Raw genomic sequence first — 70,449 nt, 5'->3', positions numbered from 1 at the left:
AAACTAGATGGGAGGAATAATTTAGAAAAAATGTGAGAAAATACTGTGAGCTCTTCAGAAAGAATTTCTGATAGCTGACAGGTCACAGTGCAAATGGAGAGGAAACGCGTTTGGCTATAGGCCCATTCTGATTCCATGGCAAATTGGAAACCAAAGAGCTACACATCAGAACTGGAGGGGAGGGAAGACATTAAAAATCAGTCAATAAAATGGAAATTTATGATATTGATTGGGAAAGCTAAAGAACAAGGAAAAAAAAGCCATGTTGGGCAGGGGTGAGGACAACAGGAGAGACTTGCAGGTAGATGGAGAACAAAAGAAGTGACAGCACTGGTACAGTCTCCACCTAACACCATGGAGATGATAAAACTAAGAGTGATATATAAAAGTTGTTGTGCTTGGTATTTGGAGAGCAGCAGGGGGATATACTTGTATCAGATGAGATATCATACAGACCACTGGAATCTTGGAAAGATATTAGAGCACATACAAGAGCAAACTCACAAGCCCAGAAGAGTCCTTAGAGAGCTGGCGAAGGTGTTCTGTCTTACTAATCTTTATTTGCAAAAAGATCAGAGAAATGCTAATGTTTTGCCATAATTTCCAAAGAAGGCAAATGAGATCACTGGATAAATCAGACCTGATGCCAGACCTGGCATCATGCAAAAGAGTGGAAGAGAATCTGAGCTTTAACCAACACAGAACTAACAGGCAAGAACATAAATAATAAATTGCCCTGGTTTTGTGGCAACAAAATTTGGTTGGCACATAAAAGCGATCCTGGTTTTGGTAAGTGAAGGTCACTGAATGACCACATTATTTCTGTGAACATTTTGACTGAGAACTCTGCAATACAACATGATAAAATATTCCCTACAGGGTGGGCCTTAGAAATAATTGACTTCTGTTGACACAGAGGAGTTTTCCCTTGGAAGATGGATGTTCCTGAATCCTTCTTACCGCTGATAACGCTGCCACATGGCAGAAGGATGGTAATGAGATAAAGGCATCACGGTCCTGCTCCGTGGTTTGCTCCTTTGGTGAACGCAACCCATTCAAACCAAACATCTTAGCAAGTCAAATGCGAGAAGCATGGAACAGATTGTGGACTTCATGTACCAAATGGGAGGCTGGAAAGGTTCAGATAAGCAAACTCAACCAGAGCTCCCACGGTGATATGGGAGTAAAAGGAGTAGCAAAATTTTTGGATGTTCAAATAGCAGTTAACATGGCTGATGCAGAAGTCCTGCCTATGCTTTTCAGTTTTGGTTTGTCTTGCTTTGTTTTTCATGGGGCTGAAATGTGGGAGAAGATGTAGAAAAGAATCACTGCAAGAAAGCCAAGCATGGGAGAGAAAGAGAGCACACATGCCTAGTCTGGTTATCTAAATGAAACAGAGATTAAGAGGTATATGAGTGTTTCCTTAAAGCCAGGAAAGCTAATTTCAGTTGTTGTAGGTAACACCAAACATTTACAGAGGAGAAACCAACAAGACACAAACTCTACAGCCTGCTGCCGACACAAAGGACGCGTTCTGACAAAGTAAAACCACCATCCATTTCTCATCATGTTCCCAATATCTCTGGCTTGGCAGAAGGAAGATGCACCACAGGTGTCGGAGACCTCACCCTGGGAAACAAAACCCTCAGACACGCCCTTCAATCCCCTACAGCAATCCAAACGTACATATTTATCTCAACATACCCCAAGCAGGTATCCCACAGCACATACCTGGGATACCTACCACTGCTGGCTAACAACTACATTCTTACCAGTTCCGCCTTAGTTGAAACATTAGGGCCACTTAATGTATTATTATCAGTGCTTGATCTCACAAGTATCTTAAAGAAGGTGGTGTTCATACAGCTTGACTTTGTTAATGTCTTATGAGGATAGCCCATGCCCTTATGACTGTCTACACCCATTTTAATCTAGGACCTTTACATATAGAGAGATTCATTGTTTTATCGCTCCATTAACAAAATCATCCACCTTAGTCCTTGTCTGAGGTCCTACAACTCTTTTCTTTGTACTAACTGACAAAACACTTAACTAAGAGTTAAAGTTTTTTAAGTTAAAATGCTCTCAGGAGCCTAATTGCCTCCATTTCAATGCTAAATACTTTACTATAGGCAACAAACCAATGGCTAAATTCCAAAGCCAGGGTAAACCCACATTAGAAATGATCAGGCTTCTTCAGTGAGAAGCATGATTAATCATCGGAACCAAACAGCTAATGAGAGGCTGAGTTTAAAATCTATGGCTTTACCTCCAGGTCAAGACTTGGTTACCTTCTGGAAGTAGTGCTTGATTTGGCATCCATTGTAGTCAAAGTACAGTGGCCTGTGCTGTTAAAGAAGCCACATGGGAGGGGTAGCCATTCTTTCTGATCTGATCCTCCCAAACATACTGCACCTCCACCTGCTTCACCAAGACCTGGGGGTGAGCAAATGGGCTCCCTAAAATCACAGCTGGGGAGACAGCTCTCAATCCAGCCTGCCCTCCTCTCTGCCTTCAAGGGATCTCTTAATATGCAGGTAAAACAGTCAGGAGCAGAGAGCCAAAGCGTGGCTAACCCCAGCCCAGGGTCAGGAAAGGCCATGAGCCTCTCTCATATGTAAAACTTCAGTACGTGTCTAGAACTTCGACCAACCTGAAAGACTGAACAGGGCCTTCCTCTGAGGTCTCAGCTTGGGGAACTTGTTCCTTTTCAAAACCCTAGCTCCCACCCTGAGGTTGAGCCCACAGGTCATGGTGCTCGAGGGAAGTCCCGTTAGATCAGAGCTGCTTGCATACCTTACAGCATCTATGCCAGGATTGTCTTCTCACAAGTGACCCAAAATGTTGTCTTCTGATGGCTTATTAACTGAGATGTACCTCAGGACACAATGTTTGCTCTGTGGTGGAAGGCATAATGGGATGGGTGAAAGGTTAGAGGATGAACTGTGCATTGAAGGTGGCTTTCTGTCCTGCTTGATGGTAATGGGCATCCCAGTATTAGTTATATTAGGGGTAGTAAAATCTCACCTTCAGCTATCACCTTGAAGCATCCCTCAGTCAAGCTTTGCTTCAGACTTCCTGCTGGCAGACTCCATACTATCCCTCTGGACATGTCCACATCTTTGTCAGCTCCTCCCTTTCTCACCACCATTTCTGGCTGCCCCACAGCAGCACAGTACCCTGGATATGAAGAGTTTTCCCTGAGGAGGCAAGCAGTGAGCATGCAGCAGCATTGCCACATTTCCAAAAGGATGGACTTTTGACATCCTTAGTGAGTTCAAACTCTCCTTGTCTTTGGGTGCTCCATGGTGTGAGGTTGTGGTACAGCCTGAAAGCCAAGGTTAGAGCCATCATTTGTTCCTTTGACAGAAAACATTCGAAAGGAAACCATAATGCTCCTAGGACCTCCTCAGGTGACAAAACAGTGGAATCCACTTGTCCAAAAGGGACAGGCTGCTCCCAGTCTCCCTGCAAATCCGTTTCCTGGGCTGTTCATTTCTTGCTGCATGAATATAGAGCAAAGGCCCCGGCTTTGACACATGTGCAGGTGTTGACTATCACAACACGATGCTGCGGCATGGACTTACACTCCCAGGGAGCGCGTGAGATATCAAGCAAAGCCATGGCAATTTGGGGAGGGCCCCGCAGACCCCACTTGGCTGCTAGAAAGGGGAACCTGGATGGGAACAGATGTGGGGTGAGTGTGGGTGCCTCTGCAGGTGCTAGGGAGCAGAGCTGCCTCATGTGCTTGGAGCTGCAGTCCCACACACTTAATCAGCACCAAATGTGCACATGCATAAAGTGAACAGAGGGAAAGCCTTTGTGAGGCAATGGTGACTGCTGCTGTGGAAACAGTCAGAGAACCCTCTTCCCCTTAAAGTTTACTGCTTTTACTACTAGCCTGGCCTGGAAGCCCTTATTGCTCCCGACACAGCCAGGACTTTGCTCTAAAGCCAACCAATGGGAAGCATCATAAAACATGCACCAGTATCTATAAGCATGCGCGCACCTTTGTGTGTGTACGCATTCCTTCGTGTGTGGGTGCCCGTGTGTGTACGTGTGAACGTGCCAAGGGGTGTGAGCAGTGGTTTGGGTGGAGCGGGAGCGCACCTCACCTGCCCCGGGTGCCGGCGTGGGGAGCCAGGCAGGGGGCTGCCGCTGGCTGCAGGCTCCCTCCCACTGCCAGGAGGCTCTGGGGGGGGGGAAGTTCAGCACTTCTGCAAACAGAGGCCTCTCTTACAGACGTCGGCAGCCACTTCATGGGCGGGTTTGCAAAGGAGCTCCGTGCCCCACTGCAGAGCTGGAAGGAAGCAGGCAACTTCTGCAGACAGCGTGTCACCTCGAGCCCACCTCCAAGCTCTTTGGAGGGTCTGCCCTCCCGGTGTCCCACGCCATGCCACGCACTTGTGTGTCCCCACAACAGGGAAGTGTGAGAGGTGCTGAGGCTCTCTGGAAGCTGATGATGTTATCTTTGCTGATGCAGGTGGCAAAGCTCCCTGAGGTCCAGAGGAGCTGCCAGCAGCCCGTGGCAGCCCCAGCATCACATCTGTCCTCCTCCCTACCTAGGCTATCAACCCCTGCCAGGAGCAGGGCAGGCGCCTGGCAGCTCTTGGTTAAAGGGTCACACATGTAGCTTGAGACCTCAGCCCCACCATGCATCCAGTGCTGTTGTGGAAGACCCAAAGCTGGAGAATCCTGTGGGTCCATAAGGCCTGATGGGCACCTTCCCCTCGCCTGACTCCTGTCCTCAAGGTTCTTTTCCTGCGACTAACACCAACCTCCTTGTGCCCATAGCAGCCAGAGGCACTCAGACACATTTTGTCTGCTGGTCCAGGCTGGCAAGAGAAGCCTGAAACCTGGCCTCCTCTGCTGCTTGCAGCCCTCTCATGACCTGCAGTGTCTGGGAGCCGTGGCAGGCATGCCTGCTGCACCACACGGCATTTCTGCAGGCAAGGAGGCCTTTAAGAGGCCAGGATAATGGCTAATAGTGCTGTTTTCCTCTGCTCTGCTTTCCTTCAAGTGAATTACCAGGGTCTTGCTGGGAATTATCCTGCCATTACCCAGCACTCTGGGGAGCTGCCAGTGATTTACTTAACAGCAAACAACACAAAGAGCCGGACACGGCGGGAGCTACACAACCAAACAAGCTGGGGAACGTACAACTGGAAGAAAAATGTTGTAACAGCAGCTGGGGTGCAGGGATCTGGCCAGGGACAGCATTCAGAGATGGGCACGAGATGATCCCAAGATCTGTTCTCCATTTCCACATGGAGTAACGGAGCTGTTCTCCCCCAAGGACAGATTTGGTCTGTAGTGCAGCAGAGTGTGATGGAAATGTCCAAAGGTGGTGGCCCAGCGGTGCTGTGCCCAGCTGGCGAGGGAGGACCCCAGGGCTGCATTGGTACAAGAGGAACATCCAGTTCTCTCTGTTCCTGGAAAGCCATGGGTCTCAAGGATGGTGGGAGGCTGCAAGCAAGCAGGTCAGCAGTGGAGCTGGGGCTGTCCCCCTGCTCTCACACAGAGACCCAGCCAGTGCTTGCATAGGGGCCAGCAGGAATAAAGGGTCCTGACACACACCCCTTCCCATTGTCTCTTTGTACCTTCCAGGATTTGTCCTTGTCACCCTTTATTGTCCCATGGGTGAGTGCAGCCCTTGGACACCTCTGGCCTGCCTTGTCCCAGTCACTCTGCTGCCTGTGACAGTCTCTGCACTGAGGGACCACCACGGTGTGACTCTGCTCAGGGCTGCTCCCTCCTCCCTCCAAAACAGCCCTCTATATGCAAAAGGATGTGGACACCCCTGCAGACATGTGCCACCCATGTGTGTCCCCACCACCTCCCCATAAGCTCTCATGCTTGCCATGTCCCCCCTCTCCTTGCACAGGCTGCCCCTGCACAGCCTCCACACAACCCTCCTCAGTGCCATGCACCCCCAAGCCACCCCAGCACCCAGAGGGCCCTCCTTCCTCCTGCCCTGTGCTCTGAAAAGACACACTCTCCTCTTGATGCTTCACAGGCGCCTGGCAAAGGAGGGGTTCGGTCGAGCGCTAGAAAGTTGTTCCTACTCTGTGCTGGGAGCAACCACATTACTCACGAGTCCTTTTTTAGTGTGGGTATGTGTTTCCCCCCTTCCATCTCCAGTCCATTAGCTACTATGGAAACAACATGTCATTGCCCGGAGGTGGAGTTCAGCCACAGCCAAAACAGCCGCGGATAAATTCCAGCACCCAAATTCACATCCTGAGGCAAAGCCCATGCAGCATTTAGCCAGGAACAGGAGCGGAGTCCTGGCTATGCTAAGGGAGTAGACCTCAGCCCAGCTCTGCTCGCTGTGGGAAGTGTGGGGTGCAGGAAGCACTGGTGAGGACCTTGTTGTCCCAGCTCGGGTGGAAATGGCATGGCTGCGGAAGGCCAGGGTGATTTACCATTCCGGAGCCTGACTGAGGGTGTGTGAGTCGTGTGGAGATAAACAGATCTGCAGGGCCTTGGCTACCTCATTTCTGCTCTGTCCTGTGGCAACCACTGCCCAGCTCAGACTGACATTGCAAGGTGTCCAGCCTTGAGTCTTGCCCAGGCCCACATCACAGAGGCCTGGACACAGAAGAGCTGATCCTCACTGCACCAGGGCAGCCAAGGTGCCTGTTTGAGCTAAGCTGATGGGTCTTGCTGCAGGCAAGCAGTGGAGATGGGAGCACTGCGGGGTGTCCTCTTCAAACTGCATCCCCGTATCATTTATCACCTGGATCTGGGGAGGGACCATCAGTATCCCAATGCCTGCTGGCTCCCTGCATGGGGAGCTGTACCCATGGCAGGGCAAGAGCTGTGGGGTCCGAAGGGAACTGCAGTTTGAGTGTGGCTGCTCCTTACCATATCCAGGGACCCTGGAAGAAGGAGGATAAGCAGGGATGGTGGCACGTCCTGCTTAGAGGGCTTCATAGTAAGGGTGAGTCCTGGCTCTGGTCTCTGCTGGCAGATGGAAAATGCAGATAGGAAGCAAAGTCCTTGGAAAGAGGAACTTTCCTTGGTGGCAGCCAGCAGTCCATGACGGAGCTGTCCCACCTGGCACTGGAGCTGCCTAGCTCCCTGTGGGCATCCTTCAAGCCTAGACTGCCCAGGAGGTGCCATGTCCCACCCTGGTGGCTCTGCCACTCTGCAGCACCAGCACCTGGGCACAGCAGTGTCACACAGGCTATGGAAAAACTATCCCAGCACCTCCAACACCTCATCCAGGGCACCAGAGTGAGCTCTGGCCCTAGCTTGGAACCCCCCTCCCTTACACAGCTTCTCCAGGAGATAAAGCAGGAAAACCTGTTAGTCCCTGGGGCACTCTGGGAGCAATCCACCAACTTCCAAGTTGGAGCAGTGACCTGCATAAGTGCCTGCCTGGATCGGAGCCAGCAGGAGCAAACTTTGGCCATGAGGCTCCCTTGGAGGAGAAGGGAGAGAATGGAGGCGAGTGGGCATGCCTTTCCAAAGGAGGCAGAGAAATAGCCCATAAGCAAGGCTTCTCCACAAAGAGGCAAGCAGTGTCTCTGAAAAATACCAGAACAAACACTGGGAGGAGGAAAAAAATAATGCAGGTTTCTAGAGCAGGGGTTTCAACCTGATCTACTTTGCTGATCTCCAAAAATATCCCAACAGAGATGTGAGTTCCTTTGACCACACCACCTGGCAAGACACTTGCTGGCCTCAGTTACTCTTCCTTAAAAGCAGTCCATGGAGCCACGGGGGTCCCCCAGCCACGAAAGTTGCAGCTCTCAAGACCACTGGAAATATGTAACTAACCAGGGTGGTTTACCCATGTGGAAGCCCATGGAGTGCATTGCACCCAGAACCCCAGGCCTGGCAGTGAGCATCCCCCCTCTGCTTTGCCACTTGTTTCCAGCTCACTTGCAAGAAGAACTGGGATCTCCCCTTCAGTTAAATTAGTTTAAATTGGTCCCATAAGTGTGCAACAATTAGAAGGGAATGGGAAGCAAAACTGGGATGAAGGCTCCCTTTCTTTGGAGACCAATGTGGAAAGTAGCTAGAAAAAAATGCTGGGGAATGTGGGAGGCTGGAAAGACGTAGGAAGAGAGATGTCTTGCTCCTAAGAGAGGAGGCTTGAAATATCCCTCCTCTACAAAACCCTGCAGATCCACAGGGATGATTCACACCTACTTCACAAACCCTGAAGCAGATGTGGTGGCACCACATTACTTCAGGTGTCTCCACTGAAGTAGATATGCAAGCATCCTGCCCCAGAGAGAACAGTCCTAAGATAGATTTGTCCTGATGGCACATCCTTGTCCTGAATCTGAGAAACAGCACCCAAGAAAATCCCTCCCAGGCAGAGATCTTCCCTGTGTTCCCATCCTAGGGTTAGGGGTGTGAACACAGCTCACATCACCTCTGCAGCTGAGCTGTGTGCCACAGGAGACACACACCCATCTGTTGCCCCATGGGCACTTCCCCTCATATCCCTTCGCCTCTGCCTTCAGTCACTCTGATGTAAGGAGCATCCCCGTAACACACCTCTGAGATCAGACAAGCCTCCTCTCGAGTCTTCGCAGCCGTAAGACGAGCTGGGCAAATGATCTGCTTAAAAAACAACCTCCCTCTATACGGAAAAGGATTTGTTTTCAGCCTGATTCATTCCCTAAACCAACTCTCATTGCACAAGGAGAGAGCGAGGCCGCTCATCGGGCAGGGCTGGACGTCTCCTTTTGGCAGCGGCACAGATTTTGATCAGCTTGAAGCAATCGTGAAACTGCAGCCTGAACTTCCAGTGACTCACACAGAGAAGGGAAACTTGCTGGATTGTGTATTTCAGCATTTCTGGAATAAATGCTATATTTGGCATGGAAAATAGGAAGGATTCCTCCGTCCACTTGAAATGGGAGCAGCAAAAATGACTCAATGGGCAGTTTAAGAGAGATGAACAAGGGCGCTCTCTAAATTATTCATTGTGATTCTCCACGGCTTGTGTTTTGTCCACAACAGGCTCAACAGTGTCTGCACACAGGATGATTCAGGCTCCGCCAGGAAGATGCACAATTTATTGCTCTGACAACAATCCTGCCAATGCACATTGGCTATGCATTATTGACTATGGACATTATAGGCTGCTTCCATCTGTTTACCAACAAAACCCGCTCCTTAAAGGTATGGCATTGTGCTTATCACTACATGTTGACCCAGCGTGAAAAATCTGCCAATTTATATTTTCATGACATCAGTAGCTAGAAATGCATTTCTTGCCAGCTTCAAACACTTTCAACTGTTTCATGTAGTACGCTGGGGAAAAAAAACAGAAGAAACTGCTCTTCTGCAAATTACTGAGGTTGGTGGAGGGGGGGCTGTTTCTGAGGATCTGAAATGGATTCTGCTCTCTTTTTTAAAAAATACTTGTCCAAATGGTTATTGAAATAGCTCGTTCATTATACTCCTGAGCCAGGAAATGAAAATTGTCATTTTCAGATAATAACATTATCAGCTAAAAGAAAAAAAAAGAAAGTTATAAATACTAAATAAATAAATCAACAACTTTTCATGAAAAAATGTGTTAGAAAGGGAGAAAGGGCAGCAAACATTTCCCATTTGGTGAAATGCCAAACTAGTTCCTGCTTTAGCGTACATCAAATTGAATACTCAATTTGATCACGCACTGCTTTTATTGGCGGATTAAATATTGACAAATATGTTTAGGTAGGGAGATGCTTCATGCTGCAGCCTGACAAATCCCATGGCAGCGCTGGATCAGCACTTCGGGTGGGAAAACCTCTTCCTCCCACCACTGAGATCCTGTCAGGGCTGATTCCTGGGATCCATGCAGCCGCATCCATTACACAGGAGCTGTCCCTTTCACCTTGTGACCCACGAATGCCCGGTGTGCCTGTGCCAACAGTGAGTGACCAGCACCACTGCTGTGATGCTCAGAGCAGGGAGCAGAAAGAGGGCTGTTGGACTGCAATCCTCTCCTAGCTGCCGAGGCTTTGGAGCTGAGTGACCTCCGTAATGGGGAGTCATTGGATTTAACTCTTTCCAGTTTCTATGCTGAATTTATCCAGTTGATTTTTGCCTGTAATTTTTTTAAACCATTCTCCATCCTTCCACAGCAAGGTGGCCACAGCTTGGCTATGGCAGAAAAGCTATCCCTTTCGCTGGTGTGGTGCTTGCTGCTTTCTGGTGGCCCCACGCTCTTGTGCAGGGAAGAGCTGAGCACCCACCCTGATTCTGCAGGCTTTTTTTTTCCCTCACCGCTCAGCTTGCTCTTTCCGAGGCTGCTGCTCTGTGGGAACCATCCCATGCAGGAGGGTTTTAGCCTGGTAGCAGCAGTCTCCTTCCCCCTGGCCCCTCCCTGCCTGGCTGGAAGGCGGCCAGTCCCTTCAGTGCTCCAGCAGCACGGGGCCGAGGCGGAGCTGGGAGGCCAGATGAGCGGGTGAGCACTCCCACCCTCGGCACCCCGTCTTCTCCCCACCAGGAGCTCCAGGAAGGAGTGAGACACGTTGGCACCGTATCAGAGAGAAGGGGCTTGTCCGGGGCTCTGTTTTGCTCTTGAATGCAGCGCGCCTCTGGAGGTTTGGTAGCTGTTCGAGATTCCTGGCCCATCAATTATTTAATTCCCTCCAGCCATGTGGTGTCCAGCCCCGGGTGCTCATCTCCTTGGAACACACCAGCCTGGTGGGGGAAGAGTGGGGTTGAGCAGGGGGATGTGAAGCAAAGGCTGGGCAGAGGACCCCTGCTGGGAAAGCAGAGGCAGAGAGACAGGTCCCTCCAGCCGAAGCACTGAACTGAGTGCATCAGCCAGCATCTTAATCCAGCCACACATCAGCTGGACGGATGAGTTTTTCTTTTTCGACCTCCTGAGATAATGCAGGCAAATCGCCTCCCCACTCTGTGCCTCGCTTTCCCCAACTGTAAAATGGGGCTAAAGATTTCACAACCAATGTGAGCTGAGGAGGCTTCCACCACCTGCCGTGCCAGCACAGAAACGTGTGTGTGAGATGGTGTTTTGCAACAGAACGAGAAGGTGCCTCTCGCTCCTGCTCGCAGGGGCTACACCACTAGGGACATACCGAGTAGATCACTTAAGGCCGGTGGTCTGTTTGCTGCCGCTACCTCTGCTGTCTCAAGCTATAGCAGCGCAGCACAGCACGGCATGGCACTGCGCGGTGGGCGCCGCTGGGTAGGCAGGGCAAGCCGCGACAGGCGGGCGGGCGGCTGGAGCCGGGTGGGTGTGTCGCTGTTACCCAATAAATAACTCAAGCCCTAAAGCAGCCCATTGTAATTACAGGGGCCCCGCGCAGATTGAAAACGAAGACGGAGGAAAAAAGCAAATCAAGGTTCAGTCTTCCCCAGGAGGTAGCACTCCATGGGGGAAGCAATAGAGGGGAGCAGTGATTTATATCTCTCCAGAGGAATTCTCCTTTCCAGGGCTGCCCCAGGCACCAAACTGCCGCCAGGTTCAGCTGAGTTTCTCATCTGAATATGCATGAGCCAGTAATTAATTCCCTCTGATACTGATCCAGATTTGGAGTTGGTTTTGTGAGTATGTGTGTGCACGTTGTGTCCGTCTTCTCCCAGGTGTGCCAATGTGGCAAGGAAGGATGAGGATGAAGGAGTAGTAGTGTCTCACCTCACAGATGCCCCTGCAGGACGAAGGCCATCAGCGCCTCACAGTTGGCTTGGAGCAGGACGGTGGCCCTGGTTGGGTGGAGAGTCCCATGGAGTGGTCCTGGTAGGTGTTCTGGGGACAGCAAGAGGAAGGGAGATGGAGAGAAGGGCACGACTGGGGTCATGTGCCTTGCCTGGCTAAACCATGCAGCGATCCCTGCCCCAACATGCATCCAGCCTCAAGCACGTGCAGGGAGTGTTTTCTGTCCTCCTGAGGACACAGTAAAGACGCTGTGTTTGCAAAGCACTGGGAGAGGGAGGGAGAGAAGAGAACCTGGCCTCGCCTCCTCCCTCCCACCTTCTTGTTCTCTCTTCCACACATCACTTTTAGCAATGGGACAGGAGCCCCAAGGAGCAAAACCATGTCTCTTGCCCAAGGCCCAGACCTGGGGCAGGGTGTGGGTGTAATCTGTGTGTGATAGGCCCTTGCCCTGAGTTTGATCCGTGGCATTGTTCAGTTGGGCTCATAGTCACAACCAGCCTTCAAACCAGGGGGAAAAAACAACCCAAAACAGAAAACTCATTCAGACAGAAACAATTTTTTTCCAGCTTCCCCAAGCACACATCCTGGGGCCCAGGTCTCTTCCCCTTGCCTCTGGGGCAGGTTGCCCTGATGCCCTCCTCACCCTTCACTTTAGAGAAAGGCAATAATCAGCTTTGTTGCCTTCAAACCAGGCTGTAGGCCCCCGGCAGCCTGCTAGGGCTGAACTGCAGTCATCCTGGCATACAGGCAGAGAAGGAAAGGGTTAGATCCTGGGCCATGGCATCACTGGCGCTGGTCCCTGGCAGCGAGGGAGGTGATGCTGGGCCTTCTCCTGCTGTTGTGGGCACCCTGGAAAAGCCATCATTCCAAACTGGAGGCTTCCCTTGTCTCCACATTGCATCCCTGCCTGCCCATAGGCAGGAGCAGGATTAGTAGCAGCACTGGGGTGTACTGCTGCTCTCAACCTGGCCCTGGCTCCTACCAGCACCCAGCTGAGGGAGCCAGAAGAAGGTGCGCCCTTGTCACCACCTCCCTACCAGCTAGGGCAGTGCCTTCACAGAGCAGTGGAAAAGGCAACAAACATCTTAGACATCAAGGAACCATGGTGTTACTGCCTGCTGAGGGTCAGGGAAGATGGAGAGGTCACACTCACTTTCCCATGTCCCCCAGTCTCAGGGGATAACCCCCTAGAAAGCTGTCCTCACCCCGGGCTCCACAGAGGCCCAAGGGGACTGCTGGAGGGACACAGTGTCCCATCCTGGGTGCCGTCAGCAAGGTGCAGAGCAGCCAGACTCCTACATCCCTCTGAGGGATCCCTGCAAATGCCTCCAGGCTCCATGAGCTATGGGCTGGGAAAGGCCGGTGAGTCAGTCCCGTTTTGTAACACGGGGGGCAGAGCGCGTGTCGGAGCAGGGATGGCCGTGAGCTGAAGTGTGGTGCCCGCCTTGGCCTTTTGCAATCAGCCGGGGAAAGGCGAAGTCGAAGTTTCCATCCCTTAATGAGAGTGTGCCACAGGGACCAGCTCCCTCCTGTTTACGTGGCTCACAGGGATGGATTGAGCAGTGGCAGCCCGGGATGTGGGGAGGAGGGCAGCCTCATCATCCCTCCTCTGGGCTGTGGCGGCTGGTGCTATCCAAGCACAATCTGTCTTCTGTGGTGAAGTCTCAGCCTTGGCCCCGTGGTCTCACAAATATGTTTCCTGCACCCGTGAGCCAGCCCCACTGCTCTACACACCTCCACTCCCTCCTGTAAGCACCCATAAAGCCCCTTCCCGCCTCCCCATTGCCCTCCAGCCCTCCTGGCAATACTCCTTCAGGCCCCACAAGAGCAAACGTCCACAAAGCCATGGCCCCCGTGTGCAACCCTTGCCCGTCGAGGAACAGAAGGTGACACAGCGAGGATGTCATCTCTGCCAGCTTCACGTCCCGCATCACCAGCCTGACCTAGAAACACCACATCATCTCACGCGCCAGAGCCCGGGGATGCTGCAGGCTCATCCCTCTGTTTTTTCCAGAGCAGCTGAGTGACAGTCGCCCCTCCCCTGTCTCTCCGAAGAGTGTAATGAGAATTTCCTCCGAGGAGCAGCTTGCCGCGATGAAATAATCGCCCGAGCAGCAGGATCTTCGCCGGGGATTAGAGAGGCTGCTACTTGCTGAACCAGGGAAACAGCCGGTGAAGGGGAAAAACTCCTACCGCCTCCTCTGGCACCTACTTTGACAAAGTGATCGCTGCCGCAGACGGAGTGAGGTCGCAGGCAGAGCTCAGCCCTGGAAACTTCTGTCCCTGATGCTCAGGCACTTTAGAAAAGTCTCCTTCCACCCTCCTTCTTCTCCTCTCGTTGCTCCCTGCGGAGCTGCTCCCCAGCCCAGCCGCCGAGACGGGTGGAGAAGAGGTAGCGCAGCAGCTGCCTTTTACAGGCAACAGGGCTTTTTTGTTGTTCTTTTCGGACTGCTGAGGCGTAAAACGCGGGACTGAGCCTGTGCCTCTCTGCCTTACGCGCTGGAGCACGCAGCAACTGGGTTATCCCGCCGCACAGAGGGACAGCAGCAAGGGCTATACAAGGATTTCCGAAGCTGAGTGGTTTAAGGGAGTTTTGCTTCCACTTTGGGCTCGTTCCTCCCTCCCTGCCCCCCCCCCCCCCCCCGTCGTTAGTGGGATCCTGCTGTGACCATCCCTTGAGACTTCCTAATTTTCTTCCCAAATATCCCACATCTCTTTTTATTTTCTTAACTGCTCATGAAACGTGGGAACCCCAAGCCCAAAGGAACATCCCTAGTTTGAAAAGGTACGCACTAAAGCCAAGTTGCAGCAGGAGTGCTTTATTTTAGAGCTAGGCTTGGGTGGCATTTTTCTTTCCTCTTTCGGAGGCAGAGACTCACTGCCCGCCAACGCCAGACTCGACCGTGGCAGAGGGCGCTCCTGCCTCCAGCCGTGTTTCTAACCTGCCCCAAACCCACGGCCTCTCTCGAGTGCCGTCTCCGGGAATAAAGAGCAGCTGCCACCGAGCGAGAGGCGCAGCCAGCAGAAATCCTGGATTCCTCTGCTCTGTCTTTCCCCGTGGTGCGTGGAGAGGCTCTCGCCCCGCTCCCGCCCAGCTCCGCCACCAGGTCGGAACGGGACATCCAGCTCCCGTTCCAGGTCAGAACGGGACATCCAAACGTGAGAAACTGCTGTCCCCAAAAGGCCCCTCCTGCCTAAACACCGGTTCAGCGGCAGCGCCCGAAAGCCGCGATCGGGGCACCGTTGTGCGGAAAGTGTCTCTGACGCAAAGTGAGTTTCCCGTGTCAGGGCTCTGCTCTCGGGCTCCCGCTCCTGCCTCCTCCCTGAGGCCCCGATACCCCCCACCGGCACCTCACGGCTTCTCCCACGAGGGGCAGGAAGCTGAGGAGAAAAATGCTCCACGGTGCCACCAGGCAAAGACCAGCCTGTTTTCAGTGCTACTATGCTTTGTGGAAGGGATATTTTGTCCTGGAAGCGCAGCCCTGTTCCCCCGGTGCCCAGCCGCCCGGGGACACGAGGGGCTGCAATGAGGGAGACCGGCGCCATGATGCCTCGTGCCGCGACGCCTGGTGCCAGGCGGTATGGGGCTGCCATGGATTCTCCGCAGCTCTCCTGAAACTGGGGGAGGCAACTCGGGGGTAGCCCGGCTCCCGGCAACGAGGAGAAACTCACACTCCGCCCGCGGCAGTCCCGCCGGGGGTCGCGCCCCTGTGGGGTACCCCGATACCCGGACCAGGTGGTTTCTGCTCCGCTCCCGCCCGCTCCCGCTCCGGGTTTTCAAAGCCACTATCGCTTTAGACAGATAGGAGCTCCAGCCAGTAAGAAGCCGCAAAGCGTCAGCACAGCGTTCGCTCTGTGCTGTTGGCCAATCCAGATCGCTCGATCCCTATATCCCGCCCTCCGAGAGCAGGCTCTGCCGACTATTGCCCTGTGCCGGCGGCCATCTTGAGTGTGGCAGAGGTGCTGCTCCGTCTAAAGGTGCTTTTTTTCACCTTTTCGCCCTTTCCTCTGTACTTTCCGCATCGGGGGGTGCTTACGCGCGGCGCCGCCTCGCCCGCGGGGCCGTTACCGGCAGCGAAGCGGTTCCCGAGGTGGGGAAAAACCGCGTGCTTACCCCACGAGGGGCTCTCGGCGCCATCTTGAGTGTGGCAGAGCCTTCTCGCTCGCGGGGTCGGTGCCCCGTTACCCCACTGTTTGGGAGGGGTGTGGGGTGGCCCCGGTGCCCGCGGGTGTAAGGGGGGTGAATGTGTGTTGGTGTAACAAGAGCCTGCGGAGGGGGCAGTAAGGGGAAACTCTGGGTGCAAAACGTGTGTGGTGGCGGTGGTGGAGAGGGGCGGTGGGGTGGCCCGAGTCCATTTTTATTAACTGTAAAATAAAATAAACGTACGCGTGGGAATCCCGCGTTTCCGAGCGGCGGCGGCGGCGGCCGGCAGCCCCGGCGAGCTCGGCTGGCCGCCTCCTCCCACCGTTCTCCCGCTGGCGGCTGTTGTGAAACTTTATGCGGCCCTGAAAGCACGGCGCGGGCTGGGGACACGGACACGCACACGCACACACACACATAACCCCCTCCGCGGCTACCCCTCGACGGTTCTCCGGTATCACCCGCCCGCTCCGGCACCGCGGGGTGCAAGGAGGCGGTGGGGAGCGGCACCGGTTCTCCCGCATTGTTATTATTAACTCCTATTATTTTTCTCCCCTCCGCGGGCGGGCGGGCGCGCCTCCCGCCCCTCCGCAGGCATGCGGACTGGCTGCGGCGGGGACAGGGACACACACACACACACACACACACGGAGGGGGGGTGAATGGATGAATTCCCCCCCTGCCCGCCCGCCGCCTCGGACGGCGGGCGTGGCGGAGGCGGCTGGGGGCGTGGCAGCGCGGAGGGGCGGGGATGGAGGGGGCTCGGCTCTCCCTCCCACTGACCCGCTCTTCAGCACAACGCTGAGACCGGACCCGAACTCATCGCCGCGGTGTCGTCGGGCGCCGGCTACTGCCTCTTTAAGCGGCCTTGCCCATTGTTTGAGCCGCGGCCAATGGGAGCGGGCGGCCGCGGCGCGCGCGGCCAATGGGCGCGGCGCGGGGCAGCGCGCGCGCCGCCCCCCCGTCTATAAGAGGGCCCGTGGAGCCGCGTGAGTCCCCACTGACTCGCGCAAAGCCATCTTGGCATTGTTCTGCCCGCGCCGCCGCCCCCGCCGCCACAGCCCCGCCACAGCCCCGCGCGCCCCCGCCATGTCCGACGCGGCCGTGGACACCAGCGCCGAGATCTCCGCCAAGGTGAGCCGCCCGCCCCTCGCCGTGTTACCGGCTGCGAGGGTTTTTCTTCCCCAAACGTTTCTGGTTTTGGTTTTTTTTGCATATTTAAATATTTTCCTTTTTTAAAAAATTGTCTTTTACGCCTCGTTTTCCCCCCAGCTCTTCTTCCTCCTTTCTTTCGTCCCCCGCCCCCGGTGGAAGTTCGTGGCGCGCTCCGCGCGGGGCCGCCGCGCGGAGCCGCTTGCGCCGTTTCTTTGTCTAGAGCGTGCGGGAAACGTGCTCGCTGCCCTCGCCGGTGTCGCCAGACGCGCCCGGCTCCGCGGCCCGCTCCCTCCCACCTTCCCGAGGGCGGCCGCTGTGCTGTCCCGCCGCGATAGAGCTCGGGGAGTGCGTGTGTGTGCGGGTGGGTGGGGGGGCACGCCTGTGGCTCGGCACCCGTGTGCGGCGGGGGATGGCGGCGGCGCTCGTCTCATTCAATCCACTGCGGGAGCTTGACAGCCCCGTCAAACTTGGGTCCCTCTCGGTCGCGGTCCCTGCGCGGGTGTGGGGGGAGTGCGCCGGAGGGACTGGAAGGGGGAGGGGGCAGTGACTGCTGTGGAGTTGTTGCCGAAAATGGGGGTGGGGGGCGGTTGCTATTTTAGAGTTTCACCCGATTGATGCGGGGAGGTTAATTGCTGGGTCGCTGTTGCCCCTGGAGGGACGGGGAGCAGTCGCTATTTCGGAATTGCCCCCCGGAAAAGGGGGGGAAGGCAGTAGCTGTGTCGGAGCTGCCCCGGTTGGTGTGTGTATGTTTGCTATTTCGGAGTCCCCCCCCAGAGGCGGGGAGAAAGCAGGGGGCTGCACCAGTGCTGTCGGGGGGGGGTGGGGGGGTGGGAATGGGAGTGGGAGAGGGCTAAGGGGTGGTGGGCAGTTGCTATTTTCGGAGCTGCCCCGGCGGGCGCAGCCCCCACGGCGCTGGGGGGCTCCGGCCCCGGGCTGAACTCCTCACAGAGGGATAACTTTGCGAGTCAGTGCTAGGGGTGACGGTGAGCGGTTACGGAGCGCTGGTGTCAGTCGGGAGAGGCTCTCCCCGGAGTCCCCGCTGCGGTTCCCGGCTCTCGCCTTTGTCTGCGAGCCGCCGCGGAGCGTCCCCCGGGGGCGCCGGTCTCCCAGGCGGGCTGCGTTCCCTTCGGGCCCCAGGCGGTGATGCGCTCTGTCGAGCCCCGGGGCCGCGGCCGGGAAAGTTGCGGGGGGGGCTGACTGTGCGTGTGCGTGGGAAGACGGCGGGAGATAGGGTGGCTGTGCCCGGGGCCCTCCTGGCCCTGCGCCCCGTCCGGCATCGGGCCGTGCCGCTACCGGAGGAGCGGGGTTGGCGGAAAAAAACCCTCACGGTAGAGGATTTGCGAAAAACGCCAACAAAACACCGTTTCTTATAAATTTCGATTTCACTTCTGTTTCCCGCTCCCGCAGCCGTACACTCTCCCCGCTCCCCGCCTCCGCTCCGGGACCGCGGGTCGGTCCTCGCTGCTTTCGGCTTCCCCGGAGCCGGGAAGCAGTGAGGCGGGTCGATCCCCATACCTCCCCGGGGGAACTGGGCCAAGTTTGCCGTTAACCTTCCCCTGCCCTTTACAGCGTGGGGGAAGGGGGCCTCGTCCCTGGCTCACCCTCGCAGGAGGGGTACAAGCATCCACGCTGCTAGGCGGACGGAGGCGCGCGCAGCGGCAAGGTGACCCCCTTTCTCCCTACCAATACCGATGTCGGTGGGGAAGCGCGGAGGCACCGGGGCCGTTCGCCTTCGTCCCTCCTTGCCGTCCGGAGCCCTCTCGGGAGGCGGGGAGGGGGGGTCCCGCCCCGCTCGGGCGGTGGCTCCGCTCCGAGCACCGCCCCCGTCCGCCGCCGGGCGCCCACCACGTGCGGCCCTGCCCGCGCCGCCCCCTGGGAGCGGGAGTCCGACGCCCCCGCCGGGACTACACTTCCCGTCATTCCGCGGGCGCCGGGCCGGCGCCCTGGCGGGCGGCCAATGAGAGGAGCACGCAGAGTGGCGCGCGGTTTAAACGGCGGCCGGGCGCGTGGGAGCGCGAGGGTGCCCCCTGCCGGCGGGAGGCGCGAGCGGCAGCGGGTGCTCCGCCGCCCCGGGGGGACGTGTGTGTGCCAGGGGGATGGCCGCGGCACGCCAGGGCCGTCCTGCTGGGATCGCGGCTGCACGGGGGGCTGCTGGCCCTCGCGCCCCGGGAGCAGGCAGTCGGTGCATGACTAAACGAGACTTGCGTACAAACAGCTTCACCACACCTATAATTAGAGGCTCTGTCAAAGCTCTGGAGCTGCAGCAGTGCAGCCTTCTGTTTGGAGGCTGCTACGCACATCTGCGTGTTTGTGTTGGACTGGAGCAGGGGAGAGAGAGAAGCTGTGGCCCTCTCAGCAGCCTTGTTGCTAGCACAAACTTCATGACCTGGCACCCTCATAGTCGTTAAACTGAGCGTCTTCAGTGGTGTGGGAAAGGTCAGTGTTGGAGACTTGTTCAGCTGGTATCCCCCAGAATGAGCTGTTCCTTTGCTGGGAGAATTGCTTATGTTTTGTGAACGGAACCACCGGGCATAGTGAGATATGGAAACTGACTGCTTGCTTTGTGCTGTGTTTAAGTTGGGAAATGCTTTGTTGCTCTTATGCCTGTGTGCCTCATGTGAGGCCATGGCTGCAGAATGCAGCAGTGCAACAGTGCATGAGAAATTTCAGGGTTGTCATCAGTCTTCAGGAAATAGAGGAGCCACCGATGGTGTAAGACTAGGGTGGAATTGTGAAGGAAGTGGCCTGGGTTTTGAATGTGAGGAGGGAGCTTGGGTGTTCTGTTCTACTCCAGATTCCTGGGGTGCTGGTGTGATTAGGCAAGGCTTGATCAACAGGTGGAGTCACCCCAGAGCTTAGGGTGTCCTCAGTGTGCTGGCAGGCTGGGCACCACTGGCAACATTCTTTGTGCCCCTCTGGGTCCAAGTGGCTTAAATAACTCCTGCCTGTCCCACCTAAGCAGCTTGTTGGGTAGTAGAAACCCTCCCAAAACAGTCTGAGAGTCAAACCAGCAGGGCCAGGGCCATGCTGTTACCCACAGTGTTTCCACAAGGAAGTGATAGTGGCTTAATAGGAGTGAAAGTGCCTGCAACACTGCAAGGCAGCTGGGAAGGGCGGGCGGGAGGGGGGTCAAAGCTGCTTGTGCCGCAGCAGGGCAGCGAGGTGTGTTAAACACCACAGTTGCTGCAGAAGCCGGCTGTATGGCTAGCCTTGGCTGAGGGAATGCTCCTTGTGCTGAAGGATCTTGCTCCAGCTGATAGAGGAACAGAAGGGGAGGAGGATGTGAGCAGAGATGCCAGTGTTAAATCCAAGTGTTCTTTATGCGGGAACATAAAGTTGGATCCTCTCAGCCTGTTTGCTGAGTGACTTGGCATGACATTTTGACAGTGATCAATAGCAAAAACACACAAGCTCTCCTCTCGCTTTGCTCATGCTGATTTGAACCAAACCAGCCAGGCACGGCTCGTGGTTCAGTGTAAAAATAGACTTTTCCCCCCACCCCATCTTGTTACACTTACAGCTGCGAGCTGGATCCTGGAGTCTCCTTTCTGCTGCTGCAAGGAAGACCAGGCATGTAATATTTGCTATCTGAATTTCCCCAGGCAAGGCAGAGACCGCAGTCTCAGATAATGAGTTCCTGGGATTTGTTCCTGCTGTGAAGGTACTGAGCAGCCATGGACATCCGCAGCCCTGGGGCAGCTGAGCCCCCCTGTGTTGGAGGAGGCTGCTGGCTCTCCATGGCATGGCAGGAGCTTGCGTGGACTGTGTTAAGATGGGCAGTCAGCCAGCTCTGCTGCTGTTGAGCATATGCAGGTGGCCAGCACTGTGTGTTTGGGAGCTCAGAGGTGAAACAGAGCTGTCTCTTTTAGCTGCTTTGTGGCAAGGCTGACTTGAATTGAGATTCATCCCCATGCTCTCCTGTTCCCAGGGAAGAGTCAGAATGCAGTGACCAAATTGCAGAACAAATGGGTGTGAAGAGAAACCCAGCTCCTGCTCTCTTGGACTGTTTTTCGCATCTGGTCTGCAGCTTTTCTGACCCAGGCAGCTAGAATCAGAGTGACTTGTGTGATTTTTCTGCTTCCAGGATCTAAAAGAGAAGAAGGAAGTTGTTGAAGAAACAGAAAATGGCAGAGATGCACCAGCCAACGGCAATGCTGTGAGTATGGCTACAGTCTGCAGGGAGAGGCAGCCCTTGTACCAGTACTTTTTATTTTCCTCTCCTCACTTTTTTTTCTGTGAGGTTGTCCACAGCCTTGCCGAAAGGGGACCTTTCCAAATGGCAGCACTGTGCAGAGCCCTTGAGCATTTGGTGCTTCAGGGTCAACAGACACTCCTGAGCCTCCTGTGGGCAGTTCCTGTGTGCAGAAAGGAAGGACTGGGCTTGGATCCCCCTCCCCAACAGCTGGGTGAGGCCACCTCCTTCCTAGGCACTGGCAGAGGAGAGAAACAAAAGCCAACCCAAACCTGAGATTTACAGTGTTACAATTAGTTGAGTGGGGAAACACATTGTGTACAAGTAACCGGTTGGTTTCCTATTTTTAACATGCCGGGGAAATTCACTCTGCTACATTTTAGTGTGTCACAAGAGCCTTTGCTTGGCGTGGAAGCTGCAGCCCCAGGTTACTCTAGACTAGATTCTTCATGCCTGTGCTGTCTGCCTCATGTGGAGGCAGGCAGGCAGCAACCGGGATGTGTGCCTGGGGCTCTGATGGGCTGGTGCTTTGCTTTAGGCAGGAAAGGTGGGGATGCACACTTGTGCTGAGCATCTCTTCCCCCTTCTCCCTTCCCCAGTGCATTTTTTTAAGTGATGTTTTGTCTTGCCAAGGAGAATGAGGAAAATGGAGAGCAGGAGGCTGACAACGAAGTAGATGAAGAGGAAGAAGAAGGTGGTGAGGAAGAGGACGAGGAGGAAGAGGGTGATGGTAACTTTTCTTTGTTCCCAGTGCCCCCATCCCACTCCTGTGTCCTGCCCTGCACAGCTGACTCCCGGGAAGCAGAGGAGAGCCAAAAGCAGCATCTCCCCCTCGCGGCTGCAGCCGGGCGCACTCCTTCCTTGCTTGCCCGAACCACCAGTGCTGGGAGTGAAGTCAGTCTTGAATCCCTTCCAGCAGGTTGAGGGCAGATTCCTTCCTTCCCCCCTCCTCCAGCCAGACGGCACCGTACTGTGGTGCTGAATAAGCGCATTAGCCCTTCCGTGCGAGTAGCAAAACCTGCCCTTAACTCCTGTGATCACAAGGCTGCTGCACAAGCAAGTGCTGGCCAATGGGACAGGGACAGCTGTGGTGTTTGTGTTGTGGTCCAGGCACAGAGGACAGGTATTGCTGTCCATGTTCACGGGGTAGCTGTTGTGGAGTAACATGCTGAGGGGCTGATGTGATCTGCTCTCCCAGCCATTTCTTGGGCTGGATGCCATGTGAAAGCTGGTGAAGGAACCTGGGGCTCTTCCCTCTCCTTTCAACAGGAGCTGACAGGCTTGCTTTGAACCTTCCCTGTCTGTGGTGTCCTGCATCTCCCTGCCCTCCCCTGCTTTGCTTCCTGACCTGACCCAGCCTGGAAGTGGGTTTTGGCAGCAGCAACCAGAGATCCAGCAGTGATTTGCTGAATTGCTTCTCGCTCTCCCTGCTATTATTTTTTTTTCCCCCAAGATCTGCTTGGATGAATAATGTTTATTTTTATCACTCGTTAATGCTGAGAGAAAACCATTCCTATGCCAGAATGAACCTGGGGCCCTTGATTAGCTATTAGTGGATTAATCCCCTGTAAATTTTCAGTCTATGTGCTGACCGACTAACCGTTTGATTAGTTTTGGAAGACGGGGACAGGGCTGGAAATGTAATGACTGTTAGGCCAGCACCTATTCAGACAGTGTAAGCAGGGAAAGCTGCTGCCGCTGGGGTAGCACTCTGCTCTCAGCAGCCTTCTGTCTGCTGATTCACTAGGAAAAAAAAATGGGAATTGTGGTTGGTCCTCTTCATACATGGGATTTTAACCCTTGGGGACATAGCACAGCGTTGCCATGTGCTGTCCTGAACCCATCGACCTCCATTCCTGCCCTGGGGGGGGGGTGGAATACTTGCCTCTCTTTACCTCCCCTTGGACAGGAGGGGGGGATGTGTGTGCCACAGGCATGTGTGTGTGGGGTGGAAGTGTTGCTTGGATACTGCTGTGACAAGCCTGGGGAGCTTCAGTCCCACGGTGCCAGGCCTGCTGTTCCCAGCACAGGCACAATTTGGCACACAGTGCTTGGAGGTGTTAACACCTTGCTGGGATCCTGCATGGGCTCTTGTCTGTCCGTGCCTGCTGCCCTTAGGTGATCCCTGCCCGAGAGCTGCACCTGAGCAGCTGAATGCTGCAGGAAAGAGTTTCCAAGACAGTGAGTGCAGCTTGTATCAGGTTGTTGTGTTTTTGTTCTTTTTGTTTTGTCCAACACTTGCAGCCAAACTCCATTCTGGAATTTGACAGCAGAGGGGAGCTTGAGGGTGTGTTTTTTCTCACCCTTGTCCCCATCCCATCTCATTATTTGCTTTGCTTAAAGCAGCTCAAAGAACTAAAAATGCTCCCAATCAGCTTGGCACTGTCACCTGACCTGCCCACCGGCACAGTGCATGTGATGGCTGCCAGGGTGTTGATCCATCGCTGGTAGCTAATCTTGGTCCTTCCCCCTGCATGGGCCATGCTGCCGCTGGGCACACGACGGGGAGAGAAGGGAAGGGAGGATGGGCTGACCTTAATCCCCCCAGCTGTCTATATGTGTGGCTCGTGGCCGTGGTTTAAAGCCAGCTTACTGGCCTGGACGCTCTAAGTTTTAGTAGGGTCTCCTGTTACACAAGAGACTCATCTTGGCAGCCAAGAGGTTGTTGTTCCTCTGCAGCCTTTGGTCTTGCCCCCAACCCCCCAAAACTGCACAAAGGTGATAGACTAGGTTGTTCTGATCCACTGGCCTATTTGAGCTTGAAGTGGGTCAAAGCCCAGAGCTCTGCTCATTCTCTTCTCTGGCTGCAAGGTAAGTCGGTAACATTTGTCTGCTGTTCTGATAATTAGAAAGTGTTCTGACTCAGAACTAATGCGTTCTGGCTCTCTTAACTCATTAAAGATGGACTAATGGCTGCGAAGGGAAGCAGAAGTAATCTGGAGCAATTGGGAGGAGCAGCCACTGGAAAGCATTTTATATTTTTTTAGTGTGCATGTGTTATCTTGGTGCTTGTGGCAGGTGCTGGTTTTGCTGTCCCATTGCTTGCACTACAAGCACAGTGTGAGCCAAACTTGACACTGTCAATCCTTATTTCCCCTTGGGTGGGTCAAGTCAGTGGGGGATGCCCTGAAATCCCGTGTCTTCAGGCTCTGCTGTCTGTGCCAGCTGGGAAGATGGAATGCTGGGCATCACTGTGGGGCTGAGCCAGAATTAAACTCACTGGGAAGGTGCGTGGTCCTATAACCTTCCAAGAGGAAGGTCTCAAGGGGGTCTTTCAAGAGGGCCTCATTCCTCCCTTTCTCCATGCAGGTGAGGAAGAGGATGGTGATGAAGATGATGAAGCTGAGGGAGCCACAGGCAAAAGGGCAGCTGAGGATGATGAGGTAGGAAAAGCACCTGGCTGCCTGGAGTCACCTGTGTCTTCAGAGGGTTGGAGGGGAGCTTCAGTGGTGGCAGAGGCCAGGCTGGGCTATGGGGCTGTACCACCCTGCCTGTGTGCTCCCGTGCCTCTCCAGGGATGTGGCCCAGTTCTGTTTATACGCTGGCCTGCTTAGTGGGGGTGTCAGCTCTGGCTGTGCCGAGCTGCTGGCTCTGGCTGTGGAGTCCCACGGTGCTCAGGGGCTCCTGAGCTGGCTGAGAAAGAGGATTTTGCACAAGGAAAGTACTCTTGTATTTCCCTCTCCCTGTGGTGGGGGAGGGACCTGAAACCAGGCTGCCTACCCTGCTGTGGCTAGCACCAGAGGGCTCCCAGCCCTGCTCCACTTCCCCTCTCCTGATGGCTTTGCTTTCCCTCCAGGATGACGACGTCGATCCCAAGAAGCAGAAAACCGATGAAGATGACTAGGCAGCAAATTTATTATTATTATTTTTTTTTTTAAATAAGGAGGAAAAACAAACCAACAAAAAAAGGCCAGCGCATCCTCTTCACCCTTGGGACCCCCTTCCCTCCTGTTACAGCCCTTTTTCCCCTCCCTGACACACACACAGCCCTTCCTCCCCCCTCTGCCGTGGTCATCCTCACCAAGTAGAGTGAACCCCAGCCCCCCGGCGCGGCGCTGCCACTCAATGACCATACGAAACGATTCGCCTGTTAGCGGGGAGAGAACCCCCCCTTTCCCACAGACCCTCCCCCCAAGCACCAAAACTTCAAGGCCCTGCTTTCTTTCTTAAAAGTACTTTAAAGGAGAATTTGTTTGTATTTTTTATTTACATTTTATATTTTTGTACATATTGTTAGGAGGTCCGCCATTTTTAAGTGATCTCGGATTGACCAAAAGGGGGGCTTTGAAGTGTATATCTCTTGTTACCTATCTCTGACTTTACTTGTGGTGTGACCAGGCCCAAACCATTATCTCAAAGGAGAATAAAACAAAACCTTGTAAAAAAAAAAAATTAAAAAAGAGACAAAAATGCAAAAAAAAAAAAATTTACAATCTTATCTGAGCATTCCAGTAACTTTTTTTGTGTATTGTACTTTAGCTGTACCATAGATTGTGGTTTGTATGAGGTGGCAAGGCCAAAGATAAAAAGGTTTTTTGTTTTGGGGTTTTTTTTTAGTTTTTTTTTTCTCTCTTTTTTTTTTTTTTTTCCTGTCTATGAAGTTGCTGTTTTTTGTTTGGTTTTCTTTTTTTTGGCCTGTTTGATGTATGTGTGAAACAATGTTGTCCAACAATAAACCGGAATTTTATTTTGCTGAGTTGTCCTAACAAGGCTGCCTCCCAACTGCTGCTTTTTGTTTTAGTTTTCATTTGGTTTTCGTTTTCATTTCTTTCTTGCCTTCCTTTCTTTGCTTTGGACTCGGGCTGAGAAGTTAGGTTGAGCAAGAGTTGAGCGGTGCAGAGTGCTGATAGGGTGGGTCTGGGGGCACTGGGCCCAACTGGTGTCTTCAGCATAGGGCTGTGCTATCCCTGGGGCAGCGTGTTCTCATAGCTGTACTCTGGCCTGCTGCAGCTGTGCCCCAGCATGACCTCTGTATGGTTCTGAAGGGTCTGGCTGCTCTTGGGGAGTGGTAGGGACAGGTCAGGCCAGGAAAACACTGCAGATGCAGGCTCTATAAAAGTGAGCTGGGCTGTGTGGGTATGGGAATCTCAGTAATCCTCCTGTCCATCTACAACTGGACTTGGAGACTGTGCTGGGCTGGAGCAGTGGGCACAAGAAACCCAACCCCACAATCTTTCAGTGTCTGGTGTGGGTGAATTATGCTGTAGTTGTATAGTGGGTGATACCGGGAAGACCCTGTGAGAGTGAAGTGTTGGATCAGACTGCCTTATCCCTGGCAGTGTTCAAGGCCAGATTGGTGGGGCTTTGAGCCACGGGTTTAGTGGAAGGTGTCCCTGCCCATTGCAGGGGGTTGGAACTGTATGATCTTTAAGGTCCCTTCTAACCCATTCTGTGAAATGCCTCACCTTCTGGGCTGTGTGAGGCAGCACAGGCTTGTTTACAGTGTCGTTGGCAGCAGGGTAGGATGCATGCTGGAGAATGCAGCATTCAGCAGGGATTGAATTCGGCCAGAGATGGCTCCTGAGGGCTGCTCCAGCCTGCACTGGCTGCCCAGCTGTATCTGGGGTACCAAGCTAGCAGAGGTTTGGTGGTGGGATCCTGGGATGCAGGCTGGGATTTGTCTGCTTTAACTAAACCAGAATTGCTGTAATTTCACCTAGACCTCTACTGCTTAGCTCCTAATATTCCCTCAACTCATCATTCCTCTCTAGAGCACTGGAGCTCTGAAAAGCTCAGCTGGCTCTGCCAGGTGTGTGGAGGCTGTTTGCATGGAACCTGCCTTGTATCTGTGCCTCCCAAACCCTCACCTGGGTGACTGCACTGACCGGGGTTTGTGCTGAAGCCTTGCCAGATGCTCTCGCTTCCTTCTCTCACGGTGCAGTTCCTGGCAGTTAACATTAAGATGCTGGGGGGTTATTTTTATTTTACTTAAAGAAGAAACCCTTCAAAAAAAAAAACAAAAACAAGAGGAATTGTGTATTCAGTGTGCTGGTCACAGCTCTTCCTGATCCCCAGCAGCAGCCAGGTCACTTACTCTGTTTGCACCTGTGGCAAAGAAGCTCAAAAACTCTCCTTGTCCCTAATTATCCAGCTAATCGTGGTGCTAGCTGATAGCTTATCAGATTTACTGCCTCAGTTCACGGGCAGTGTCCAGCCCTGCCTGTCACGTGCCTGGGTGATGGGATGCTCTTAGCACTCTGGAGGCCAGTGCTAGTTTTAATTAGCAGGTGCTCTGATGTCCCTGATGGGATGTAACAACACAGGAGCAGCAAACAGCGCTGCTTTGTTGTGCAGCACCAGGAGCTGTGCTGTCTCTCGTCGTGGCTGCCTGGTGCGTGGCTTGTGCACCATGAGAGGCTCCGGTGATGTGCGATTTGAGGTGATCGCAGATTTGTGAGGCAAATTATTGAAATCAGTTTCTGCAGCTGAGGAGCTGGTGAGAACCAGCTCTGTGTCACCGACACATGGGGACCCTGCGCACGCAGCTGGTGGGGAGGCCCCTGTGCAGGGTGGTGTTTGGGGGACCAGTGACCTTACTGGTCCCCACTGCAAAGCAGGACCTGACCTACAGCCTGCAGCTTCCCAAGACCTGGGGGTCTTGGGTAGTAGGGTCCTCTTGGATCTGGCACGTGGGTAAAACCAGTGGCTGCTTGCAGCCAGACAGACTGGCAGTGGGTAGAGCATGGCGTAGTGTGGGGTGAGGCAAGCGCAGGCTGGGGAGCCTGCCAGCTCCACAGCTCCTGGTCCTTGCCCGGCTGCCATGAGCCCTATGGCCACTGCTGATGGAGAAAGCAAAGCTGGCTCCCTCGCCTCCAGCTGTGCAGGGCAGCCCTGGTGTTTCCGTACCCTGTCTTTATCCCATCGTGTCTGGGTGTCAGGGAGGTCTGGCAGCCCTCTGGATGTGCTTCCGTGTCTTCAGTGCAGAGGGCAGAAGCTCCCTGGCTGCAGAGCAGAGAAGGGTGACAGGCTGGTCCCAGCACTGGGGACTGAGAGTGGGTACAGCTCAGTGCATGGGCCACTGCAGGAATCCCTCAGCCCCACTGCTTGGTCATCAAATCCCAGCCAATCCCCAAGCTCCAGCACAGCCTAGCAGCCAGTCCCATGCTGCCACCTGTTTATCCCTTCGCCCCCACACTTCCCTCCCCCCCTCATGCTGTCTCCACCAACCACAGTCAAGCAGCACCAAGGCCTGACCAATCCCAGCCTGCCACCTGGCTTTTCCCCTCAGCCAACCATGTGCCTCCACATGTCTTTGCTGCTGCCTCACCCTTCACAGCAGCAGCTCACCAATCACAGTGTGAGGGAGACTGCACTGAGCCAATCCGAAGCTGCCTCCTGTAAATTGTGCCAGCCAATCAGGGACAGCCACACCTCTCCAAGGGGTATAAAGGTCCCTCAGTGGTGGGACTCTGCATGTGTTTGAGGCTGTTACTTGGTGGAGGAGTGATGTGTCTTTGAAAGCTTCCTGCCTGTGAGGTCCTAGAGGGGCTTGAAGGTGGCTCTGCATCTCGTTTGGTGCCTGATGCCACATGGGGCCTTCTGGGGGATTCCAAAATGCTGCAGGGATTGCTTGCCTGGATGATGTCTTGGGCTGGAACTGGGAGCAGGTACCCCTCCACAGGGGAAGGCTTGCAGGAGTTGTTCCTGCTGAAGACATCCCTGAGGATCTTAGAAATGGTCTTCCTGGTGAGCCAGCCTTATGTGGGAGGCAGCCTGCTGGGACCTGGGGGCTCCCACCTACCTCTGGTGTGCAGAAGATGATCTCCACCACTGCTTGGTGACCAGAGTCAGGCTCTGCAGGGTGCTGAAGCCATGGGACTGGAAGTGAAGAGCATGCAGCCATTGTGTGCCTTTAGGCATGGTGTTGTGATGCTTGGTCCTGACCTAGAGCTTCTCAGGTTCCATGATCAGCTGTAACCTGTGGAGCAGAAAAACATGTGCTGCTGTCCTTTGCCTGCAGATGTGACCTGTGTGATGTGGGTGGTTGGAATCCTCATTGGGCTGCTGATCACACTGGTCCTGGAGATCATGGATAAGACTGACTGAAGCTGTTCTGAGTGTGCTAGCTGGCTGCTGAGCACTGAAGATAGACCAAGTAGCTCCCAAACGTAGCTGTCAGGAAAGCTGCAGGGTGGCACATACAAACCTGGAAAGACTTAGGCTATGTGATGTGTAGAGGTGACTGCTTTGACCAAGGGCAGCCCTTCCCAAGGACTCTGCTTTGGCTGGCCCTTTAATGGAGCAACAATGTCCAGTGTGTGTCCAGGTGAACTGAGAGAGCATCCACGTGGCTGACCCAAAATATGATGCGCGAGCAGAGCTGTACAAAGGAAGATCATAGCCAGTGTAACTGGTAGGGCTGAGCTCATGCCCTGCAGGCAACTGGACTGGGTCTGGACCTATCTTCAGTTCTGACCTCCTGCCCGTATTAGGTTAGGGCCTGTTTCATCAGCTCAAGCTTGTAACTGCACCAGTTGTAGCTTTGTTAGCCTCATCCAAAACTCTTCTTGTTGCATCTTGACAACTTTCATGAAAATTGGAGCACCTTGAGGGCTTGGTGGAGAACTTGTCTGTAGGGAATGCAGGACTTGGACTCCAAATTAGACATGGCCAGGGTTCCTAGTGCAGTTTGTGTCTGAGCAAATAATTGGCATCTGCTTAAGAGTCTAATGAGTGAAACTGCCTTCCAGGCACAAATCCTCAAGATCACAAACATAGAAGTGCTTTTGCAGCATAGCTGTTAAACATGAAGAGCTGTTCCTCTGGCAGAGCAATTGCCACCCAACTCAGGGTGTGAGGTGTCCTGGGGGAGAAGACCCCTCAGGAGCAGGCTGGGGAAGCCCAGGGCCATTGATCAATCTTGTCTCATCCCACACAGCAGCAGGAAAGCCCAGCCCATGCTGAAGGGTAGATGTGGGAGATCTAGTTCCTGTCCTGTCACTGGCTACTATGTCCCCCTCAGTGAGCCAGGGCAGCTCTGGTGCTGTAACTGACTTGGCAGTTGGAAAAAAACTGGCAGTCCCCAGCCCAGTGGAGGTCCTCAAGCTCTGAAACCCAACTGAATGCTAACACCTGCTGCCAGATCTCACTGTGACCACCACCCCAGTTCTTCCATGCTTTGGGGTGGTAGCCTCAAAAAGGGGAGCAGAGCTGGGTTGCCAGTGACTCCTACACAGACACTGGCAATCCTCCATCCTCCCCTGCGCCAGTGGCTGCTCCATCTTGTCTGGCTGAGCTGACCCTCTCCAAAGGGCAGGAGAGCAGGAAAAGGGGCTGTGGGGGACCCTCAGGTTTGCAGATGCCAAGGAAGGCCATGGCTTCTGTTCACGGCCAGCTGGACCGCCCTCGTGGGAGGCAGCCAGTGGCAGTGGGCTTGGAGGCCAGGAGTAGACTTGGGAGGAAGCGGTGAGTGCTGTGCTTCAAAGCAGAGTGTGGATCTGGAGAAGCTCTTGCCCCCGTTATGTAGGAAAGCACAATGCAAAGGAGACAGCTGGGGAGTGAGAAAGTCCAACCCAATTAGCCCTTAGAGAATCCATGGGGATGGGGACCTCAGGCTGTTAATCCAGAGGAATGGGGTATTTGCATGTGTCCTTTCCCACTCGGGAGGGAGGCCTGAAGGTAAGGGGCTCTGCCTCTCTCTGTATACCAGTTGGGTGTTAGGTGGGGATGTGGATCCTCCAGCTCCCTTTGTGCATGGGGTGCTCCAAGCTCTGTAGGCACCAATCTCTTCTTTGCTGCAGGCAGAGCAGGCTTCTGGCCCTGGTCTTTCAGGGAGCTGGAAACCAGCACACCTCTTTCATGACTTAGGCAGGAGGTGCAAGGGGTGATGCAGCTTGTGTACATGGCTGGAGATCTGCATGCTCAGTTGGTGTGAGACCGGTGGGCACTACTGAGGGGGACAACCCACAGCAAGTACGAGCCGTCCCCTCTGCGGTGAGCAGCCGAGGCACTGCCAGACCCTGGGTCCACAGGCAGAGAAGGGATGTGGCTCCAAGTTGCCTGGCAGGCAGTGTGGTCCTGCCTGGGTCTGGGGAGCCTATGGAGGCTGCCCAGGGTTTGCTACACCACCAAGTGTGACCCCAAAGGCAGCATGGGGTCCTGGAGTGGCCCCTGGCTGCTGTGGGGTTCAGAGCCAGCAGCCTCGAGCCCTGGCAAGTCAAACCACAGCCATTGATTTGACATCCCCTCCCAGCCCTCCTTATCCCCTGAAGGTGAGGATGCTGTTTCCCTGGGGACACTCTCAGCGCAAAGGCTGATCTCTAGGATGGGGACCTCCGGGGGAGGGAGGAGGTGAGCAGCAGGCAGGAGCAGGGAGCACAACTTTGCTATGGGAAGGGGTGAACAAGAAGCACCTACTGGAGCTGCTGCACCATGGGGGGGCTGTGGGGCACCCCACAGTGCAGGCTGGTCCCAGCAAAGGCTGGGGGCTACGTTCAGCTGTGGGAGCCCCATAGCGCTGTTAGCTGTGGCCTTGGGCTCTCAAGGCTTCTTGAAGTAGGGACAAAAGAGGGACGAAAGGCAGGAGCAAGGCATGGGGGTGTCAGTCTTGCGGGAGGTGCTGGCACACCTCACCCTGGCCCTTACTTTGTGCCTGTCAGTAACCCTGCGGCTCTGGGCTGGCAGAGGGTTCGGTGTACGTGGTCCAGCACAAGGGCTGCTCTCCTGGGATGGAGCTGGTGGCATGTCCCATCCCGGCTGGCCCCGCAGCCGGCCTGCCCGGGGCTGATCGGCCAGAGCTGCCCCTCCGTGGCTCCCCTGAGGCCGTGCCCGACGCGGGGGCCTAAAGCCGGAGTCCTTCCCGCCCGGGCGCCGGCGCTGTGCATGCGCTGTGCGGTCCAGGCCGTACGGCTGTATTGCAGCGCCATCTAGTGCTGTAGGATGGGGAAGCCCAGCACCCCAACATCCCGGCAGACCCGGGAGCTACGGCAGCACCGGGGGGACAGGCCAAGGCCAACCTGCCCGGAGACCCAAACATGCTGTTGGTGAGGACGGACGGGTGGCACAGCGTGTCCCCTGGCTTGGGGCAGCCGGAACTCGCCTCTGTTTCCCTGTGCCCTGCTCTATGTTAGGGAATATCCTGCGAGGATCCCAGGCAGCATCAAGAGGTGCAGATGTTTCCCTGTTTCTGAGCCTAATGGGTCTGCCTCACCTGTTGGTTTTGCCACTTCCTCCGATGGATATAAGGCTTCTGCCCAATCCTTGCGCCACTTTTGCTTCTCTATCAGCCGGATGACCCCAGTTCTGTAAGTCTCTCATTGCCAAGACCTTCATTCTCATAGCATCTCCCACAGTTTCCTGGTGCCCATCTTCCATAGCTGGTGTGAGCGTGACCCCTTCCCACAGCTTGTCACCATTCCCCTTTTACACACCTGAGGCAATGCCAACCCTTTCCAGCCTGGCTTTTGGGACACCTGGAGAGCTTTCTGTGGCACAGTCCTACTGTGCTCTCCTTCCCTGCCTCTGCGTCCCAGCTCATCCCCTCCCAGCTCTTCACCTCCCTCAGGTGCCTGCCACACTCCCTACCTTTCCTGGCACTGGGAGAGCAGGCTGGGGTTTGGCACAGAGCTGGGTGCCATAAGAATGGGAAGCTCTGCAAGAGGGGCTGTGGCGATGGCTTGCCCCACTCCCCTCCCACAGTGTGGGGTACCGGTGGGGAGCACTGGTGTGGATGTTGGATGTGCAGTGGAGTGAGGTGAGTGCTGAGTCCCAGTAGAGATTGCACCCAGATCCCATAGCACTGACAGGCTGATGGCCTGAGGCTCCCTAGGGCAGGAGTTTGGCACCTTCAGCTGAAAAGGGGCCCTTTGGCAGCCTCTGCCTTGGCTGCCCTCCTGCCTTTGAGGATGGAAGGGGCTGTGCCCAAGTGACCTGACAACCCTGAAGTCCTTTTGTCCAAACAGTTTGATGCCTGGCTGCACTGTTCTAGGGATCCAGGAGCGGGATCTGTGCCCCCCAAAAGGGGCAGAGGGACTTGAATCTTCCCAGCCCTCCTGTCGCCCTCCCAGTGCTGCTGGGGGAGGATGGAGCTGGTTGAGTTGGAACAGGACGGTCCTGGCCCTGCTGCTGCTGGCTGCCTGCTGCCTACCACCTGCCTGTGCTGCCTGCACTAGTAGGAAGGTAAGAGTAGCAAAGCAGGCACCGAACATAACGTGGCCCTGGGCTGTTTGTGCGCCTTTTGTTCACCAGTAACTTTTTCGTGAATCAGCTCATTAACCGCATTAGGACGGCTCTGCTTCCTGCCTGAGCGTTATCAGGCAGGGCAGATCTGGGGCACCGTGCCAGCGGGAGCCCTGCTCCACTTTGCTGGGAGCTCAGGCAGCCGAGATTCCCCGGTGGCAGCCGGGGTAGGTAACACGCTGATGGTGCTGGCTGTCGGCAGCGAGGATGTAAGAACCTAGTGCTTGCTGTGTGGTGGGGAGGAGCTGCCCTGTTCCCCCATTGCAGCACACAGGCAAGACCCCAATATGCCCAGGGTCAGGGTCCTGCTTTGCAGCAGCCCTCCCGGTGTTGTTCATTGCCATAGGCCATGCCCATGCTTCAGGGAGCCCCTGTGGTGTGATGGACCACAAAACCATGCAGAGAGCTCCCCTAAAGCCAAAAGCCCGTTGTGCATCACCCTCCTCCCATGCTGCCTCGCTGCTTTTGAACAGCAGATGTGCCAAACCCTAGCTGGGAGGGCTCCCAGGTGAAGGGCAGTGAGGGTCAAGCTTGCTTTGCACAAGCTTCACCCTGAATCTGTCCATGCCAGTTCCCCATTCTGTGAACAGCTCCAGCTCCCACTTGCTTCTCCATCCTTCCTCCATTTCCCAACGTGCCTCTGTTGCCTCTGGCTGTGTATGTGGGCTCCACAGGGCCACCCTGCTGTTGCTGCCAGGCTCCCCCCCAGTGTAGGGGGTGAGCCTTCTATGGTGGGGAGCAGTCTCCCAGGCATGTTCTCTGCCTTGAGGCTGTTGCAGAAACAAATGCCCACTGCATGCTGGTGGCTGAAGGCTCTTGCACACACCATGGGAGCTGCTGAGCCCAAAACACCCCGGCTGTGAAGAGTGAGCAGAGGAATCTGTGGGTCTTGGCTGGGATTCACTCACAATGGCTGCTGCTGCTGCTGCTGCTGCTGAACTAGGCCAGTTCCCTCTCCCCAGCACTGCTTGGCCAGTCTGAGGCCAACAGCTCCAGCATGTGCTGGGAAGCAGCATCTCCAGGTGAGCCAGGGTTTGTGCGAGTGGCTGGGCACTGGGAGTGGCCCTGCCTGGCGAGAGGCTCCTCGCCTGCCCCAGCCAGGTTCTAACCCCCAGAATTGCCCCGTTTGCCACCATGTGGCCCTCCCCTTGTGCAGAGCCCACGCATGTGGACCCCGCTGGGGGAAATTCCCCTGCTCAGAGATGCCTGCTGAGGCTGCAGGTTTCTGGGTGGGGACTTTTTTGGTAAATAAAAGGTGTAACTGCTGTGTTGCTCCTCGCACCCACTTCTCCCCCCACCAGCCTTTGCACAAAGGATGGCATGGGGCTGCCTTCACGCTGTGGTGAGAACCACCCTGGACACATGGGCAGTTGGTGGCACCCAGGTCCTGACCTCCTGCTCCTCTCTTGCCCCTTCCAGCCCCACTTTTCCCTTTGCTGGTGCTTTTGCTGGCCCCGTGTTAATTGCCCCATGCAAGGTAACTGAGAGCTGCCAGCACCACGCTCAGCAGCTGGGTACGGGCACGCTAAGAGCAGCCCATTAGCAGTGCCTCCTGCACCTTCTCTCAGTGCTCTCAAATGCCCCTTAGCCCTACGGGAGGGCACCCACAGCTGCTTGGGCCAAGCACAAGTTCCTGCTCCCAGCACCCGGGGGTCCTTCTCCCGGATTTGGGTGGTGTCAGGTCAGAGCACGCTGAGCTCTGCCCTACCGGGGCCTTTCTGCCACCAGATCGGGCCCCTGCGTTTGCTCCGACGGCTCTTTAAGGGAGGCTTAGCCCCGCGCTGGGAGATGCTGGGGAGGGCTGGGAGATGCCGGTCCCGGGGCGCGGGCCGGTGAGCTGCCAGCTATTTCCCAGGGAGCCACTTGAGGGCGGCAGTGACGCGCCGCAGAGCCGCCAACGCGGGTCCGGCCGGCTCCAACGGGGCGAGACGGACGAACTGGGACAGACCAGGCCGGAAGGGTGCGGGCGGGCAGGGAAGGGGCTCCGGGGCCACCCCGGGCTTCCTCAGGATTCGTGTCCCACCGGGGCCCTCTCCCAGGGCAGCCGGAAATATCTATCCTGGGAACATCTACTGGAACATCTCTGCTGGAATCGAGCTACCTCTCTCCAGACCACCCACTTTTTATACTTTCCCTTGTTGGATACCTTCTGTCTCCCCTCTGTGATAGAGATACCATCACTGGGTATCGTTCACGCTGGGTGCAGAAGGCAGTTTCAGCTGATCTCTGTGTAAAGGTTGGCCTAGCATGGGCCATGCTGAGAAGTCTCTGCCCCATGAGTCCAGCAGGCTGAAACCCATCAGCGAGGTCTCATGCAGAAGCTGCTAAATTGGCTAACACTCTCCTCATGGGGATTAATGGTCCAGCTTCAATTCACCTCAAAAAAATTTATGCTGTATTCCTCCCATGTACTCCCAGTGGCTGAACTCAGGATCCGAGGTGATGCATTTCATTTCTCTGTGGTGCCTGTGAATTGCAAGCCCAGGCTGATCAGGGTGTCAAGCGATCATAAAGCTGCCCGTGATAGCTTAAGAGCAGAAGCTGGAAATGCCTTCTTCACAAGATTAGCATGTGCTAGAACTACTAACAACAGGGGGGAAAGAGTAGCAGTAGGGCTTGAGGAGGCTGCTTTTGGTAGATAAACTGATGCCATGTGTCATTAAAGCTGCACAACGTGGGGATTGCTTGGCTCAGCCACTGCAGCCGCAGCTGTGCCTCAGTTTGCTTGGCAGGGCTGATGCTGGTGGGCTCAGGGAACATAGGTTTTCTGCAGGGATTCCTAGAAAGTTGGGAAAGCAGAACAGTGTGCAGTGCTGCTCAAGAAACAAGTGAGAGCAAACAGCACAAAATGCCCTATGGGACTGGTGAACAGAAATGAGGGTGAGGAGAAGCCTTGCTCAGAGCAGTCAGAAAACCTCTTCAACATGGGCAGCTGGAGGAGGAGAAATGTAACAAGGATCAGCGGGGCACGGGAAGTCCTGTTCTGCTGCTGGCTTAAGCAACAGCAGTTCGTGGCTGCTGCAAGTCATTTTTGTAACAGAAAGGAAAATGCACAGAGCTTCCCTTCTTTGGACGGTAGGAATGTTTTAATTGAGAAAGTTGTTTTAATTACATTAGGTGATATCACAGTCTATTTTACAAGTTCAGGTAAGAGGATGTGTGGACCAATTACACAGGAATCCAGTAAAAGGTTAAAAACCTACAACATGAGAAAAATGAAAAGGTTAACTTAATCCCCCCAAAATGAAACGCATTGAGAGTTTAGTGTGAGTGGAAATGGGAGATTATACCAGGATCCAGAGAAGTACAAAGGATGAGACTAACATAATTTACAGTATTGGTTCTCCATGACCATCGGTTTGCCCGTGTTCAGAGACAGCCTCTTTTCCCCAGTGCATCGCTGAGCAGCTGGTCCTGTCTCTGAGGGTTTGGTCTGGTCTTGTCAGAGGAGAAAGCAAAATAACTGATGGGCAAAGGTCACAACCCACGTTGAGCTGGTCCCCAGGGGTCACCGCCTACAGGAGTGTCTTCCACTGGATAGTCGGGGGGTTCTGCACCAAGAACTGTATGGAGGAAAACTAAAACAGCTCCAAAAAGCCCCATCTCAAATGTAGAAAAGTCTCACTCTGGAAGTGCTTACGAGAAGATCGTCATCATAGAATTTGGTTTCTATAATAACATTACCACTGTGGAAGGAAAAGAGGAGAGAGAAGAGGTGTTAGAAGATTGCAAGACAGTAGAAAATGACTGCTCCTCTCTGTGCTCTCACAACCCTGGGCTGTCACCTAACCCCCACGTAACAGGAACTTTGGTTCGGAGCCACATGCAATGATCACTGTGTCCTGATCCAGGGGTGGCTGGGGCCAAAGGAGCTCCCCACTGCATTCCTACATGGAGCAGTTCTCCCCATCTCTCTCATCACCCCTCCTCTGGGCACGGTACCCCACAGGCTGCAGAGGGCTCACAGCAAACATCTGCTCACATCTACTGCTAAAAATAAAGTATCAGTCCCAGCATGTTCAGGCCCCTCTCTCCTGCAGTCAATAGCGAAAACCAATGGGAATTCTTATTTTATTCCCCAGCTCTGTCCTCTAGTGCTCAGCAAGGTACTTCAACTTCCTGTGTCATTTCCCTCAAGGGTGCTTAAATGCAAACGCAAAAGCATATTTTATACAAACTGCAATGGAAGTGCAGTTTTGGGTGTGACAAAAGCTCTGGTAGTTTAACTTGCTGACTCTGAGATTTTGGTGGATAAAATTAAGAACTCTGAGGCCATTACAGCACCTGGACACCTGAGCAGTGTGATCTGACTGTGTCTAAATAACATAGCTCTGGAAAATCAATGCAGCAGTACCATCTTCACTGTGGCTCTTAGTATCTGTACCACTGGCAAAGCTGGACCTGGCAAGAGCATAAGTTTTTTGCTGTGGCATGGACAAAGTCTGAACTCAAATGTTGGAGAATGTTCTCAGTCCGATTGATATTCAGAAATCCTGCACACTAAGTATCACATCTCAATTCTTTCCTACTATGGAGACACTGAGACAAACACAAGGTTTTCGGAAATATCAGAAGGTGAGAGGTTCTCCAAGTCTTGGCAGCTGAAAAAAGCTGATTTCTTTGGGTCACAAAACCCCTTTTGGATTTCTTTGGGCTGGTGATTCTACTGAAAAGTCTCAAGAATGACTTTAGGACACCTCCGTGTATAGGAGATAGATCTTGGCTGCTCACTACAAGTCCACGCTCCAGGGAGAGAACGGGACACTGGAAAATCCTCAAGGTCACTTGAGTGAGAACTGGACTCTCATGACTCTCAGTCCTGAAAATGCCTTGAGTTCCTGAGATGGTCAAAACCAACTTGTCAGATGTCTTTCTTTCCTTACTCTGATTCCCAAATCTGGCTTCTGCTGTACTGACTGAGAGCCACCAGCTCTGGTAGCTGAGGATGTGTGTAGCACCTGTAAGGGTCTGAGCAGGTATTGTGCCAGGGAGCACTATTTGAACACTGATGCTCTCTTCTGAGACCACTGTCTCCTCTCTGCTGTGAACAGAAACCAGTGATGGTAATTCCTATCCTGGTGCCTTCTCTATGCAACTGGCTTTCTTCCAGACAGGGAATGAGAGGGAAAATGCTGGAGAGGGAGGTCTTCCAGAGGACTCAGCAACCTTGTGGTGAGACTGGCTGCTCCTGTCTGCCTCTTGTTGGCAGCAGGATTCCAATACCCTTCTGTCTCTGCTGGCAACGTGTTCCTCATGTACTTGCCAACACCCATCTAGCACTGCAGGGAAGGTGGCTTTTTGTCAGTGATTACAGCTTCCCAGGGGCCTCCCTCAAGGAGCCTTTTCTGTTTGTCCCCTTATGCCTGGCTGTCCACACTCAGAGTGGTGCCTAGCATGCGCCACTATGACACAAGCCCACGGGATTGCTCACTTGCTGACAACTCAATGTGCAAACAGCGGCCAGGACCAGATGTTTCTGAGGCAGGTGCATGAATACCATTACAGGTGACTGTAAAATGACTGTTTGCTATCTGTTAAGGACATTTTATCCCCAGATACAGGTCTGTGTGACTGAACGTATGGTTTATAAGCCAATGTAAAAGACACAAAACTTGGCAAAATGGTGGGGAGCTGAAACAAAATGCTACAGCAGCTCCTATGGGATGATATATTGCAAGAAAAATAGCCACCTTGGACACAAGTCAGTGATGAACAGCTAGATTTGAAAATGGCCCAGACATCTCGTTGTTCTGGTTTTCCTGGGTATTAAGCTGCAAAGCATTGTAAAATCCTTTCACGGTTCACCTTTCAAAAAAATAAAGCAACTCTAATAAAGGATCAGTTCCACTTTCTTCAAACTTTTATTACTATATTAATGCAAATTGGACCTATGGGAAAGAAGGTAATGAGGTTGGCTTAGCCCCTTTTATCTCTCAACAGCTAACAGTAGTGAGGGTGATCCAGAGTTGGTAGCAGCTCCCTCACTTCATTGTGACTGTAGCCCCCAAGGAAATGCCACACACTGCTTTTTCTCTGCCTGCTCTCAGATTCTGTATTCCCAAGGCACTCACGTTAAAACGTTAGCTGGCATCATCTGTGATTCAGGTGCTGCCTCTATCAAGGACTGCCAAGTGTTTGTGGAGTTAGGAATCACAAAACCGAATTCAAAGAACCATTCTGCAAAGTAAAAAGAAGATCCAGAGGTATTTGAAAGAAGATAAAATCCACAAATGACCCTTTTGCTTTTCACCTGATAGACTAAGGAAGTCCCTAGGCTGTCCTGCTATGCTGCCAATATTTTACATTTATATTACTTCGTACAGCTTAAACTGCACCAAACCCTGCCCTCCTCTTAGAGCAGATACTCCCTCTCTGAAACAGCTGATGGTAATGATAAAATCACACCACTTCCTTAGCATTCAGTGGAGACTACATCACACCTAATTGTGAGCAGGGAAACCACACTCCCACTCTTGCAGACATCCCCGGGATCCAGTTGAGATTAAGTGTACAACTGGCTGCCCAAAGACAAGGAGCTCAATGTTTTATCTCCCCCTCCTCCACCCCAGATCAAGAGTAATATCACAGTGAGGGAGGTCAGAGGTGCAGCTAAGGAGTCACAGAGACAGTACTCAGTGGTACTGCTGTAACCAAAGTAAACCAGAGGCTCCTTTAGTCCAGCCTCCAGTCTGGCAGTGGCCAGCACTAGGTGCTTATGAGGAAGACGCATGAACCCTAGTAATGAGTGACTCTAAAATAACCTGTTCCCTTGCCTCAGGCAGCCTGTGGTGGATTTATGCCTGAAGCATGATCACCCAGATTTTTTTCTTACATAACAAAGTGTTAATACACTTATGAAATGCTATCCCTAATGCTGTGCCCCATTAGTCTTGACAAGATGAGTGCCTCAGCGCTACTCTGAAAAATTAAAATCACCACGTTCAACCAGTTTCAGTTTCGTTAATCCCCGCCGCGATGGGGGTCCCTCCCTGTGCTGCAGCAGGACTGCTCAGAGCAGATGCGTACCTTCTAGACACTGCCCTTTGAAATAAACTTTCTGTTCCAGGCGGAATTTTTCCATTTGCTCTGCTGAGGAAAAGTTTAACTCCCGAGACACTGCTTTGCATTTCAGGATTTTTTTAGGAACTCGAGCTGTGAAACAGATAAAGAAGCATTATTTGGACACAATAGAATCATAGAATCAACTAGGTTGGAAAAGATCTTCAAGATCGTCAAGCTCAACTGTTACCCCAGGACTGTCAAGCCCACCACTAAACCATGTCACTAAGGGCAAACTGATCTCCCCTCATGATCTCCAGTCACAGCCACTCCTCATCTACCCCCCACAATGGCTCACACTGTATAGCTGCCACCTCTACCCCTTATGGCCATCCCTCATCTCCCCATAAGATCTCCCCTCATGGCCACCCCTCACAGCCCATGGCTGCCCCTGCTCTCACCTCACGATCTCCTCTCACAGGCACCCCACCACTCCCCTCATGATCTTCCCTCATGGCTGCCCCTGCTCTCCCCTCAAGCCATCCCTCATGGCCATCCCTCCTGTCCCCTCACGATCTCTTCTCATGACCGCGCCAAGTCTCTCCTCATGATCTTCCCTCATGCCCACCCTTGCTCTCCTGCCACAATCTCTCCTCATCCTTCGTGGCCACCCCTGCTCTCCCCTCATGACCACCCCACCTCTCTCCTCATGATCTTCCCTCATGGCCACTCCTGCTCACCCCTCATGATCTCCTCTCAGAAACAACTTAGTTTTTACATTTGCAGGAGTGAAATCCAAGATGCAAATAGGTTAAGTACCTTGCCTAGAGCCAGGGATGAAACTTGTGACAGAACACCACTGATCTCTCAGATTCCTGGTTCTAAGCTGTTTATTAATAAACCTCACAACTCTTCAAGTTGAAAGATGAGATGCAACTTGTATTTCTTCTTCAGGAAGTGTGCTGAATATCACAAGCAGCCGAAGGGCTGCGTAGTACAGCCAGTGTGTTAGCCCTCCTCACTTCTCCTTCCCTTTCAGACTGTATATCCCCTGTGAACTACAAAGGGCTATTTCTGAAGCTCAGCAGCACTGTTTCAGCCACCTGACAGAGCTCTGGGAAGTTGTCCTGTACAAGTGTACAGAATGCCTGTCCCTCAAACACTGAGACCCACACAGGCAGTAAAGTCAGTACCAAACTAGAGCTTAAGAGTAATTTGGCAATCCAGGGTTTCTGGGCTCTTGCAATTGGTGAGACACCAACAGCAAATGGCAAACTGTACCTGGTAGATATTTCATAAGGCTTTTTTTATAAGTGAAGGAGTAAGAGAAGGGATGGTTTGGGAGCACTGATTAATATGCTGCAAGGTCCTAATCGGGAGAATAAAGGAGGGAGTCAATATACTAAAAATATCCCAAGCCTGTCATGCTTCAGTGGTGTGATTGTACATATTTCTTCCTGCATATTAGAAAATGTTTCATGTAAATTTATTAGGAATAAAGAGGGGAGGGAATACAGCTGGCATGTGCTTTATGAGCCAAACTGTTCTTAAATGGAAAGCATATCAAAACATCCATAAGCAGACAGCAGGCTGCTGTTTAATCAAAGGAAGAGTCTACCAAACCCCAGCCAAATCCATCTGATGTGGAACAGTTTAATGGAGTAGAACTTTGATGAGAAACCAATTTAGAGAGCTGGAGGGATAGGGTATGTAAGCTACCATCCTATCCCATGGAGAAGTACACAGCCCATGGTCTGTTAAAAACAAATTAAATAAAATAAAGAAGTAAAAAGAAAAATTAAAAGTGTAAGAGAAGAATTTTAAATATAAAAGGTCTCTAATTATTTTTAATCCTTTTTGTTGTTTGGGTTTTTTTTTTAAGCACAGAAATCTGTATGGCACCATCCTTTACTGCCCTCACAAGTACAGACTACAGCCTGTTGTGAATAAATACCCCTTTGCAGTTAAGTGTAAAATGACTTGTTAAAACTATTCTGCAATTTAGTAACTATATTTCTTTCATCCTCAAGACAGACTGCTGAGAATGTTTGTTTTAATAGTGTAAAGCTACAAAATAAAAGGTTACTTTAGAAAAGTGGGGCTGTGTAGTCTTTAAACATCTGGTCTAAGAGATTTTATTTTATATTTATACCATCAAGCAGAAAATAATAATTGAAATTATTTATTTAAAACTCATTTTTCTTTCATACCTCTTCTTTTTCCATTAAAAAGACAGAAGAAGAGAAAGCAGTTTGATTTGCATCAGTTAGGTTCATATTAAACTATGCTGAAATGCAGGTAAGCATCAAATTTATCCTAAATTTACTACTGCTTTTTTTCTAACTTGAGTATATACTTATACCTGCACATTTATTTAAGCTAACACACGTTCAGTCAGATACTTAATTCTGGTTAGAAAGTGATGAATGACACATTTCTTATTTACTAAGCAAATCATTTTGGGTACAACCACGTTTACTTAGAAACTGAAATTCTATTAAAATATCTGTATCATGTTTTCATGTAGGTTAATGAAACTACCTTAAATATTTGGGGCATATAAGAAAGGAAGCTATCTTAGCCAAATTTATTTTATATTTCAAACTACATCTTTTCTTACATAATGAAAGGATTATTTGTATTTTCTGAATGAAAGCTGGCTCTGGTGACTGGGAACAACACTGGCAATTCTACAAGTGCTAGACCTCAGCAGCTTACTCCATTATGTGCTTGTATAGCAGAAGAAAACAAACTTCATGGATTTGCATCTCCCAGATTGCCTCCCACTTTTGAATGCACTGTCAGTGAATTGAGCTGACCGGCTACATAGAAAAGCTCCTGCTGTCAAAAGCTGGTTTAGAAGGTTAATACCAGTTTCAGGTGCTCAGGCAGTGATTTCCACTATTTGTAGTAGTTTAATGTTCCAACTTCAGCAGAAATCCAATACCATGTTAATATTCCTTTTATTTAATCTAAGTGGTAAGTTTTACGTAGTAATACAGTATCATGATTTAAAACTTAAGGGTTTATTTTTTAAAGAAACTTGTACTTAAATCAAATAGAAGTCCTGTTTAAAAAACAAACAGAATCCCATTTCAAGGAAATGCAATTTATTCATTCTGCTATATATGTGATTCTTTGTGATGTCTAGACTGCGATTTGCCCTGAATGGCCACAGAACACACACAAGTACTATATAATGACTTTGAGACATACATGGCCAACATTTGAGAGGAGATTTAGATTAGACATTAGGAAGTTCTTCCCTGTGATGGGGGTGAGACACTGGCACAGGCTGTCCTGAGAAGCTGTGGCTGCCCCATCCCTGGAAATGTTCAAGGCTAGGTTGGACGGGGCTTTGAGCAACCTGGTCTAGTGGAAGGTGTCCCTGCCCACAGCAGGGGAATGGAACTGGATGAGCTTTAAGGTCCCTTCCAACCCAAGCCATTCCATGGTACTATGATTCTGTTTGTCCTCACTGTTTCTGTTGCAGGACTATACCAGAATCACATTTCACTATAGCTTCTTTTAATTCATAGTCAGATAATCCTCCTTTGTTGGACACCTCTCCCTTTTCTCAGCTCTTAGCCTATTTATTGAGAATAATCTATCCATCTCAGCCTTCTTTTCTCACTAAGCCATACAAGTACATCTTTTTTCCTCTCTTCTCCTAAGGAAGACCATTCTCCCATCTGTAATCTTTTCAGTGGCTTCTCCTAATAGCTCTTCTCTGCACCTGTTCCAGTTTGCAGTCATCCATCTTCTAAATGGATGAGTGAACTGCACACCACATAAGGTCTTAACAATTCCTTCTACCATGGGCATTAATCTCATGCCAGAGTATGTTTTAATTAATTCCCCAAGCTACTCTAATGGAGGTGAGGGTTCCTGTTTTATATGTGAGGAAAATCTGAGACACAGTGAGGTGATATGATCTGCCAAAGTGAGAAAGATGGCAGGAGGGAAATGAGGCAACACAAAAACCCCTCCTGAGACACAGCTCCAGCTGTCCTTCCTGCCCCAAAGCACACCTTCCTGCAGTTTGCATTGAACCACAGCAGCTCAGTGCTCTGTCAAGACAGACCTAAGAGGATTTAAAGACTAGCCATGCATCCAAGAAGCAGCTTTTACAGCACAAAGTCTGGCAAGACTGGGAATATTTTTAGCTGATTTTCTTCTGCTTTCTAGAGCCTGTTTCCTCATTTCTCCTAGGTATCCTATTACACAGTTATTTCTAGAAGGCAAAATACCACTAATCTGCAGTCTAAGAAATTCCATATTAAGATGATGAATTCCCACATTTCTTTTAAAAGATGTATTTCAATTGCTTTCCTACAGTTGTAGGTGTTTGAATATTTTTCTTTAATATAGATATCTTATATAATAGGCATAAGTAAGTATCTGCTAAGGTCTATTAGCAGAACTGTTTGCTGTTAGTGCTGGTAGGAGAATGGGAGTACAGGTTAGCAAGGCTGAAAGAAACAGCTTGGAAAATGCTTTTAGTTATCACTGAGTCAAAGCTCTGCTTTCCTCTAGCTCTGACCTGCATCTTCTACCCCTTGCATCAGGTCCCTCTTAAACTCCTGGTCTTATTAATGAACTGTTATCATGAATGTTGGCTGGGGACCAAATGAGAAGGTAACTTGTTTCTCTTGTGCCTTAAGTGGGCTTTGAAACCAGGTATATTGCTGGAAGACTACTGGATTCACAGAGTTTTGCCACAGATCTTCTGTATGCTCTCTGGGCAGAGGAAGATCTTTATATTCCGGCTGCCTCCTTCAGATACAGCAGATTTTCCAAATTATGGGAAAGGTAAGTCCTAGTAGTGACAGGCAGAACTCAGTCTTTGATGTTTAACCAAAAATAAATCAATGTCAGCAGCAAAATTAAATGATCAATTCACTTACTGGAGATCAGCTACAGTACTCACATAATAGAAAAGTTAAAATTAAGTCAGTGAGGTCAGACTCTTCCCAGAGCCAAAGCAAAGCTCTTGGCAAGGGCCACTACCTATCACAGTGCTTTGTCACAAAAAAATAGGGAAGAGTAAGGGACTGTGAAGTCCTCTGCTAATCAGCAAGGACAGAGTAGAAGCGCAAGAGGCATTCTAGCAGTGGTAGAAGGGCAGGAGAACAGAGCAAACGTACCATGTGCACCATTTTAAAGCACAGGTCAAATTTAGTGTGTGGCCAGGCAGGGTAGTAACTGTACATGCTTCTTCCCCACTGGGTCTCCATTTGACCTCTACCTTGACTAAATCCTGTTGTTATACTGAGAAAAGTTAATATATTTTTATACTTTCCATTTTGGAACTAACACTTAACTTAGCAAATGTCAGCCAGTTACTCCTTACCCAGCTTGGTTCACTGCTTAGCATTGTTCAACTTGTCCATTTTGCCAGTCCCTGATTCACTACCATGCTTTTTTTGTGGAGTGTGTCCTCAGATTTTTGTGGTGGAAGCTCCTGAAGGTGTGAGGTCAAAGCCAGGACATCTGGTCCTTCAAAGCAGGGGTATGCTCACAACTCTGGTGACCTAGACATGCAGCACCACCCAGCCCCAAATGCACAATAAGGGCACACAGTACCTTCATGCTCCACTCCAGGTACAGACAGATCTTCTGTTCCTTGCCAAAGGATCTTCCCTGTTTCTGCATCCCGAAGGTTCATCCAGTTTCTGATTGGGAAGCCATTAAGGAAAAGAAGCTATCTACATTTCCTAAATGCTGTGCCTAGTATTCTTTGCTAAGCCCTGATATAAGCTGCTCCAGCTGAGTTTCAATCATATTTTCTGATTCTTAGGAGGCCAAGAAAAAGAGATGCTTTTTTCCCTGAAAATAAATGAACAAACCAACCCTTGACCAGAATGAATTCAACAAGAGTTGGATAGTCACAGATCTAATTTTCACTTTCAAATGAAGCTTGTTAACCTCATTTATCATTTTCCATTGCTTCTAAAGAATAAAGGCAATGCCACTGTGCTGCAGAGAAGCAAGAACATTGCTAACAACAGATAATTCTACACAAACAGCTGCTATTCTCTGGCATTCAAAAAATGCTAGGTAAAGAAATGATTCCTATAGAGCACTAGAAAAAGAGTAACACTCAACTGAGTTTGTTTTCCTAGCTTACAAAGTATTAATACAAAGGGTTGTTCTATTGCTGTTGACCTGGTAACTGCCACTCATGGGGAATTCTTCAGCTGCTGAGTGCTAAGCAAAGTGAGATCCTCTCTTTTCACTCTCAGCAAGTGCCAGCTTTTAAAAAACCCAGACCACTGAATTAGTCATTAAAGTTATAGGCAAGCATGACATACCAGTATTTTCAAAGGGACAATTAATAATTATCTTAAGCATACCTTTGAAAAATCTCTCCCATCACACAATTCACACATCGACATATCAGGACAAGGAGCCTGCATACCTGCCCCATGCCATTTGAATAGGAATACAGCCCAAGGTCCCACAACTGCCTCCTGCTCTGCAGCTCATCAGCGTGGCTCCAAGGAGTCACTGGCACAAACACAAACAGCCTGAATACAGCAGGATCTGCGAGTTACAGCTATGCAAATAAGTGCCTTTCCAAGTGTTTCCTTTTGCTGGTTTAGTGCAACCTTTGTACTCAGGACTTCCTAGACAAGAGACTGGAGACTATGTGGGAGAAGGGGAGAAGTCAACTGCTGAAGGAACTGACTGGGGAGGTAGAGAAACAGAAGAGTGACAATATGGACCTTGATGTAGGTATAAGTAGGAGCTATCAGAGATATGCATATTGAACTCATCCTCTAACATACACAGTTTCCAAGCAGACTCACACAAACTCGTCACATTGATCAAATTTTTCCAGAGCTCCAAGGAAGAAACAGATGCTTTAGCAAATTTTGCATTACAGAGTAACATTTGTTTTAAAATTATGTGTGTGGAGGAGGGAAGGGAAGGTGGCTGCTTCAGTGCAGATGTGAGCAGTTTCCCTTCCTGAAGGCTGGCCAGACTTTCTGTGTCCCACTGAAAGGGCAAGAGAGGGAAGAAAGCTGGGAATATGTGCACAGGGTCTGCTGACACAGGCATGGCATTGCAGCTTCCAAAACTTAGCAACAACAGGAAGAGGGAGCATCAGGCAGTCTGCTCAAGTCCTTCTAGACTTGTTCTGAAACACATAATAGCTACCATTGCTTCTGGGATTAAGGCAAAAGTGAAAGGAGAAGATGGAAAGCATCATTCTCGGAGGGCCCATATGCAACCTCCATACCCCAGCAGAAAGCTGGAAAGTGGAGATATCTCTGCAGCTAGCAAACCAAGGCAGACGGGGGCTGTAGGCAGACAAGTCAGAGAGAGAAGATGAGCAGCAGCATGGCAAGAAGAACCTGCAACAGGGCTGGGCATTTCACTTGGTGCTGGCTGGAAAACTTAAAAGTCTCCAGCCAATGCAACCTGCAGGATGGAACAGCCCCAACTGTATTTTAAAACGCCCCAAGAAATCCACCATTTTTCAAAACATCTTCCCACAGACACACATACAAACCAGCCAGGGTGAAGCTATTTGCATTTAAAGCAGCGTGCTATCTATCAAATGCCATGTACAAGGGAAAAATAACAGATGAGACAATCTGAGCATCTCACTGACAAATTCATTTATCTTCACAACACCCCATGATGCAACACTCTTCACTATTAGCTTTAGGGTAATTCAGTAAATTGGGTACTTGATTATCAAAACCTGTATTACCTTTAAAAAATTATCCCCCTCAGAAGTTTATTTACTTTCTATTTGTTCACTATCGATTATCAGTGGGAATTCTGAGCTCACAGGTCTAGCCATAGGATGTGTAATGCCAAACTGAGCAGTAGACAAGTTCCTCTGAACTGGAGATGAAACACTAACCAGAACAGCAAACCTAGCAACAGAACTGATCTAGCCTCCCAAATGCTGTATCAGTACTCTAACTAATGGACTGTCTTCCTTTTTCCTTGCCATGCTTTGCCTTCCTGTCCCTCTTCTCTAATAATATTTAAAGTACTCTGAAATCACATTTACCACTTTCAAAAGTATCACATTAGAACTGCCCTTCAAAGAGTACATATAGCCTCACAGCCTAATTGTTATCCTTAGTTGAAATGCATAGTTACAGACTGATAGTCACTTGCTTTTTCTGGTGAGAGAAAACACTGCTGCAGCCTACTGATCTCTGTCGCTTCTCCCTACAAGGACTCATCTCTCAGTTCAGTCCGAGAGAGATGATGCAAGTTATACTGGCATACTGAACAATGCTAGATCTGCTAACATTTGGGGTGTTACACTTCTGTAAAATGCTGCCAGACTTTATTCGGTATTGACTTTCCACTGGAAGAATAAATCCATGCAGGACAACCTGCCCTGGGCTTTGCACTGACTGTCAAATTAAAGATGAAGAATAAGTAAAAAGCTCAAGACTATATCCCTGCTCATGAGAGCATACAGGTCAGCAATGCATGCCACAGTTCCCAGAAAATATCTTGTATTTAAGCAATCTGTGCATTACTAACCCATGTAAATTTCTTATCAAATGAAAAAAGGTTTAGTATCAGGGTAGCCAAAGGCTTTGCTACCTAGATAAATGCATGTGCAGGTTCAGGACATGCTGTTCCAGCTTCCGCAAATGAAAAAATTGAAATCAATCTGCTTTTCAGAGTGCATCCACACAGTTAAAATATCTGAAGGGATGAAATACTCTAGCCAGTCCACAAGTTTCTTCCTAATAAGTAAGCATTAAAAAGGAAGAACAAATCATCAAATTTAAAAGTGCAAACACACAATTATCTTCTATTGGAAAAAAAAGTTCAAGACATTCATTCTTTTTTTTTTAATAAACGTTTAAAAAGAAACAGACATCTGAGTAAAATCCTCAGTCAAAAGCAAGAAAATTTATAAGACTTAACTGTAATAGAATTAAAAAAAAAAAAGGCAAAACCCATTACAAGTGATTTTTTGGCAAAGGAACACCTGACAAAAGCAGCAGCTGTACTGCTTACCTAGTTAGCAGCTTATCTCACTGTTTCTGTCATCTTGGATAGAAAGGCTGGCACTAGGACATACCCCAGAGTGAGGAAAATGGAGATCTTGAACCAAACCCACACACAGAGTTATCTTCTAATGTGTTTAATTGGTTTAAGATTCTTCCATCCCAGCATGAGAGATATTGTTACTAAAAATAAAGTGCTCCGTCTCCCGGGCAGCAGTGGAGACCTGCAGGCAGGATGAAGAGGACATTTTAAGTATTATTGAAAAGGAGAAAGTAAATTAATATAGGTTTAACACAATTACTCTTTGAAGAGCCTTGTCAAGCCACTTGGCAGGGGTAGCTAAGGAGAGCCAGGCAGTTACAGTTTTGTGAAGTTAATATATTCAGAAAAAAAAAAAGAAAAGTATATTCCTAATTCAGCTCCTCATTCTAACATTCCAAAATCACAAGAACTCTCTTAGACCATTAAATTTTCGTTCTCCTGGATTTATTTTATTTTATTTTTTGCAGGAAACAATGTCTGATTTAAGACTCAATAGATCAAACACTCTTCAATCCTGAAGGCAAGGAAGGATTAGGTAGAACAGCAGAAGGAAGGGTGTACTGTTGATCTATTTATATTCCACCACCTATTGGGTCAGCAAAGTCTTACATAAAAGCTTTGTAGTAGCTGGAATTTGACTTGCTTTATATACATGACATGAATTAGCTTCCTCTCAGACCTACTTTGCTTAGCCAGATGAAGGGAAATGGTTTGTGCAATTCTAAATCCAAGTTTTGTTGTCTTGAATACCTCTGATCTCAGAACAGAAATTCTTTCTTTTTTTTATCTGTCATAGGGATCACTTTGTTCAAACAAATCAAAATATACATACTTTAAGTGCTTTAGCATTGCAAAAGATTCCCACATATTGCCACACTGGTAATTAAGAATAACCTTGAAGAAAGAGAATGAGTACAAACAAAAATAATCATTAAAGTAGTACAGAGTTAAAGAAGTTCTGTCCCAATCTCCCTGACCATTTTTGTATGTTGTAATGTTAGCACTTCTTGAATATCTCAAAGGCTGCAGCAAACAGTAGGTGCCATCTCTTCCATTAAACTAGTCCATTTTTTGTTTTATTCCTTGCTGTCCACACCATTCTAAAAGCTTAGGAACTGCTGTATTCTTCATAATAAGGGCACACCTAACATTCATAACCACTCCTGGAAGGGAAGGGCTTTCATCATCTCTGACTTTTTTTTCCTTTTTTGTACATAAATGCAACATTAAGACCAGTTCACTACATGCCAGATGCAAACAGGATCTCAACAATTAAGTGCCAATGAGAACTGTCCTATGAAACAAATGACAGAGAGAAGGTGGAGAAGATGGAGCTGAAAGCCCTGAACAATTCAGACTTACACTCTGCAGCAGGCTCAGAAAAGCTTCTGATTTGGATTGCCCAACTTTCACTCCTGATTTTACACTGTCTGTCATGAAAAGCAGACACAACCAGGCACTCATGACATGGGTAAGCATGTTACTTTGAAGAATGTTACAGATAAGTAAAAAATTAACCTTTAGGGATTATATTTTTATCAGAAATATTTTCCCAGGAGAATATTTGCATGTCAATTGCTTCAATCTAGTTGGCCAAGTAAGGACCAAAAATAAGTTATGCAAAATAACTACCAAACTACAGGATTACAAACTAGACTGCCCAAACAGCCTTAGGCTTCTACTTCATTCATACCATTCATCCTCTAATCTCCCAATCTCTAATCTTACTTTTTATTGCAACTCCAAAATCCCTCTTCCACAGAACTCTTAAGTGTCTGCTTAAATTTAAGCATATGCACATTCTGCTGAATCAGGTCCTTGTGGTTCACTCTGTTCACACTCGAGAAGTGCTGCTGTCTGGTGTTTAACAAACCACAGGTATACATGTTGGCAGTGTGTTAAGAGACATGGAGCCTTTCCTCCCAGCCTAAGGATGAAATTCAGTGCAAATTCGTATTTGAAGGAACTGAATGAGCATCCATCCATTGTGTCTTGTAACAGAAGTACCAAAACAAACACAAACTGGAAGCTATTCCCCAAACATTATTGGAGACTTTGGCTATAGCACTGTCAACTTCTGCTTTTAGACAGCAGCACACTCTCTTGTGTTCCAGATTAGCCAGAAATCATGATATAACAGCTCTTACAGGAGCAGGTATTTTTTAGAACTCCACTATTACAAATCAGCTTTCCTGTGGTGACACACAAGATATAGGTTACTGTGTTTCTCCAAATGACAGGAGGTGCTGGGGACTGGAAGGGTGCCTTATTAAATCCTCAAATGGAAGGAAGCCAATTATCCCTTCAAAGTACTCCTGACACTCCCGTACTCAGTATAAAGCTTTTAAAGTCTCCCGCACAGAACAAATTGCTGAGCAACAGAAGCTGGGGAGATACACAGATTAATGTGAACCACATGACAAAACGCAGCAAAAATCCTCAGCAACCAACAAATCATTTCACAGCAAATTATATAATCAGAGAGATATATTTAACAGCTATACCATCATAGGAAAAAATCCACACTCTTATACTTACATACTTCGCGCTTCCCTTTTTACTTTCCACCTTACATCTTTGCTTGCAAATGCTGTCTATATGGATCTTACATCCATCAGACAGTCCTGGATTAAGCTGTTCTTGGCCCATACTGGAAAGACAGTCAGACATGTTACTGAATAACATGTCAACCTGACATTAATTGTAATAGAAAAATAGGCTAATAGGGCAGAAATAGAGGGACTCTTCATTAGAGACTGTAGTGATAGGACAAGGGGTAACGGGTTAAAACTTAGGGGAAGTTTAGGTTGGATATAAGAAGGAAATTCTTTCCTGTTAGGGTGGTGAGGCACTGGAATAGGTTGCCCAGGGAGGTTGTGAATGCTCCATCCCTGGCAGTGTTCAAGGCCAGGTTGGACGAGGCCTTGGGTGATATGATTTAGCGTAAGGTGTCCCTGCCCACAGCAGGGGGGTTGGAACTTGATGATCTTAAGGTCCTTTCCAACCCTAACGATTCTATGATTCTATGATCTCTACATTATATTAAGTAGACCTCAGATAATTTCTGCTATGCAGTAAGGCTGGTCCTGTTGTTAAAACTACAGTATTTCATTGCTATGTGCCACATTCTCCCTCCACCTTGGGAAACCATTTTGAAGATGAGGTATATTCTCATCATGTAAGTATTTCCTGCTTGAACCTCTGAATACATATTATCTTAGCAGGGCTCTTTTTGAGGCACACTGTGAAAGTCTACAATAAAAATGCAACATAGGTCTATTCATAGTCAGATCAGCTGCAAAGAGATTCTTATTTATTAAATAGAGAAATACTGAAGTCCTTTAACTCTGCATAATTTGGAAATGCTTTAAAACCACATCCAATGTTTGCTAATAAAAAATTTATGCAAACTATCCAGTTCAACATCTTCTGTGCCTTTCAAACAGTTTAGGTTGAATAATACAATTATTATTTACTTTTTCATCAAGAAGAACCATTAACATACATCTCAACTGCATAGCATCCTAGTGACATCACATAGTAGAATAAAGCACAGGGCTTACTTTCAGTTAGTTTACATTTAATTTTCACTCTTTTAAATTTCTTATATAGAAACAGTGTGAAATATCTTCAGATCTTAAATATTTGCATCAGAACTGGTGACACAAGGCTTAACAAAAGCCGGTATTTGTACGAAAACAATGAGGATGAAGAGCTCCTAGATTCTGGAAAGTGTCCAGCATGGGCAGATATGGAGGGAGAACATGTTTTGGCTCTTCAGTAATACCCAGTAATATTGCAAACTAAGCCAGGCCTCCATTTCACTGACTTCTCTTTCTCAAACGAAAGTAGCAAGGAACAAATGGGTGTACATTTTGAAGGAAAGAGTTACAGACATATTGAGATGAAGCTAAGGGTCATCAGGAGGGAAAAAGGTAAAAAGAATAAATTACAGTGGTTTGCAAACAGCTGAACTAGGGAGGTAGACACTGTTGTTACAGGGTTTATGTCTCTGTCCAGGTAGTCTAGCTGTGTAGAAGGTTAACTCTCTTAGAATTTTTGTCACTGCTGAGCAATAGGAATCAATTTAGGCATTTGCAGGCAACCTTTGATTTTTTTCAGATAAAAGCAACAGTATGTGACATTCCTCAGCAGCTCCTGCCTGCAGCAGATGAGAAGACTGCCCTGTTATCCTGAAGCACCAGCAAAGGCCACACAGACAACACTTCCTAAGGGCATGCTAGGCACTTCTGTAGGAACCAAGATGATCCACCTAAAAAGACTAACCACTTCTAAGTTCTGGGGAAAAAAAAAAAAAAAGAAGGAGAAACCAACAACAAAGATTTGAGATTCCTAACAATGGAAGTTAAAGCAAAAATCCAAATGCACTTGTGACACATAGAACTCAATGTTGCTCTAAGTGGGAATAAGCTCCAAATCAAATCTACACACAAATCACCAAATTATGAGACAGGTTCTCCTGTCAGAGGGAGCAAGCTGCTTTCTGTGCCAGATCTGTGGAAGTACTCTTTTTGCTACTATTAGAAATGCATTTTGTTTCCTCTAGAAACAGATTTTAAAATGGTTCCTAGATCCAGATAACAGTGCCAAATAAAAGCAAGCCTAAGCAATGTAGTGGTTTTACACTGCCTTCTGATGCCTACGGTTTAGGTTTTCTTTGGCTTCTCTGAACAGGCTTGACAGAATTCCTTTATACCAATGCCTCAGCAGGAAAAACAACATGCAATCATATCTGGAGATTGCTTTACATCCCAGGTAGTAAAACAATCCATAACTTAGAAAAACTCATCATTGCTTGCAGAACCATTTCAGAAACATGAGCTGCACAAAGAAAATTATTTTCTCTCTTCCAGTGTGAAACTCAGCTCCTCCCCACTGTCCCTGCATTTTAAATAGATCTCAAAAATTAGCATGTTAGAAAAGCTTGAGCTCATGCTAAGAACCCTTCCAGTATTAACATAATTAATGTCATCAGTAATATCTGAGTTTGCAGAAACAGCAGGTGAATCAATGGCAATGATGTATTCACACAAGAAAAGAATGTGACCTTTAAAATCCATAGGGCTTTATCAGCACATAATTTTAAAGTGGGCTGCTTGTAGCTCATGGAAAGAACAAAATTGAATGTAACTAAGGAGAGACACCACATACTTAAGGGAAATTAAAAGTACAATTGAAACATAAAACACTGGACCTCCTTACAGAAGGTGCCTCACCTATAACAAAAGGCAATTAAAAGAACAATACCGCAATTCAAATACGGCTGGATAGACTTTTTTATCCAGAATGCTTAAAATTAAGTTAAATGCTTTAAACCCCCAAACAATTTGGAATAAGTTTGCCCACTTTTAACTTTAGCACATCAAACAATTTTCCCTTCTGTAAGTGAATACTGAAAGTGATTCAGCGATTGAAACAACTTCATTTTGTCTTAACTACTTCAAACATTCAATCATTTCAACACAGCTGAACTATTATGATAATATTTCAAGGTTCTCTTCAATAAGTGAACTAGAGGGAGTTTCATGGAAATAATCTGTCAAGGGGTTCTGGTGAATAACTTCATTTTCATAGATGAGGTTGCAACCAGAAGCCCTCAGAGGAATTTACCTCCCTGTAAATCACTGCAGCCTATTGTTCTTTACAGAGTTGTAATGCAGTATGTCACCCCAGTCATGCAGCAAAATTAGCTTTAACGGAATGAGGTATTTTGAACCTTGATATGCCTCTTTATGTTACAGCATTATTCAATTGCTTTAAAATATGCACTATACTGGCTTGCTTATAACAGAAAGCTTGGCTTGAGCTCACGTCAATTTTGCAACACTGTAGGAGTTGAATTTTTTTACACGTCTAAAAGGACTTTCACACTTCTCCATACTGACAGGGCACAGACCTGAGCAGAGGAACAAAGACTTCTTTGACCAAATTTTCTAATGGGATAAACATGGCTGCTTAGCTGGCATTTTCATACAGTTTCACTTGAATAACCTGTAGTCTTGTGTGAAGAGTGAAAAAAACCCTGACCTAAAAGGCTTTTAAAAGGCAGTTTTATATAGCACTGTTTGTGGCCAGTCAATGCCTTTGTTCCTTGAAGGCTTCTGCAGTAATTTCTCTATTGTGCGCAGTGATGTTTATTGAAAATGGCATAGCTGAGCATCAGCAGGTTCCCCTGCTGTTCAGATTATCTGTCCTCTGAACTCCAAGTAACATCTCGTCTGAAAGTGTCCCTCCGGTAAAATAAGCAACTGACAGTACAAAAAGCCTAAATGACTTCCAACTGCCAGAGTTTATGTTGTGACTATGTGCTTCCCCCCCAAAAAAAATGTTTAATTCTTTTTTATTCCCTCACTTGATGTCTCTTCTTACAGAGCTCTCTAGCACACTAGCCTATTGAACTCCAAAGACTACTTCTGATAATCCACAGGCTTATCAGATTCATGTATTTTAGAAGAATATGTAATTTACTGGAGGTATTAATATATCATGTACTGCTAAGTACAGATTTACAGACTGGAAATTGATGGGAGATGGGGCTTTGGCACAAACTGAGTCATTGTGTTACCAGTTTGTATAGCTTCACACTGTCAATATCATCCACCTTGGGCTACCCCAGACAGGAGACAAATCCTATAAATGAACTAGAAAGACAGGATGTCTCACTGAACAGGCAGTACACTACAACTGAGTGAGTAATAATGTAAACAATTCCTAGTACTACACTGCACATCAAAAACTACAAATAATGTTCTCAAAGTAGCTTTTTAATAACTGCAAATTGTAGAGACTGTGAAATAAGCATGAAGATTTGCCCACAGCCATACAATGAACTGGTAAGAGAAGGAAAGATATCTCAGGAGGTGTTTGGCTTCAAGTCTTGTGCTTCAGTAGATAATACTGCCTCTCTCTTTAGACAGCCAGGAACTGTGCTCTAAGACTAATGGAAACTCTAACTTGGAGTGACTGTGCAGTAGCATAGATTGCTGCAAACATCCTATGGAGCTGGTGCCAGTGGGTCCCTTCATTCCATGTTTTTCTTGCTTTTGGTGATTTCTCATTCACCTTAACTAAAAAGCAGGGTGGCTCTGAATCACTGCCAAACATTACTAATGGAAGTCGGGGGGGCAGGAAGGAAATAAAGATGACTGCTTGCAGAATTATAAGTATTTTTTAGTGTCTAAAATGGCATATTAAGCAGGACAAAAAAATAGATGTATTAGCTCTGACAACAGAAGCAAAATGCTTCTAGGTAGGAAAATGAATAAACCTCTGAAACTTACCAATAATATTATTATGCATTAAGACAACTTAAAACCACCAGAAATATAAAATAGGAGAGTTACGGGGGAAAATACCACATTTGTTCCTTTCCTGATTCATACTAATTCAAACAGAGTTCCTGTGAAAATGCTTAATTTCCTTTTTTTTTTTTTTTTTTACTGGACACTCAATCATATTTTGAGCTCAAAGCGCTTCAATCAAGCCAGTATGTGGGTCAGGCTTAATATTACAGGTTGTTTCTTTGCTCCCTTATGACAAGTAGCGAGCTAAGTTAAAAAATCTCCCCCACTCTGAAAGTTTGAGATGCCCTTGATACAGTTTCTAACATCCCTTTAATATACAAGGTTTCCTTGCACAGAATTTCATTAGGTGCAAAAGGGAGCCCAATGAAAATGTGCTTTTTCATGTATTCAAATTGTCCTCAAAATCGCCATCTCCCGGAACTGTAGTCATAATTTTGCAAAACAGAGTCAGCAGTTAATCTGAAAGGACAAAGTCTCAGGACAAATCCTAGGGCTGCTCACTGCTGGCAGGGACAGGCAGGCACCATTTTGTACAAAGTGACCATCCATTTTGTACAGAATGACATTCAGAGATTACTGGCTAAAGAACTCTGAAGAGCTGAACCAATATAAACATACTTTGCTTAAGTAAGTCCAAACACTCCATCAACACCCTCAGAGTCAGACTCCTTGAACACGGCAGTCAGTGGCAGAGCCATTAGTCTAAATGTTAGAGAAAATGCCAATTCTTGATGCTGTTTGGTTAAAATACTAAAAATAAACTCTCCCTGCCTGGCAGGGCTATGCTTCCAAAATGAATGCCACCTATTACAAGGATCCACGAATAGACCTACACTGTAATGGAACTGTATTTTGGGACTAGCTTTTTTCCATATCCACTGAAGCTTCCCAGAGTTGGACAGCAAGCAGGCAGCCACCGTGGGAAACATCCACCCTGTTGCATCTTGCCTTGTTTCCTTTTTTCATTGCATTCTTTCAGAACCTGTCGGGATCAGAGCAGAACAATGTCTGAGCATAGTCATGGAATAAAACAAAAAAAACTTCTGGAAAAAAGCATTAAGTTCCAGCAGCAAGCTTTTCCTAGCTTAACTTGAAAAAGTTTGTAGTAGCTCCAGCCTCACCAGATGCAGCTGAGAATGGGCAAGGACTCTTTTCTTGCTCAATTTTGAGCTTCTTCGCACTTTGGGAGACACTGTCCTTGTCTGCTCTCTCCAAAATAGGAATAACTTCCCGTAAAACCTACCAGCTACTTAGTTGCACAAATAGTAAAACAACATTTCAGAAAAGGATGCAAGTGTACTTAGAAGAGCCCCAAGTGACCTAGCTAGATACTTTGCAAAATGGTAATTGAATCTTGCTTAAAGTTAGAAGAAACAAACCTATGGGGAAGGCAGTTTGTGTGGAGTGCATTTTAGTTCAACCAAGATGAGCTGCTTGGCTTCCTAACACTTGTTCTATTTATTCCTCTACTACAATCTTCGCAGTGTGACATCTTTAACGAGGAGATCACAACATCCTCTATACTGGCCAGGGAGATTAAGCAACACACACACATACACACACAACGAAAAAGCAAGAGTATTTGAGATTTAACTCAAAATCTCTGCTAGTTTGCCATAAAGATTTGGCATTTAAATGACTGAAAAATGTCAATCTTCCACTAACATTAGATGGCTGTTATGAGTAGGTATTACAGGATAAACCCAAACAATTTCCTTTTCAATATTACATTATCACTATATAAGAGATGTCTGCTGATTTTCCCTGGGGATCTTCTGTTCCTGGGAGATACAGATTTAACGGTGGACTTACCCATGCCTTGCTGGCACTTAGACCATGAGCTAGGGAGCAAGGGGTTTGTTTTTCATTTTCATAAAGCTCGATAAATAAACTACCATGACATACTGCAGCAATGTCAATTGATACACATTCAGGGCAAAGTCCATCTACTATTGAAATGACCAGTACCAGATTTTATATTATTTCTTTACAGATTAATTGGTATACCCAAGAACATAAAAGAAGTAATTAACCTCTCATTTCTATACTCACATTCATAAGAGACTGCTTTTGGGTGAGAAGTGGGAAGAAAAAAATAAGATCACAGCTAAAACAAAAAGAGAAAATTTATCTCTTGTCAGTAGTCTGGCCTCACTACAAAGCAAGTGCACACAGCAGCACAAAATTAGGTTTTTTTTTAATAGAAAAACTAACAATCTTTGCTAGAAGTGCACAGCTGAATGCTCAGATTTGTGGCATCTGAACAGTCTTTCATTTAAACTAGTCTGCTTTAATTGCTTATTTTCTATCTTTTCCCATTGCAAGACAAAGATGCTATTGAGGATGCATCTCCCCAATAAGGCAATCAGAACATGAGCTTGCAATTACAGTAATATTTTGCATAAAGGCTTTCCTTATTAATCCAAAAGAGCTCTAATTCCAAGCCTCATTATTTTACTATGCTGCCATCCCAAACAGTGCAAAAACTCTTCTGGATTCTTTGTGCCTGTATGCCAAGCAGCTCAACTAGGTTTCCTCTCTTTAGATAACTTTTTTTATTCCATTTCCAAGGATAAAAAGGGACAGAATGGTAGCATCACTGAATGTCAGCAGTTCAACAACACCTGGTTCTTCATACTACCGTTCCTTTGGACTGCTGCCCATGTCAAAGATCACCACCACGTAGTTCACACATACACGATGTATGTACTATGTAGGCATCTATGTTTATAAAGCCTCCTATTAATCATTCCTATACTGCCATAAATTAACATTAAGGAGGTGATTAGAGAGTTCACAAAGGAAATAGTCCTGCTAACTTGATTACTTCTCTCAGATACTCTTTACTTAAAACGTTCCACACAGAACAAATATATATTCCATTCCACTGCATTATCACTGGGGTGAGATCCTGTTCTGAGCTGGCCCTAAAAACACTCCTCCATGCACAGGAAGGCAGATATCCTTAACTCTGGATATAGAAGCAACAGCAGCTACCACAAAAGTCTTCAAGAGCCATAACTTTAAAGAATTTTTAAGTGGTAATTTGTTGTTCTCCAGCAATCCTACACAGTTGGTGAGTGTTTGGTATATGAAAGTAGGGTTCTTTCACATCAAGAGCAGTTCACCCACCTCTTTTGAATGAGAGACAGATAGTTGTCCCTAGAGATAAAGTCCTGCCCTTAAGTTTCTATATTTCTGATAAAGTGGATGTTGATTAGCCTCTTGATCTTCAAGGGAGTCAGGAAAGAGGAGAAATAAAACTGTCTTGAAGAGCATATTTTAACTTGTGCTGCTGAGAACAGAAAGTAGGCCAGGGGAGATTTGAGAGCTACTGTCAAGTGAGACTATACAGAACAAAGCAAAATGTTACTACTGAAAAAGACTATTTGTAAAAACTTTTAGGGAAAATCTGTAGCTCAGTCTTCACGTCTTGATTCTGGAGATGTCTGTAGAAGAGGAAGAATTCATTTGTGCAAAGGGCTTGAGGGATTCCAGGATTTTTATTTGGCTGTGGAAACTTTAGACCATTAGCACGCCAAATCCCCATCAGATCAATAAAGTCTACAGTCATTATACCTGATAACTCCTACCTTCCAGGAAATAAGCATGTGAGATTTATTCTAATTGTTAACAGGCAGGTGTTCACAGCACCACAATCAACAGTAAGGGGAGCACTTAGAGATTCTTGTTGGCAGTCTCAGAGAAGGTATGAATAAAGATCAAGCACTGAATTCCTCTTGCATTCTCACACTGGCTCTGTCTAAACCCCCCTTGCTCTACCAAAAGAGAATTTGTTCCTCCATACCTTATCAACACAATGTTAATTTTTAAACAGTACCTTTCACCAGCAACTGAATTAGTTAGGAGTTTGTCAATGCATAGGAGCCAATCCAGATTAAGGCATAGAGTGAATTTAAGAGCTAACTATGCTTTACTTAACCCTTGCCTGGCTGTTCTTATTCTGCATCAAGAGAGTCCAATTCCAAAGCTCTAAAGTGACTTCTATGATTTGGAACTGGGCACATTCATCCTGGGATGAAAGTATGCACAATGGGGAAATAAAGCAGAAATAGTTAAACTGGAGTAGATTTTAAGTATATAACTCATAGAGTTTTATCTTGATTAGAGCTACTTGCAAGAGCAGAGCAATCTCTTCTTTGACACTAGGAAAAAAAGTGTAGAAACTGGTTTGTGTCAATGCAGTACATTTACACAGTGTAGCTACACCCATTCAAACACTCCTGGCACCAACAAGTTTCATATTGCCCAAGCCAGCTGGCATAAAGATGATGCATATTCCCTCAGGGTGGGATTACAGCTATGTGCGCTCTTCAGGAAAACAGGCCAGACAACTGAACTTCCTTTTCCAGGTGTGCTCGTATGCCCTTGCTCACAAGTACTGCTAAAAAATGACAAAAATGCATGAAATTGTGAAAGATACTCTTTACCTCGCTTTGAAAGCAAATGCCAACTGCAGCCTTCGGGGAAAAGGTGAAACAAGTGTTGCTGCTGCTGCAGTACATCTGTTAATTAGTCTACAAGGATTTGTGTTTATGACAAAAGTGAAAACTAACTACTGCAGCAAAAATAATACCAGCCAAACACAATTTTACTGTTTTGTTCAGTGCCATAGCAATACTTGGCATATCTGCACCAGCATAAACATGCCACTTGAGTGAGTTAGTAGGACAGAAGTCACTGAGTTCTACTAAAGGTGGTTTATGCAAAGCACTTCAGGCTTTTTTGAACCTCTGCACATTCAACTGCCACACAGTATCTCACCTGCCGCTTATATCCAGCTGTTTCAACCCAGTATTGCTCTGTAACCAGGGATACATCTAGAGATCACCACAGGTTCTCTGGGAAAGCAACTAAGTATCCTTGAAATGTAATTAGAGAATCACAAGGGGATATAATCTTACTAAGATCTTATAGTAGAACAGTATTTAGCCCTGGCGCTAACACTCTTCACCTAATAAATAAAATAAAAATTCAAATCAGCCAGAGAAATAGCTACGACAAGCACTTTCATCAAGTCCACAATGACAAATGCAAATGTCCTATTTGCTGATGTGGCACAGCACGGAAACAAGCCACCCTTTCCTGGCAGTAGCTTAAATGGGACCTTGGATATACACTCCATGTAGACAGTACTGGTGTGAATTTCACTGGAGCTACAATACACCCCTTACAGCCAGGACCTCCATGACTAAACATGAAGAGCACCTTTACTGCCAGCTACCCTGTTTTCCAGGGATAAACTGGCAAAACCTGATTACAAACACACCACCAAACTGAGGGACTAAGTAAGGATGTGACCATTTAGGTGGACATCAATGTCCCTCTCAATTCACAGAACAAAACCACAGTGAGAGTCAGATGTAGTTCTCAAAGGGACAAGAGAAAAAAGGGTCATGGATCTGAGCCACTAAAGTAGTTATATCTCTGGAGCACTGTGCAGGCAGGACCACATGCTGCAACAAACTGGTTTTGGTTTTCCACTTAAAACTGACAGGACCAAGATTATTCAAGGAAAACAAGTTCAGTATCTGCTCTCTTCTGAGGAAGGGAGGACAACTGAAGCATACAGACCAAGTGGAGAATCAAAACAAAACTGAAAAGACAGTCAGGAGGGAATGATTGGCATTTGCGTGAGGAAACTAATCGTATAATGGACAAGTGGCTGCTGAAAGCAGAGGCAGAAGAATAAAAGGGGATTTACATAGATTGAGGCAGAACTCTCAAAAAACAAGGACTCCATACCAGAATTACTATGCTTTTTTTAGAGGCCTACTAGAACATGAGAAGTGCTTAAATTTGCAGTGTGGATTTGTGATCTGACAATTTAATCATCCCAACATTTTATACAGTGTTAGACAGTATAGCATCTGAAAAAGTTGTTTGGAAAAGCACTACAGCAAAAGATGGAAATCAAATGTAAAAAAATCAGTTCCAAATGAGTTTAGAACAGGTAAAATACTAGTATTTGATTCTGAATGCTGTATGTTAATCAACCTCTACACATACACTAATGTGAACTATACTGATGTGAACCTCTGAGCATGTCACCAGGGGATCTCTTGAAGATGGAGGTCTGTGCCCAAGTCAGCACCTCTTTGCTTTAGCGCACATTGGAATTCAGATGAAGAACATTACTGCGGGGATACAATAAGGAAATCCCCACTGAAATGACAAAAAAAGTAATGGCCTCTATTACTTCCAAGCAGCTCCTGTATCTTTCATTGTCAATAAAATCTACAGCTATGTTTATACTAAGTTTTTATGTTTATTATTTTAAGAAGTTTGTAGCTGTATGTTAAATTTCCAGAGTATTTAAATCTGATTTTTATAATTTTAATAAAAATCTATTAATGTATGTTTCAGCTGAAGCAATGGAATACCTTATTTCTGCTGAGAAAACAGCAGCATGTATAAATAATGCAATTAGGTGTAACTCACAACTCATTGGTTTTTCAATTTAGTTAATAATAACAAAATTAACAGAAATTTAGTTATTGAAAAGCTAGACTTTCCCACAGCTAATACAAATACTACAATTTAAACGTATTATTATGGTATTTCAAAGTGTGAACTTCATAAACATTTGTGTTATGGTGAATGCCAATGTTGTGAAGGTATATATAAAAAGCTCAAAAATTACATAATTAGCAATATCTGCACCATTTACAGGTGCACCTACATTAAACTACAGTTTTTATTCATTTGAATTTGCACCTTTGCAAGCATTTCACTGCCTAGTCACTGTATTTACTATTTCAGAGCCTGCAAAACTGGGACTTGTGCAAACAACATTAATTAGGAAAACCAGGAATATTTTTTCAGTGAAATAAATGCAAGAGACCATCATTTTCACCTGGCCACTAGCAGGGCTCTATTTAAATAAGAAAGAGGGCCTTAATGAGGGTACTATAGTTTGAGGTCTTGGAAGGGTAGAGATTTGCTCTATAGCTGCCTGGTTAATGCCTCATCTCTACTTTACTAGACAGGGAAAAGGAGTTTATTCATGTGGTGAGAAGGGAGTTTTGATTCTCTTCTCTGAGTAACATCAAGAGGCTTGAAGTGGTAACTTAACAACTTTCCTTGGGGAATCTGTTTTGATTTTACAAGTAGTACTTCAGTTCAGGCTACTTTAAAGTACCTTTGTGAGTGTTTTGTTGGTCTTTTGTTTTGTTTAAAACCCTAAGGAACTTATTCTAATGACAGTGGAGAGTGCTAGGAGAACCAGGGAACTGATTTTTTTTTTTTCTTTCTTTGTACGCAGCTAAATATTTCTCTGTAGAAATTAAGCTTTAAGGTCAGTGTTACACTAATATAATGCAGTTCCCTTTGAAGAAATTATAGGGGGAAGCACATGAAACAACTCTTTCCTGGAGCTGTTAAAATACTGCATTTTTATGGCAACAGTGTCACTGTAATGGTTCCTTGTGGATTAATGAGGGTGCCATAAATGAACAGCTCAAACTTCATTGGCTTCTCTTCCTCCTTCTGGAAAAGGTATTCTAAAATTAACATGTGTTCGTTCTGCAAGGCTGCATGGGATTCTCAGCCAATGATTTCCTATGTCTGGCTCATAACGGGAGCTGCAGGAGAATAGTCTCTAACAGCACTTACTGCATGGTCAGTATTTGTGACTGCCTGGTGACTGGACAAGTCACACAGCACAGTAATGCTAAAGACCCCTTGTAAAGAACAAGCAGAAGAAAAGATGATTACCATACCAAAATCATCTTAAATGCATTTACTCTTATTTTAAAGAAGATATGCGACCACAGACTTAGCAATGTGATGCTTAAATGCTCAAATAATAATATTAAGCTAGGATTTTAGAATTGGTGCTGCAAGGGTAATTAAGCATGGTAATGTGAGAAGCCCCCTCGGGTGAGTTGCAGCTGAATGTTGGAGAAGACAGTGTGAGAGTGTCCTGAGAACAAGCTCATCTGATTTAAACAGAGGCTATGGGCATGACACAGTTGGACTGGACTGCTGTTCACAGCCCTCTCCAGCTGCTTGTTACTTTCTCCCTCAAATCTAACAGCTGAGCTGTTTGTAAAACTGCTAACCTGATCTACTTGATCATCACAGGTCACTGCTCCTTAACCTTAAGTGGTTCAAGCTAGTATGGCTCATTCTGAGGGAAACGGGAGGTTTCATTGAAGTATAGAATAATTAGGGTTGGAAAGGACCTTAAGATCATCAAGTTCCAACCCCCTGCCACGGGCAGGGACACCTTACGCTAAATCATATTACCCAAGGCCTCATCCAACCTGGTCTTGAACACTGCCAGGGATGGAGCATTCACAACCTCCCTGGGCAACCTGTTACAGTGCCTCACCACCCTAACAGGAAAGAATTTCCTCCTTATATCCAATCTAAACTTCCCCTGTTTAAGTTTTAACCCATTACCCCTTGTCCTATCACTACAGTCTCTAATGAAGAGTTCCTCTCCAGCAGCCCTATAGCTCCCCTTCAGATACTGGAAGGCTGCTATGAGGTCTCCATGCAGCCTTCTCTTCTCAAGGCTGAACAGCCCCAACTTCCTCAGCCTGTCTTCATACGGGAGGTGCTCCAGTCCCCTGATCATCCTCATGGCCCTTCTCTGGACTTGTTCCAACAGTTTCATGTCCTTTTTATGTTGAGGACACCAGAACTGCACACAATACTCCAGGTGAGGTCTCACAAGAGCAGAGTAGAGGGGCATGATCACCTCCTTCAACCTGCTGGTCACACTCCTTTTGATGCAGCCCAGGATAGGGTTGGCTTTCTGGGCTGCAAGCGCACACTGCCAACCCATGTTCATTTTCTCATCCACCAACACCCCCAAGCCCTTCTCCATAGGACTGCTCTGAATCTCTTCTCTGCTCAACCTGCAGCTGTGCCTGGGATTGCTCCGACCCAGGTGCAGGACCTTGCACTTGGCATGGTTAAACTTCATGAGGCTGGCATCAGCCCACCTCACAAGCGTGTCAAGGTCCCTCTGGATGGCATTCCTTCCCTCCAGCGTATCAACCGAACCACACAGCTTGGTGTCATCGGCAAACTTGCTGAGGGTGCACTCAATCCCACTGTCCATGTCAGTGGCAAAGATTTTGAGCAAGACCGGTCCCTACACCGATCCCTGAGGGACACCACTCGTTACTGGTCTCCAGATGGACATTGAGCCATTGACCACAACTCTTTGTGTGCGGCCATCCAGCCAGTTCTTTATCCACCGAGTGGTCCATCCATCAAGTTGATATCTCTCCAATTTAAAGACAAGGATGTCGTGTGGGACAGTGTCGAACGCTTTACACAAGTCCAGGTAGATGACATCAACTGCTCTACCCCTGGCCATCAGTTCTGTAGCCCCATCATAGAAGGCCACCAAATTGGTCAGGCAGGATTTCCCCTTAGTGAAGCCATGCTGGCTGTCACCAAGCACCTTGCTGTTTTTCATGTGCCTTAGCATGCCTTCCAGGAGAATCTGCTCCAAGATTTTGCCAGGCACAGAGGTGAAACTGACTGGTCTGTAATTCCTCAGGTCATCCATTCTCCCCTTCTTGAAAATGGGGGTTATATTTCCCTTTTTCCAGTCGTCGGGAACTTCCCCTGACTGCCATGATTTCTCAAATATGATGGCCAGCAGCTTCGCAACTTCATTTGCCAGCTCCTTCAGGACCCGCGGATGGATCTCATCAGGACCCATGGACTTGTGCACATTCAGATTTTTAAGATGGTCTCGAACCAGATCCTCTCCTACAGTGGGCACAAGGTCTTCATTCTCACAGTCCCTGCATCTGCCTTCCAAGACTTGGGTGGTGCAGTCAGAGCCTTTGGCAGTGAAGACTGAGGCAAAGAAGTCATTCAGAACCTCAGCCTTCTCCAAATCCTGTGTAGCCAGTTCTCCTGAGAGCTTCCTGAGGGGGTGTCGTGGTTTAAACCCAGTCAGGTAATTCGTTCGCTCACTTCCCCCCCTTTTCTTGCCCTCCCCCTGCTCTCGGAGGGACGGAGAGGAAAATCGAAAAGAATGCTCCCACAGGTTGAGATAAGAACAGTTTAGTAACTAAGGTATAACACAAATCACTACTGCTACCACCAATGATAATAATGATACAGGAAATAACAAGGGAAGAGAATACATCATCTCACCACCAGCCGACCGATAACTCGCCCCCCCAAGCCCGACCAAGCTCTGACCGATACCTCCTCCAACCCTGCAGTCCCCCAGCCCTTCCGGCTAACTCCCAGTTACATCCTGGGCATGACGTGCTGTGGTATGGAATACCTCTTTGGTCAGTTTGGGTCAGGTGTCCTGTCTCTGCTTCCTCCTGGCTTCCCCTCCTCCCTGGCAGAGCATGAGGCTCACAGAGTCCTTGGTCAGGGTAAACATCACTTAGCAACAACCGAGAACATCGGCTTCACCAACACTGTTCTCAAACTGGAAGTCAAAACACAGCACTGTACCAGTTAACACAAAGGAAAAACATGACTGCTACTGCGGAACCCAGGACAGGGGGCCTACATTCTCCCTAGTCTGTTTTTTATTTGCTACATACCTGTAGAATCCCTTCCTGTTATCTTTAATACCTCCAGCTAAGTTTAATTCTAACTGGGCCTTAGCTTTCCTAACCTGGTCCCTAGCTTCCTGGACAACATCCCTGTACTCTTCCCATGCCACCTGTCCTTGCTTCCACTTATTATAAGCCTCTTTTTTCATTTGAATTTTCCTCAGGAGCTCCTCATCCATCCAAGCAGGTCTCCTGGCCCTCCTGCTGCACTTCCTTCTGGTTGGGATGCAACACTCCTGAGCTTGTAGCAGGTGAACCTTGAATATCAACCAACAGCCTTGGGCCCCCCTGCCCTCTAGGGCTGTATCCCATGGAACCTTACTAAGCAGGTTCCTGAAGAGGCCAAAGTCTGCTCTCCTGAAGTCCAGGGCAGTGAGCTTGCTGCATGCTCTTCTCACTGTCCTGAGGATCTCAAATTCGAGCATCTCATGATCGCTGCATCCAAGGCTGCCCTGGAGAGTCACATTTCCAACGAGCCCTTCCCTGTTGGTGAGCACAAGGTCAGGCATGGCACCTCTCCTTGTAGGCTCCTCTATTACTTGCAGAAGGAAGTTGTCTTCTACACAATTGAGGAACCTCCTGGATTGCTTGTGCTGGGCCGTACCATCCTTCCAACAGATGTCAGTTTGCAGTGCTCATTTGAGCAGCTCAGCTAGTAAATCTGAAAATGAGGTTGTTTCAGTGGTATGGACAAGAAAGTAACTTTACCAGAATGAAGTCAAATAGCTAAGCATTCTAACGCACTAGAGTCTACCTTAAAGACTTTATAATTGGAAGTCAAATACCTATCTCCAGAAGATCCTTCTGCATTAAAGGTTAGTATGCATTTCTCGGTGTGCAATCTCCAGATGGGTCTGTTCCACCCTGTAGTGGAGCTACACTAATGGGGACAGTGGTGATTCTACCCTCTCTGCAAACCTCTTCCTTCAAAATGAATTGGGGGTGTTGCAGAACTGCCTTTAAGTACAAAGCTTGCAGCAGCAGTCCATGCCAACAAATGTATGGAAAATAGTTTGTCTTTAGTAAGGGTCTCTAAGATTTTTCCTATACACAGAAATAATTTTTAGTTAAAGCAATACAAATAGCCACTTTTTCACTGTCTCCTAAAAAAAAGAGTTTCATTTGACTTTCCAAACAGAAGTGACTTGATGGTAACTCTCTGCTTGCCCAGCAGACTGTCCCTGATTACAAATTCTGGCTTTTTGGATCTTTGCCTTTTGGAAGGGCTGAGATCAAGTCATCTGAAGTGAGGAGGAAAGAGGCATGAGGGCAGGCAATCTGCTTATGTGGGGTATACATTCATTGGTGACTACAGTGTAAGATCCTCCCAATTTTCTTGATACAATAATTAGGAAAAGATGGATAAAATCAGTGGTCCCAAGAACCAGATGAGCTTCTGACTTGCCACAGAGCAGATGAAATTTATGTAAACAGTGTAGCATATAGACTGACCCATATAAATACTCCTCTATAGAATTACTAAGAAGTAAAATTCCCTGCACCCTCATTTTCTCTAATGGAAGGCCATACTGCTCCTAGTTAGGCAGGCAAACCTCTCAATACATGAGTGGATGAATTTAACATGATGCTTTTGTGCACTGTTATCCCAAAGGCTGACTGAAAATAAAAAAAAATATTTTTCTTGCTTTTTACCTAAGCCTGCCATTCTTCCAGAAGGATGCTGCCTGATATTCTAGTTATGAACATAATCAACTCAAAAGTTCACTCGTGGCTGAATTAATCTGATACTGTTTCCCTTAAGTCTCTCTTCTATACTTAACATTTCTGTCAGAGGGAGAACCCTGTTCAGGAGAAATCTGACAATGGACTCTCAAGTTCGTAATTGCAACTGAAAATCCTGGCTGTCAATTAGGACTTAGCAATATGCAGCTGAGAAGTGGTTTCCACTGTTTACACGAAACTCAGTTAATGTCATGTGTTTTCTGGACAGAGCCTCCTAAGAGTTTACAGTATGTGCTTGGACAAGATATCAAATGAAATGGCTTTGGAAACTTTATACTAAGGCCCAATAAGTGTTACCTCAAAAACCTCATCTGTTCTTAACACTGATCTGAGAGTGATGCTACCCAGATGCCAAAGCTCTTCTTTCTATGGGTGCTCCTGATGCAGGCCCAGAATAGAAAAGCAGCCCTGAGAATGGTGGTATGGGGTTTCTTTTGTTTTCAGTGCTCACTACTGTAGTTTCTTTCACATCAAATGTAAATACATGATCTGCTCCTTAAGATGTGTGAGCAACAAAGTCACCTTTCATGTGCTTACAGAACTAACTTGTGATAAATCCTGCTATACTAGTATGCAGAAAAAGACAAAATCAATATTGCCAGGTGGACCTTAATAAATCATGGTATGTTCTGCTTACTGGTCTGTATCTGGGAACCTGGCATAACTTGTACTTCTATACAAACTTTGGCTATCTAGATGTAAGCAAAGCATTGGTTTATCTTTAATGGAGCGTCTGCACTCTAATTTGAAGCTGCCTTAATTTCCCAGATTAAAGATGGGGAAATAGAAGAGGTTTATACTGCATAAATTGTGGAAGTCAAAGGCAGAAGTCAGAGTACAGTGGCCTGCTATCTTGTAAAATTTTGACTCATCATACTTTCTGGATCAACTCAATTTCAGGGATAAACATGGAAGAGCAAGCTGAATCAGCTTGCATGCTGAGACTGCTTTAGCTAACAGAATATTGTTTTTGCAGAGACACAAGAGACACATCAGATGTCTGTATAAGAAAAAAATACTATTCAGAACAGTATCTGAGTTTTTTTAGATGCCTCCTCAGCTTGCCTACATCTGTGTAAACTTAGCCTTTTCCTACATGTTGGCTGTGAAGGTACATGGTGGGGAAGAAGCTCTGTCAATTATCACTTGATGGATTAAGTTACTATGTTCTGCTGTGTGGAAACTCAAATTGTCACAATAGCTGAGGCATAAGGCACAAATGTCTTCCAAGGATTCAAAGAGTAACTTGCATTATCTTAATATGTTATAAAGGAAATAAAGGGAAATAATTTTGCTAATGATAACTGCATTATTTTAGGTACCTTATTAGGTCAGCACTAAGCAAGCAATTAAAAATACTGAAACCATAATTCTAGTGAAATGCTGGATGGGTAAGCCTTGGAGAGATGAAAGGATAAGTCTTAGAATAAAACTCTAACCACAAGGTGCTAAGGTAATACTGCTGACTAAAAT

The 70,449-nt window shown here is 48.3% G+C and overlaps 2 protein-coding genes and 1 long non-coding RNA gene across 6 annotated transcripts; 2 read left to right on the top strand and 1 right to left on the bottom strand.

Moving 5' to 3' along the window:
• The first annotated feature begins 16,756 nt into the window (after positions 1-16,756).
• Positions 16,757-25,517, top strand: PTMA (prothymosin alpha). Of its 4 annotated transcripts, none has more exons than XM_062628979.1 (5): positions 16,757-16,912; positions 21,018-21,089; positions 21,762-21,849; positions 24,435-24,508; positions 24,922-25,517. In XM_062628979.1, the coding sequence occupies exons 1-5, from the start codon at positions 16,868-16,870 to the stop codon at positions 24,967-24,969; spliced, it is 327 nt and encodes a 108-aa protein (XP_062484963.1). In that variant the 5' UTR covers positions 16,757-16,867; the 3' UTR covers positions 24,970-25,517. The 4 variants fall into 4 exon arrangements, with proteins under 4 accessions (XP_062484963.1, XP_062484961.1, XP_062484962.1 ...); XM_062628977.1 differs by having other exon boundaries at positions 21,762-21,855; XM_062628978.1 differs by having other exon boundaries at positions 21,759-21,849.
• Positions 25,518-36,360: 10,843 nt separating this feature from the next.
• On the bottom strand, positions 36,361-45,976 carry PDE6D (phosphodiesterase 6D). The gene is made up of 4 exons (XM_062628975.1): positions 45,888-45,976; positions 40,329-40,454; positions 39,374-39,479; positions 36,361-36,988 (listed from the first exon to the last, which is right to left on the bottom strand). The coding sequence occupies exons 1-4, from the start codon at positions 45,967-45,969 to the stop codon at positions 36,907-36,909; spliced, it is 396 nt and encodes a 131-aa protein (XP_062484959.1). The 5' UTR covers positions 45,970-45,976; the 3' UTR covers positions 36,361-36,906.
• A 17,639-nt stretch (positions 45,977-63,615) lies between these two features.
• LOC134168879 (uncharacterized) lies at positions 63,616-69,803 on the top strand. The gene is made up of 3 exons (XR_009966695.1): positions 63,616-63,751; positions 67,916-68,048; positions 69,185-69,803. It is a non-coding gene; the product is annotated as an uncharacterized LOC134168879 (long non-coding RNA).
• Positions 69,804-70,449: the final 646 nt, after the last annotated feature.

Source organism: Pezoporus occidentalis, unplaced genomic scaffold (genome assembly GCF_034315485.1).
Source record: "Pezoporus occidentalis ecotype Australia unplaced genomic scaffold, CSIRO_AGI_Poc_V1 ctg327, whole genome shotgun sequence".
Taxonomy (NCBI): domain Eukaryota; kingdom Metazoa; phylum Chordata; class Aves; order Psittaciformes; family Psittacidae; genus Pezoporus; species Pezoporus occidentalis.
This window is presented reverse-complemented; position numbering and strand designations above follow the sequence as displayed.

Coding starts and splice junctions, on each gene's coding strand:
- PTMA (XM_062628976.1), top strand. CDS start 16,868: ATGTCCGACGCGGCCGTGGACACCAGCGCCGAGATCTCCGCCAAG. Junction 16,913..21,017: donor GCGCCGAGATCTCCGCCAAG/GTGAGCCGCCCG, acceptor TTCTGCTTCCAG/GATCTAAAAGAGAAGAAGGA. Junction 21,856..24,434: donor CGAGGAGGAAGAGGGTGATG/GTAACTTTTCTT, acceptor TTCTCCATGCAG/GTGAGGAAGAGGATGGTGAT.
- PDE6D (XM_062628975.1), bottom strand. CDS start 45,969: ATGAACCTTCGGGATGCAGAAACAGGGAAGATCCTTTGGCAAGGAACA. Junction 40,455..45,887: donor ACCTGGAGTGGAGCATGAAG/GTACTGTGTGCC, acceptor TCTGTTTCACAG/CTCGAGTTCCTAAAAAAATC. Junction 36,989..39,373: donor ATGCCAGCTAACGTTTTAAC/GTGAGTGCCTTG, acceptor TTCCTTCCACAG/TGGTAATGTTATTATAGAAA.